At 42.8% G+C, this 72,089-nt stretch overlaps 2 protein-coding genes and 2 pseudogenes across 2 annotated transcripts; 1 reads left to right on the top strand and 3 right to left on the bottom strand.

Annotated features, from left to right (window-relative positions):
• The window catches only part of LOC136539938 (nuclear transcription factor Y subunit B-3-like), a 2,590-nt pseudogene extending 186 nt beyond the window's left edge, over positions 1–2,404 (bottom strand).
• Positions 2,405–29,740: 27,336 nt separating this feature from the next.
• LOC136537200 (nucleolin 1-like) lies at positions 29,741–37,345 on the bottom strand. The gene is made up of 3 exons (XM_066529248.1): positions 37,082–37,345; positions 36,672–36,995; positions 29,741–29,980 (listed from the first exon to the last, which is right to left on the bottom strand). The coding sequence occupies exons 1-3, from the start codon at positions 37,343–37,345 to the stop codon at positions 29,741–29,743; spliced, it is 828 nt and encodes a 275-aa protein (XP_066385345.1).
• A 3,479-nt stretch (positions 37,346–40,824) lies between these two features.
• Positions 40,825–48,282, top strand: LOC136531645 (beta-adaptin-like protein C). The gene is made up of 15 exons (XM_066524292.1): positions 40,825–41,118; positions 42,948–43,145; positions 43,258–43,371; positions 43,466–43,716; positions 43,805–43,940; positions 44,741–44,920; positions 44,995–45,087; positions 45,381–45,592; positions 45,720–45,783; positions 45,873–46,052; positions 46,376–46,468; positions 46,548–46,942; positions 47,052–47,241; positions 47,328–47,531; positions 47,712–48,282. The coding sequence occupies exons 1-15, from the start codon at positions 41,032–41,034 to the stop codon at positions 48,006–48,008; spliced, it is 2,694 nt and encodes an 897-aa protein (XP_066380389.1). The 5' UTR covers positions 40,825–41,031; the 3' UTR covers positions 48,009–48,282.
• LOC136537199 (uncharacterized) lies at positions 48,193–49,825 on the bottom strand (annotated as a pseudogene).
• Positions 49,826–72,089: the final 22,264 nt, after the last annotated feature.

Raw genomic sequence — 72,089 nt, 5'->3', positions numbered from 1 at the left:
ATTGATGGCCAAGATACGCTTGAGCAGCGCATTGTTCTCCTCCATTGCCTTGTTGTTTATCTCTGTCAGCTTCTTGTACTCCTCCATCTCTTTTTGTGTCCTCGCCAGCTATTCCTCAGCTTCTTCACTTCTCTTCCTGAGTTCATCGATTTCACCTTGTACAGCAGCCGTAGCTTCAGCTGCTAGTTGCTCCCGAAGCTCGCTTTCATTTGATGATGATGATTTGGAGGATGGCACTGGTTTGATGCCAACACTCTTCAAGAAAAAGGTTTGAGCTGTTCTGGGAGAGCACCTGGGACACAACCTGCACACTGGACACTGCTATCTCACCTTCAGCAACAGGTTCTGTCCTCAAAGCTTCCATATTTGACTGAAACAGCAATGACCCATCATTAGTTGATACTTATTGCATTAATTTGAGGAGGAAATATCACACAAGATGTATTTAAAAAATAAAACCTATACTGCATTGACAGAAACTGATGCCAAATAGGTATGCAATCATGAGTCATTTATTTGTTGTCAGGAAACTGATGCATGTAAGTGTGCCACATAGCTGCGAGAACCCGTAGCTTGATGATACTTGACTTTACGGCGATTATGCTTGTTCTTTTCACTTGATTCCTACAAGATAATGAACATGTCAGATGAGATCATAGGTTTAAAATGAGAAGATCCTTTGGAAACTGATTGAGAAAGAATATATGACAAGATACCTATTTATCTGAAAAACAGTAAGATGGTAATTTTTCAACTCCTGCAGAGTTGTCTACTCTTTTATGCCCCTATACAACTTCTATGAAATGTACATCTCAAATTGTCTGAATGCTCACCATGAACTGCCTTTCTATTGTTCTGAATGCAGTACCATGAGTTCTTCAGGTTCAGATAAGCTAACATATATGGATCATAGCAGTTAACATATATGGATCACATGATTTCTAAACAAACTGTACTACTACTGAACTACCCCTGACACTTGTACAAAAATCTCTACTACTGAACTACCTGACGGTGCAGAGATACGACTCGAAATTTCAAAAATCTCTACTACTGAACTACCAGACGGTGCAAAGATAGTGAACTACCTGACACTTGTACAAAAATCTCCCTCGTTGATGCTCTCGTCGGTCTTGCCATGGAGGTACCCGATGTACCGGATCTGGCAAGCCACCTCGGCTACTGGTTACTTGAGCTACTGGTGCCACCATGGGAACTGATTGCATCCTTCTTTACAGAGCCCTCGCCAGCCTTTGTAGACAGCTTACTATCACCCTACAAGAATTTTCCGAAAAATTGTGATCAATATTCAGTTGCATCCTGGATGTGCAAACAGTACATGAGACTATTAACTTGTTCACAGCAACAACACTAGTTGCCCAGGAGCTTGCTTGGTAAGTCGTGCGATCCAACAAACAATAGGCAATTTAGAAAACAAACGAGATCATGTATGCACTGTTTCTTAGAACTAGCAGTCTTGTTCAGGTGTTAATGCCTACTAGTTTGCAGGTTCCTAAACTGATTATGTATTTCCTGTCAAGTGCTCTATATTTTCTAACTAAGGTGTTATAGGTTAATAACCTGATAATGTTGAGTACAATGTACACTTCTACAGTTCAGCCAAAGCAAAGTCAAATAAGTGTTGTTCTGACAGAAAAAATAAATAAAAGTATGAAGATTGCATACCTCCATCTGCAATCATCAGCCCATCACCAGAATTGAATATGCAAAGGGCACAAAGAAACACCATGAGAGAGATGTACAAAACATTAAAATAAAGAGAGAAGATCCACATCTACAACACAGTGAGGGAAAGCCATCAATGACCTCTCTATACTTTTGTAGGTAAATCTTCAAAGGCTCGACGTACTCCTCGAATCCTAACGTAGCCATCGCCCAAAGCAAATCGTCCCCGTTGATCGTCTTTCTCTTCTTCTGACATTTGTCGCTGGCCCTGCAAGCAGCATCCGCGCCGTCGCCACATACATCAGAAACTGTCTCAAACTAAAAAGGAGAACACGATCCAAGGCCAAGGCTACGCTACCGGACGTCGTGTCAACTCACTCGCTGGTGACAAAGGATATGAAGTCGGAGACGGCTGATGTTGGCGATGGGCAGGAACCGGTCCTGCTCCCGGTAGCCGCTGCCGCTTCCGCCGCCCTCGTGGCTCCCGCCGTCGTCCGCCATCGCCGGCGACCGGGCGCCTCCGCCGAAACCCTAGATCCACCAAGACGAAGCCACACGGCATCGATCGCGTCAGAGCTTAGAGAGGCACCGCCGGGAATCGGAAGGTGGCGGGCGCGCAGCGTGTCGACGCGCCGTACGTACCTTATAAAAACGCGCACGCAGGGAGGCGAGGAGGGGAGAGAAGGGGGCACGAGCTGGCCGCAGAGGGAGGAGGAGAGGTGGGGAATGGGGATCGGACGCTGGAGAAGAGGAAGCGCTCCGGGTGGGTGCGATGGAGGAACCCGAGGTATCCGGGCCATTCGTCGGCTGTAAATAGGGACGAGGAGGGAGTGGGCCCTGGCCCAGGGCCCGTGGTCCAGCTCCTGCCAGTGGACTTCTTCTGCGACTCATCAATTTGAAATTTGAAATTTGACAAGTTCAAACTAAATTTTCAAACCCTAAATGATTTCATATGCAAAAGTGATGAATACAAAAGTTGTTCAACTCATCAAGATCTACAACTTTTATTTTGGTCATCTTGTCATTTGACAAAATTTGAACCTTTCAAATTTGAAATTTTAAAAAATGACACGTTCGAACCAAAATTTGAGACCCCAAATGATTTCAACATAAAAAGTGATGAATACAAAAGTTGTTCAACTCATTAATATCTACAACTTTTATTTTAGTCATCTTGTCATTTGACAAAATTTGAACCTTTCAAATTGGAATTTTTGAAAAACAACAAGTTCAAACCAAAATTTGAGACCCAAAATGATTTCAACATAAAAAGTGATGAATACCAAAGTTGTTTAACTCATTAATATCTACAAGTTTTATTTTAGTCATCTTATCATTTGACAAAATTTGAACCTTTCAAATTTGAAATTTTGAAAAATGACAAGTTCGAACCAAAATTTGAGATCCAAATTGATTTCAACATAAAAAACGATGAGTACCAAAGTTGTTCAACTCATGAATATCTACAACTCTTATTTTGGTCATTTCTTCATTTGACAAATTCTTAGCACACATTGTTCACTAATCTTATACATGTCTCATATAGTTTATAAAACCTTATGAGAGATGTGTCACATTTGTGAACAATGTCGTTACCACTTTGTCATATGAAGAAATGACCAATACAAAAGTTGTAGATCTTGATGAGTTATTCAACTTTAGTATTTATCACTTTTTCAGCTAAAATCATTTGGGGAACCAAAATCTTATCTGAAGTTGTATTTTTTTGAAATTCAAAATTTAAATTGCTTAAACTTTTCATATGTATATATTGACAAAACCAACAAAATAACTTAATAGAGAATGATTTTAGAAAATTTTAGAAAAAAATCATCAGATTTGGAGTTAGTGCGAGGAAGAAAAACTAGTTACAAAGTTGACCCACAGATTAAAAAAAGAAAGCATACTGTTCACTAAGATCATGTAAGAATCATATAGAACAATGTGATTTTTCTTTTTAATCTGTGGGTAAACTTTGTAACTAGTTGTTCTCCCTCATACTAACTCCAAATGTGATGGTTTTTTTTCCTAAAAATTTTTAAAATCATGCTTCAGCATTTAAGTTTGATCAAACTTGGATGTGACAATGTTTTACACATTTTAAAATTTAAAATTTGAAATTTGACAAGTTCAAACTAAATTTTCAAACCCTAAATGATTTCATATGTAAAAGTGATGAATACAAAAGTTGTTCAACTCATCAAGATCTACAACTTTTATTTTGGTCATCTTATCATTTGATAAAATTTGAACCTTTCAAATTTGAAATTTTAAAAAATGACACGTTCGAACCAAAATTTGAGACCCAAAATGATTTCAACATAAAAAGTGATGAATACAAAAGTTGTTCAACTCATTAATATCTACAACTTTTATTTTAGTCATCTTGTCAGTTGACAAAATTTGAACCTTTCAAATTGGAATTTTTGAAAAACAACAAGTTCGAACCAAAATTTGAGACCTAAAATGATTTTAACATAAAAAGTGATGCATACCAAAGTTGTTCAACTCATTAATATCTACAACTTTTATTTTAGTCATCTTATCATTTGACAAAATTTAAACCTTTCAAATTTGAAATTTTGAAAAACGACAAGTTCGAACCAAAATTTGAGATCCAAATTGATTTCAACATAAAAACGATGAATACCAAAGTTGTTCAACTCATGAATATCTACAACTTTTATTTTGGTCATTTCTTCATTTGACAAATTCTTAGCATACATTGTTCACTAATCTTACACATGTCTCATATAGTTTATAAAACCTTATGAGAGATGTGTCACATTTGTGAACAATGTCGTTACCACTTTGTCATATGAAGAAATGACCAATACAAAAGTTGTAGATCTTGATGAGTTATTCAACTTTGGTATTTATCACTTTTTCAGCTGAAATCATTTGGGAAACTAAAATCTTGTCTGAAGTTGCATTTTTTTAATTCAAAATTTAAATTGCTCAAACTTTTCATATGTATATATTGACAAAACCAACAAAATAAATTGATAGAGAATGATTTTAGAAAATTTTAGGAAAAAAATCATCAATTATCATGTTATACGTTTACAAATAGAAAAACATGCATGCCTTTATCACAAAACGCCGAGTGCTCCAGTGGTAACGCACCAACATGTCTAGCAGCAGGTCGCGGGTTCGAATCTCCCTGCGTGTGCTATTTTTTGGCAAAAAAAAAGGGAGACGGAAGGATGCAGGTCCACCTGGACCGTGTGGGCCACGCTGCCCCACTTGTTCGCCGCCACGTCCTTAGGCTGAGACCCGCTGGTGGGACCGCATCGCCACGTCTTCGAGGTTGGGACCACATCGCCACGTCCTCGAGGTGGGACCTGCTGGTGGGACCACGGTGCCACGTCCTCGAGGTGGTACACGAGCCAAACGATCTATGACGATTTAGTTTTGTTGTTTTATGACGATTCTTTTGTTTTCGTCATTATTCTTCATGCCTAAGCTCTGTCACTTGTTACTTATGACGAAGCTAAAAAATTTCGTCATAGAAAGCGCTTGTTCTATGACGAAATTTGTAAGCGTCACGACTGAATCATCATTGATGAACACATTTCTAGTAGTGGGTGAGTCCGGTCACCCCACAGCCAGCGTCTGGTCAATGACTTTCACCACCTTTTCTTTTTCTAAGTCCTCAACCGCTTCGCCCTTGCTTCCAACTTGCTAACCACAAAGTGTTGAACTTGTGTGTAGGAGGGTTAGTATTTTTAAAGCATTTTACAAGGGTCAAAGTAAGCACACTAGGTTCCTAAATGCATATGCAAGAACAATATCACCTAGTGCCACTCGATAACCGCTTAGCCAAAGATTTTCCCACTTTATAGTACGGCTAAGGATCCTAAATCACTCACCCTCTATGGTGTCTTGAGTGCAAACCAAAAATGGCTCCTATCATTATACTTTTGCCTTGTGCCCATTTTTGTTTTTCTCTTTCTTCTTTTCTAAATGTGAAGCACTTGATCATCTTTTGGTCATCACCATTCACCGTGATCATCTTTTCGCTCCACCACTTGGCATGGGAGCATCCTTTCATGTCTACACACTTAGTACAAGGATTAGTCCCTAGGTTTCATCAATTATCCAAAACCAAACTAGGGCTTTCAATCTCGCTTTTTTTATAATTGATGACAACCTATTTACAAAGATATTCAATTTGAATCTTTTTGGATTCATGTTGCTTGCCCAAGCATATTACCATGTGTAAAGGTTATGGACAAGTTTTATAAACCCAAATTGGTAGTATTAGCTCCCCCTACATATGTGCTAGGAGTTTGGATTTGAAAGCTTACACATATGCGTGGATTTTAAGTTTGGAAGAGTAATGGCTACTAAACGATGCTAAGGTGTAAAGAATGGACCTTTCAAGCGTGATACCAATCAGAGTTGCCATTTGAACACCATCCTTAGCACCATGGTTTGCTGGATACCACTTGAAAAGCAAAGATAAACTAGATACCTCGTTAGATCAACATTAGAAGCAAGGTTCTAGTACCACTTGTAAAAGATCAAGGTACATCTAGCTGTCCTATGCATGCTAGTTTTCATTTCATCAATCATTTTCTATGAGCTAGCATACACCACATAAGTATGGACATATAATTTTAAACTTGTGCCATGCAAGCAAACATATGTAACGCACATTAAAATGCAACATACAAGTTTATGAGCTTGCTCCCCTACTTGCGTGCTTTAAATTTTAATTGATCCCCTTACAATGTCATTTTATTTATTTGCTCCCCCTATCTTACTATCTTTATGAATTTCTCTCTCCCTTTATCAACAATTAACACAAAAGGTGAGTTTAAATTTTAGATCACTTGTGTGGGGGTATTAACCCCTATACCCTTATGGCTAGGCCTAGGCCGGCCTAGACCAGAGGGCCTGGCCCGTTAGAAGCTGACGCATGGCCCAGCCAATCTGTTCGGAGTCCCGCGCAAGGAATCAAGGTAGATTTGGAGATCAAGCAAGATCCTGGTCGGTTAGAATAGGAATCCTTATCCGGCCACCTATGGCAATTATAACTGGTTAGGATTAGTTTCCAGATCTGTAACCCTGCCCCCCGGATTATATAAGGCGGGCAGGGGACCCCTCTAAAAACATCTCTCATTGACATACAACAATACAATCAGACGCAGGACGTAGGTATTATGCCTTCACAGTGTTTGTAGCTTGCGCATCTGTCTACCGATAATCTACTACCTTGGGTATACCCCTAGGTAGACTGCCGACCATATTTCGTCGACAGTGGTGCGCCAGGTAGGGGGTATGCGTACTACTCTCCAGGCGAACAAGATGGTCATCATCCCCGATTCCATGGCTACGCCGAATGGCTTCACGTTCACCATCGGTCAGATCACCTGGACCACTGGCTCCGACGACTTCATCGCCATGACCCCAGAGGAGGAGCGGGTTCAATCTGTGCCGACCACTGCTTCACCTACATCGGCTACGGCTCTGACCACAGTGGATCTGGCTCCAACCACGGTGGATCTGGCTCCGACCATGCCAGCATCATCTTCAGCCACGCCGACAACCCATCGTCCGCTTCCTCGCTACAAAAGGAGGCAGATCGACAACACCGACCTGCTCGACTCCATCGATCGGGTCGGCACCAAACTTGCCAAAACCCTGGCTCTGGTAAGTTCGATTCAAATTCAACCTAATGAGCAGGTAACTACGATCCACAATAGATCTACCCGACCAGCTCGGGCCAGTCGTCCTGCACGACTCGGTACAGATCTCGTGGTCACATCTACTCCTGAAGGGCGCTCCGTTCATCACCGACCAGCCCCTGGGACGAGTCTCCGGCTCTCCGAGTACGAAGCCTCGATGGAGAACCACCAGGCCCAGCCCTACGGCCTGCACAACTTCATCAACATGGTCCGGATTGAGGATTATCAAGAAGGATCGATCCACACAGTTCAAGAGGGTGGCTCAAGCTCCTCGTCTAGCATCGCATCTAAGGCCTCCGTTCACACCAAGCTCCAGCATGATGATGATGAAGGCGTTGAATACGATCTGGATATCCCAGACCATGCCCCAGGATTCCCGCGATTCCCATCCTTCCCACCAAGGCGAGGAGGCTTGATCAATGTTGTCAGTAATGATGAACCACCGGTAGTCGGTGAAATAGAACAAGAAAGGCTAGCATGTGAAGCACGCAATATTGACCAGTTTAATCGCCGACAAATCAAAGCCGAGGCAGAAGAGGAGGCCCGACGCATAAGGGTCTAGCCATGTGACCTTAACAATGCCTTTGATAGGGTAGGGGACAAGCAGGTCTTCAGGACTCCAAGCACCAACGTAGCTGTTGCTATGGCGACAATGCAACGACTACCCAATACCCCAGAAACACAGGCAGTTCATGATGATATACAAGCTTACCTGACGGCTGCTATGGCCCAGACCATAGAGATTGTAAATCAAGTCCGGGCTCCATCCGTCTCAGTCGAATCAAGCCACAGCCGCTAGTACTCAAGTCACTCACAGCCACCCAACCAACGTGGCTCGCGCAACAACGACCCATCAGACAACCGTCAAGGCGGAAACGGTGGCCATGAGGGTGGTCGGGACGACAACCGCCGTCGGGATAACAACCGCCATGACTTCCGGGATGACAACCGCCTAGACAACCATGATAATCACCACGATAACCATAGTCGCAGAGTTAATCAGGGTGGCAACTGAGATTGCCGCGATGGCAATAACGATCTCCGCCATTACCTCAGAGAACACGATCTGTGCGATTGCATTAACCAAAGTGCCAACGATCGTGCATCCCACGAAAGCTATCGCCATATGGAATATGATACTACCCATGGCCCTTCGGGTTTGAAACAGTTTACTCCGCACCTTTGCCAAGTCATATGGCCTAAGAACTTCAAGCTCGAAAAACTTCAGAAGTACGACGGCAAGGAGAACCCCGAATTATGGGTCATGCTCTATGAAACCACATGCAGATTAGCCATGGCTGACGAGCACGTCATGTCTAACTACTTCCTAGTCGTGTCGGCCATGCAGGTCACCAATGGCTGGTCAGCTTGCCGGTGAACTACTTTGATTCTTGGCAAGAGCTCAAGCAAGCTTTCATCGACAACTTCATTGCTACTTATGAGTAACCCAGCAACAAATATGATCTGTAGCGGATTCGAGACCAAAAAGATGAGCCACTACGCGAGTACGTCCAGCGTTTCTCGGAGATGCACATCAAGGTCTCGTCAATCTCCGACAATGAGGCAATCGAGGCTTTCATCACTGGTCTCCGCTTCCACGATGCCCTACGGGACAAGCTCCTCCGCAAGAGGCCTGAATCAGTCACAGCGCTCCTGGCCACTGCCAAGAAATATGCGGATGCCGACGATGCTAAAAAGATAATCATCGAAGAAGCAGCAAGGGTTCCACGCTCCGACCACCCCCCACACCGCGACGACTACCGCGGCAACCGTGGTCAGAACGATAATTTTGATCGCTGCAACCAGTGCAACAACCCCCGCGACCACCGCGACCAGCGTAATCAGTGGCGTAATCGCCGTGACGATTATAGGGGCATGCGTGCTCGGGAAGATGACAGCGAAGTCAACACCGTTAAGAAAGGTGGCAGATGTCGCAACTACGAAGAAGACTATGCCAAAGTATTGAAAGGACCTTGCTAGCTCCACCCCAAGTCAAACCATACCATGGAGAATTGCCGCGTTCTCAAATCTATCTACACGCGTCAACAGGCTCTGGATACGTTCGACAAGCCTAATGACGTAGGGGAACAGCACAACGAGGACAACGATGATGAAGACGTAGATCCCCGTCACAAGTATATCAAGACAACCGATCACGTCCACACCATCATTGGAGGCAAAGTGTCCATCGAGACCAAACAGGAACGCAAGCTGCTCGCCCACGCTTGCTTAAACATGGCCAATGCCGACAACCTCATCACTGATCCACAACTCCCTCCTTGGTCTCACCGCGAGATCTCCTTCAGCAGAAAGGACCAATGGGCCGCAATACCTGAGCCAGGACGTTTTTCTCTAGTCCTCAATCCTTGTATCAACAGGGTCTAGTTCAACAGGGTGCTGATTGACGGCGGCAGCTCCATTGATATACTATTCAAGAACAGTTTGCCAGCTCTGAAGATAACCCAGGCTGATCTCAAGCCATACGAGGCACAGTTCTGGGGCGTTCTCCCCGGACAGAGCTCTACTCCTCTCGGGCAGATCATGCTACCTATGCAATTTGGTACCCCAGACCACTTCCGCATCGACTACGTCAACTTCTTGGTCGCTGACTTTGAAGGCACCTACCATGCTATCCTTGGTCGACCAGCTCTCGCCAAGTTCATGGCCATACCTCACTACAAGTATTTGGTGCTCAAGATGCCTACTGAGAAGAGGGTTCTAACTCTCAAGGGCAACGTGTACGCAGCTTACACCTACGAGGATGACAGCTTCAAAATAGCAGAGGCTCATGACCTCTCTATTCGCATGGCCGAGACCACGCTCGATGTCAAGAAGACCCTAGCCGACCACCTAGAGATCCTAGAGCTCGAGGCCTGTGGCAGAACCTCCTAAATTATAGGACCCACATGCACTTGTCACTGTCCAACAACTTTTGACAACTAGGCATATGTTCCTGGTAACTTAAGAAGTCTGTCGGGTGTCCTCGGGGAACCCCGAATCATCTATGATTTCCGAGCAGGATCACATTACAGAGTCATTGCCGTATTATAACATTTATTCAAATATCAATACCAGAGTAAAAACAGCGGAAGTCTTACAATAACATAATTTACAAAACAGTAGTTTCAAACCTCGCAACTAGGTTCGATGTTATTACAAAATGAAATAGTGGAGTGGCATTATAATATAATACAAAACACATAATAAAACTGCCCTGCCCAAAGGCCACACATTTACTTCTCATCATCATCACAAGGTACAACTATCATGCAGCACGATCCAAAACAGATCTGCTCATGAGGCTCACCTGCAACAAGGGTCAACGAACCCTGAGTACAATAGTACTCAACAAGACTTAACCGAAATAAAACTGATAGAACTCAGGAATGCCGGCTCATGGGATTCAAGGTATGGCTTTAACAATAATCAAAGTTCTTTTTGCGTAAAAGCTCTTTAACAAAATTCTTTATATAGAGAACTTCATAAAATCATATACAAAGCTAACACGATCCATGTTGAGATCATGAAACTTCATATCCAACACCTTCACAAGCCATATTCGAGTTCCAGTTATTAGTACTATGATGATGAACAGAGAAGTGAGTCTCCATAACCGAGGAGCAACGACGATTCGAACCGATTAAGCCCAGCTGGGGATTCCAGACCACACGACATATGCAGGTCCCTGACCTACATATACCAACCTACCCTCAGATCCTCTAAACAAGAACGGGTCCGCGCCACCCAAGAATATAGTACCCCACCAATCCAGCCCATTGCCACGTGGGTACACGCTATTCCCGTTATCTCTCCACTCCCAGTGCACGAGTAGCCATTCACGTAATAGAATCGCCAAGTTCAGGCTTACCAGAGTATGTGGTTAGTACTACAAAGTCTCACCGCACATAGTTCAACAATGGACGTGCCTTAATCGACATAGGCGGAAAGAACCTGCTCCCAAGACCTCCATGTCTTGAGGCTCACACACACCGAGTCCGCCTGGTCTAGATTTATTACTCCACATTCCCATATCACATGATAACATAAGTTAATCAAATCCCGTTTAAAGTTCGCAGGTGACAGATAATCACCTGACTTTCATCGTTCTACGCATAGCTAAGCATAACTAGGCATATACAAATTTAAAACTGGTAATATGGTAATTATGGAATAACAAGGTGGGTAATGCACCAATTAGGCTCTTACTTAACTCCTAATCACTTAATGCAGTAATGGAAAGCAAAAGCGAAATTAATTTATAAAACACAAGGTAGGATTGTATGCATCCGGGGCTTGCCTTTGTTGACGGAAAAGTCCGGTTCCTGCGATGTTTTACTAGTATTCGATCCGACCTCAACAGACGGATTAACCTCCTCAACAACTTGATTAACTACCACATGTTCACCTTCGTTCACTACACATAATAACAATGCCATGTTTAACATGATGCGGAATACGAAACATGATGCTCGATGATGGATGCAAAAATTAAGAATTTGAATACAACTTTTCCTTCACGGTACAGTGGCAAGTCAAACTAATCAAACCTTTTTCGCAACACCCAAATCAATTACCAAGGATTATTATCAACTAATCACCCAAGGACATCACTCAATCAAAAATTCAAACAAAACCTAATTCATTAAAGGTTACAATTTGCTTTTATGAATTAATTATTTAATTCAAAATTATGAAATAAATCAACTTATTCTAATTGAGCTCAAAATTTTAGTAAATGTTCATTACATGATAACTAAGAGGCAAAATAAATTTCATAATTTTTTGATAAATAAATAAGCCTAGAAAAATCATGGAAATCCATTTATTAATAAATTGAGCAATTTTTATCACATTCAAAAATTACTGAAAACATTATTTCATATTTTTCTTAAATAATATACATCACATAGAAGTGACACAAAAATTTTCATAATTTTTGGAGCTCTAAATAAATCTACACAAAAATAACAAATTACATCACTATTCATTCAAATCTGAAAATAGAAAAATCCATTTGAACGCTGAGTCACTGACAACCCGACCCCACCTGTCATCCCTAACCTCACGCGGTTGACCAAGACGGCGACGACGCGGACCGACGTAAACTCGTCGACGGTGAGTCCAATGGCGACGGCCAAAGTACCAAAATGATCACCAAGACTAGGCGCATCGATTGACGTCCCTATCAGCACTGATTACGGCCCTATACTAGCTCGTCGTCGGCCATGGCGGACGCGGTGGCATGGCAGCGCTACACCGGCGATGTGAGACTTGTAAAGCTTAAACAGAAGGCCTAGGAAGCATCAGCAGCTCACCCCAAACACGACTGAGTAGAGCACAAGGCTGGAGGAGCAACGGAGAGGTGGGTCGACGTTCCGAGCAAACACAGCGGAGCAGATCGTCGTCGGTGGCGATGTTCCAGGAGCTGTGGTGGTCAAAATGAGAAATCAATGGGTCTTGAAGGACTACAGCATCGTGGTGAAGCTGAAACAAGACTCAGCAGGGGCAGAGGATCACCATAACACGCTGGCCACGGCGAAGCGCTCGCGACGGGGACGCTGCCGGCCACAAGGAAGAAGAGCGCGTACCGCGAGTTCCCGACGAAGACAAGCCGAATTGGTGGGTCAGCTGGATGCGCAAGGAGTAAGCGAAGCTGGGACATGCTTTGCTATGATGGCGTGGGCGCTGGTTCGATGGCAAAAGCTCAACGGAGTTATGGCAACGGCGCCGGGAAAACAGAGGAAGGGAAACGGCGAAGAACGGCGACGGCTTAGGCCTTAAGGAGCGGCCAGAAGCGCAAGGAAGCCATGTAGGAGCCTTTCCCACGCCAGCGCGAAGCCGAGGACATCCACGCGCGCGTCTGGAAGCAAACCGAAGGTCGCCGGCGGTGTAGCTACGGCGGTGAACACTGTTGACAGTATTTACAAGTTTGCCATTCGCCAAAATTCACAAATTACTCTCAAATTTTCATAACAACTCAAAAATATCCAAAAACAAAAGTTGTTCAAAATCAAAAGTTCTACAACTTTGCTTTTATAACCAACTCCTAATTCGGTCTAGATTTTGAAATGAACTTTTGAATTCAAATGGGGAAATTTAACGAATTACGCCTTTTTGAATTACTCCAAATTTTACTAAACAACTTGAAAAACTCCAAAAACAAACTTTGCTTAACTAGTCAAGCTCTACACTTTTGCTTTTGGACTCAACCCCAAAATATGCATAGATTTTGAAATGGATTTTCAGGGTAGGATTTAAATACTGATAATCGGGGTTTTCACGAAAAATTCAAAATCAAACAAACTTTGAACTTGAGTCAAACAATACAATTCAACACATACCACATGAATATAAACTTGTTTTAGTGTATGCATCTCAAAGTTTGCAATATGAACAATTGCCTTGCAATGCATATGATGACATGTCATGTTTTTAATATTTAAACACTCGGGGTGTTACAATCCTTGCCCCTAAAAGAAATCTTGCCCCGAGATTCAAAGCCATAGGGTAAGTAATGGAAAAGGAAATGTGTCGCGAGAACACATACAAAATCTATCCATAAAACAGCTGAGGCCTCTTTACAAAACACAACTTGTACTACCGAGCTCAACTAACTTTACTCTATTCTATATTGACGCTAGAAATTCTGGAAACTTTTCTAACAAGTAATCTTTTGATTCCCAAGTAGCTTCCTCTTCTGAATGTTGATTCCATTGTATTTTATAGAACTTGATGGTCCGTCTTCGAGTAAGATCTTTCTGATCTAACACTCGGATAGGATATTCGGAATAAGTTAAATCCGGTTCTAGTTCCACTCCTTCAACTTCAACATTCTGTTCAGGCACTCGGAGACACTTCTTCAATTGAGAAATATGGAACACATCATGTACAGCTGCGAGATGTTCAGGTAATTTCAAGCGATATGCCACTTTTCCATACCTTTCCAAAATTTGATATGGTCCAATATATCGAGGTGCCAACTTTCCTTTAACACCAAAACGGGTAACTCCTTTCATTGGTGATACTTTCAGATATACAAAGTCTCCTTTGTTAAATACCAATGGTCTCCGTCTTCTATCCGCATAGCTCTTTTGGCGGGACTGAGCTATCTTCAAATTACTCTGTATTTGCCTAACCTTGTCTTCTGTTTCTTTCACAAGGTCAACTCCAAAGAGTCTTCTTTCTCTAGGCTCAGACCAACTCAATGATGTTCTGCATCTACGACCATAGAGTGCTTCAAATGGAGCCATTCTAATGCTTTCCTGATAACTATTGTTGTATGAGAACTCAGCCAAAGGTAAGCATTCATCCCACTTATTGGAATAGTTAAGGACACAACACCTTAACATATCTTCAAGTACTTGATTGACTCTTTCAGTCTGTCCATTAGTCTGCGGATGGTAAGCGGTACTATACAGAAGTTTGGTACCCAATGAAGAATGCAATTGTTTCCAAAAGTTGGAGACAAATTGTGTACCCCTATCTAACACAATAGTCTTGGGTACTCCATGGAGACTCACAATTCGCTCTAAATACATCTTGGCATACCGTATAGTGGGATATGTATTCTGGACTGGAAGAAAATGTGCTGATTTGGTTAGTCGATCTATAATAACCCATACTGAGTCAAATCCCTTTGATGTCTTGGGTAGACCAACAATAAAGTCCATACTTATGTCTTCCCACTTCCAAGATGGAATAGGTAATGGTTGTAATTCACCAGCAGACCTCAAATGTATAGCTTTCACCTTTTGACAAGTATCACACTTTGCTATATATCTAGCAATCTCTATTTTCATTTTAGTCCACCAGAATCTTTGCTTCAAGTCATGGTACATCTTGTTGCTTCCCGGATGGATAGATAACCTAGTAGCATGTGCCTCATCTAGAATTGACTGCCGCAACTCAGGAACTTTTGGTACCACCAGGCGATCCTTGAACCACAACACATCTTCATCATCAATGCTAAAACATTCCACTTTTCCATTCTTGACTCTTTCCTTGATATGGGCTATACCCTTGTTTTCCTTCTGAGCAGCAATAACTTGATCTCGAATAGTGGCTTCAACAATTATGTTGGTCAGACTTCCTTGTTGAATTACTTCTACATTCAACTTTTCCATTTCTTGACATAAATTCAAATCCATTGTTCTCACTGTCAGACAATTGCAATAACTTTTGCGACTGAGGGCATCTGCAACTACATTTGCTTTACCCGGGTGATAATGTACTTCCAAATCATAATCCTTAATCAGTTCTAACCATCTTCTTTGTCGCATGTTTAACTCTGACTGAGTGAAGATATACTTTAAGCTCTTATGGTCTGTATACATATGGCACGTATTACCAAGCAGGTAATGCCGCCAAATCTTCAGAGCATGAACTACAGCTGCTAACTCCAGATCATGAGTCGGATAGTGTTCTTCATATTGCTTAAGTTGCCTGGACGCATAGGCAATGACTCGGCCTTCTTGCATCAACACACATCCAATACCAATACCTAAAGCATCACAATACACATCAAATGGCTTCTCAATATCAGGTTGGGCTAATACTGGTGCAGTAGTCAACAATCTCTTCAAGGTCTGAAAAGCCTCTTCACAATCAGATGACCAGACAAACTTGACTTGATTTTTCAATAGTTCCGTTATGGACTTTGATATTTTAGAGAAATCTGGAATAAACTGACGGTAATACCCTACCAATCCCAGAAAACTCCGAACTTGATGAACTGTGGTTGGCGGTTTTCCAATCAAGCACATCTTTCACTTTACTGGGATCAACTGCAACTCCTTCGGCTAACAAGACATATCCAAGAAATTGCACTTCCTTAAGCCAAAAATCACACTTGCTGAACTTGGCATATAGTTGATGTTCTCTCAAGCGGGTCAGAACAATCCTAAGATGTTCCACATATTCTTTCTTATTCTTGGAATATACTAAAATGTCATCAATAAACACCACTACAAACTTGTCTAGCTCCGGCATGAATACTGAGTTCATCAGATACATGAAATGAGCGGGAGCATTTGTCAAACCAAAAGACATTACCAAGTATTCATATAATCCATATCTTGTGGTAAATGCCGTTTTGGGAATATCTTCAGGCTTTATCTTGATTTGGTGATATCCTGATCTCAAATCTATCTTGGTGAAAACATTGGCTCTGGCCAATTGATCAAAAAGCAAATCTATCCGAGGTAATGGATACTTATTCTTGATGGTCACTTCATTCAATGGACGATAGTCAACACATAACCTCAGGGTCTCATCTTTCTTTTTCACAAAAATTGCTGGACATTCCCAAGGTGAGGAACTAGGTTGGATAAACCCTTTCTCAATCAATTCTTGTAACTGAGTCTTCAACTCGGCCAATTCCTTAGGTGGCATTCTATAAGCTCTCCGAGAAATCGGAGCTGTTCTAGGTTGTAACTCTATATTAAACTGTACATCCCTATCAGGTGGTAGACCGGGTAAATCTTCAGGAAACACATCCGGAAATTCACACTACCGGAATATCTCTAATCTCTTTGACAGCAGTTGCACAAATCTTGCCCACTGATCTTCTTAGGGTTGGAAGTTGGATGAGAAGTTGAGAATTACTATCAGGCAAACTTACTCTTAATGTCCTATTCAAAGCATCTATAACAGCCTTATGCTGATACATCTAATTCATTCCCAAGATTACATCTATATCCTGATCCTTAAGGATAATCATGGTAGTGGGAAAAATATGCCCACCCAGGTTATTGGGTACCTGGTATACCATTTCCTTAGTACACAGACGTCCCCCGGGCGACTGTATAAAGAAACTTTCCTTTGTTGCCCCAATTGAAATTTCATGCTTCACGACAAATGTTCTATTGATGAATGAATGCGATGCGCCAGAATCAAAAAGTATAACTGCAGGGTGATTGGCAACAGGAAACATACCCATCATCACTGGCTCCCCTTCTGGAATTTCTCCAGCTTGAATATAGAACACCCGTCCTGTCTTCCTCTCATCTTTGCCCTTCTGAGCATTCTGATTGGGGTTCTTGTTTGGTGCCTGACCCTGTTGTTGATTGGCAGGGGCCTTCTGATAATTTTGATTAGCCTGCCTAGGATATGGACATTCCCTAGAGAAATGACCAGTCCTTCCACAATTGTAACATGGATAGTTGTGACCCTAGGGATGTTGGAGCATTGCCACCAGGAGCATTGGTTGACTGTGAATTTGGATAGGTTATAGCAGGACAGACATTTGACTGTTGCCTAGCTTGGAACTGCGGTGGACGATAAGGAGGACGATTATGATGTACTGGATGATAAATCACCCTCTGCCTCTTCTGATTTCCCCCAAAAGATCCAGACGACATACTCTTTTTCTTTTTGAGCTCCTTATGCTGCTGATACTTTGACTCTGAAGCAATTGCAATATTTATGGCCTCATGGTAAGTGACATTGGTACAAGTGGTCATCATAGTCTGCAACTTGGTATTCAGGCCTCTCATAAACCACCTTTTCTTCTTTGCATCAGTATTGACATGTTCTGATGCATATTGGGACGGATGATTAAATCTTCCCACATACTACATCACGGTTTGATCTCCTTGCTTCAAAGCAAGGAATTCATCTAACTTCATTGCCATCACTCCTTCAGGGATATAATGGGCTCTGAAGGTAGTACGGAACTCAGCCCAAGTTATTGGAATGCCAGCTGGTTGCATAGCCACTAAGTTCGCCCACCAAGCACTTGCTGCACCTCTAAGTTGCTGGGCGGCAAACGTAGGTTTCTGATACTCCATGCATGGAATAAGGTCAAATTTCTGCTCCATGGTTCGAAGGCAGTCATCAGCCTCCAATGGTTCATCTGCCTTGGTGAACACCGGTGGTCTTGTGTCTATGAAATCAACATATGTAGCCTCCTATCTGTTATGGTGGCGACCACGGTTTCCTTGCATCTGATTCTGATTACTTTGAGCCATCTCATGAAGCAAACGAGAATTTTCAGCCATCACATTGACAAGTGCGGTTATAGCATCAGCTAGATTTGTTGGAACTAGTGGCGGATCTGGAATACCATCCTCATCTTGCGAAGTTCCAGGAACATACGAACCCCGCGTACGACGCATCTGCTCATAACAAACCAAACTTTATTCACAAGCCTTTATTGAATTGCACAAAAGCTTACTCCAGACACATTACATAGGGTTTACTAATATAAACACCAGAACCTGTAAGTACTAAAACAAAGGTACATAGCTTAACTATAACTAACTATTATACAACTCTACTCTTTTCCGTGATTATTTCAAACTTCAGGCTCGGTATCCATTCCGGAATTATTACCGCCTTCATCATCACTTTCATTGATCATTACTAATTCTTCAGGATCTTCTTCTTCTTCTTCGATTCATTATCATCGGCAAGGATGACACCGGGGTCCATGGCATCAGCTTGCGGCTCATGATTTGGATTTAGTAGATTGCTAAGCCTATGAACTTCCTCATGCAGATAAGTATTATGTTCTTCTAAATCTTCTACATAGAATTCTAGCTCATGAGTTCTAGCTCTAGCTACATTTTCCCTATGCCAAGCCTCATTTCGTCCCTCCACCGTACGAACTAGCATGCTTTCACAGTTCCTGTGTGCGGTGGTGAGACACCTCAATTGATCCTATAATTCTCCTACCTGTATAGCATCCAAAGCCCTATCTCTAGTAGCTTGTGCTAACTCTGCAGAAATCCTCTATATCTCTGCCTGGGGATCAGGCCTAGAGCTGCTACTGCTAGCACCGTCATTCCTAGGGGCAAGTTGGTGATGAGGAACTCCTTTGGGTCCAGTGGACTTACGGGGCGTCATCTTGGCACGAGCCATACTAGTAGGAAGCCAATTTAATCCAAGTAAGACCATTTGATCAAAGTCTAAAGAGCAGCTATGATGGATTACATTACTCAAACCAGTCTCACTACTCAACTCTAGACTAAGAGGTGAAGGAAGTAACTAGTGAATTATTCATGATGCATGAATCGTTCTTACGAACAAAAACATCAAAGTTTATAATGCACATAAACAACATTTATTTTTATATAGGGCATAGTAAGATTACTACTCCACCACACAAAACCTTTTTAATCAAATACGGAATGGTGAGAAAGAAATAAGATAAGTCAGAAGCAATTTGGACCAAATTATCAAGTTAGATTTAGTCATCCCAAATCATTTTGAAGTTTTTGTAAAACAATACAACAAAAACCTTGTAACGATCGCTCTGATACCATTCTGTGGCAGAACCTCCTAAATTATAGGACCCACATGCACTTGTCACTGTCCAACGACCTTTGACAACTAGGCATATGTTCCTTGGTAACTTAAGAAGTATGTCGGGTGTCCTCGGGGAACCCCGAATCATCCACGATTTCCGAGCAGGATCACATTATAGAGTCATTGTCGTATTACAACATTTATTCAAATATCAATACCAGAGTAAAAATAGTGGAAGTCTTACAATAACATAATTTACAAAATAGTAGTTTCAAACCTCGCAACTAGGTTCAATGTTATTACAAAACAAAATAGTGGAGTGGCATTATAATATAATACAAAACACACAATAAAACTGCCCTGCCCAAGGGCCACACATTTACTTCTCATCGTCATCACAAGGTACAACTGTCATGCAGCACGATCCAAAATAGATCTGCTCATGAGGCCTCACCTGCAACATGGGTCAACGAACCCTGAGTACAATAGTACTCATCAAGACTTAACTGAAATAAAACTAATAGAACTCAGGAATGCCGGCTCATGGGATTCAAGGTATGGCTTTAACAATAATCAAAGTTCTTTTGCGTAAAAGCTCTTTAACAAAATTCTTTATATAGAGAACTTCATAAAATCATATACAAAGCTAACATGATCCATGTTGAGATCATGAAACTTCATATCCAACACCTTCACAAGCCTTATTCGAGTTCCAGTTATTAGTACTACGATGATGAACAGAGAAGTGAGTCTCCATAACCGAGGAGCAACGACGATTCGAACCGATTAAGCCCAGCTGGGGATTCCAGACCACACGACATATGCAGGTCCCTGACCTACATATACCAACCTACCCTCGGATCCTCTAAACAAGAATGGGTCCGCGCCACCCGAGAATACAGTACCCCACCAATCCAGCCTATTGCCACGTGGGTACACGCTATTCCCGCCATCTCTCCACTCCCAGTGCGCGAGTAGCCATTCTCGTAATAGAATCGCCAAGTTCAGGCTTACCAGAGTATATGGTTAGTACTACAAAGTCTCACCGCACACAGTTCAACAACGGACGTGCCTTAATCGACACAGGCGGAAAGAACCTGCTCACAAGACCTCCATGTCTTGAGGCTCACACACACCGAGTCCGCCCGATCTAGATTTATTACTCCACATTCCCATATCACATGATAACATAAGTTAATCAAATCCTGTTTAAAGTTCGCAGGTGATAGGTAATCACCTGACTTTCATCGTTCTACGCATAGCTAAGCATAACTAGGCATATACGAATTTAAAACCTGGTAATATGGTAATTATGGAATAACAAGGTGGGTAATGCACCAATTAGGCTCTTACTTAACTCCTAATCACTTAATGCAGTAACGGAAAGCAAAAGTGAAATTAATTTATAAAACACAAGGTAGGGTTGTATGCATCCGGGGCTTGCCTTCGTTGACGGAAAAGTCCGGTTCCTGCGACGTTTCACAAGTATTCGATCCGACCTCAATAGACGGATTAACCTCCTCAACAACTTGATTAACTACCACGTGTTCACCTTCGTTCACTACACGTAATAACAATGTCATGTTTAACATGATGCGGAATATGAAATATGATGCTCGATGATGGATTCAAAAATTAAGAATTTGAATACAACTTTCCTTCGCGGTACAGTGGCAAGTCAAACTAATCAAACCTTTTTCGCAACACCCAAATCAATTGCCAAGGATCATTATCAACTAATCACCCAAGGACAGCCACTCAATCAAAAATTCAAACAAAACCTAATTCATTAAAGGTTACAATTTGCTTTTATGAATTAATTATTTAATTCAAAATTATGAAATAAATCAACTTATTCTAATTGAGCTCAAAATTTTAGTAAATGTTCATTACATGATAACTAAGTGGCAAAACAAATTTCATAATTTTTTGATAAATAAATAAGCCTAGAAAAATCATGGAAATCCATTTATTAATAAATTGAGCAATTTTTATCACATTCAAAAATTACTGAAAAACATTATTTCATATTTTTCTTAAATAATATGCATCACAGATAAGTCACACAAAATTTTCATAATTTTTGGAGCTCTAAATAAATCTACACAAAAATAACAAATTACATCACTATTCATTCAAATATGAAAATAGAAAAATCCATTTGAACGCTGAGTCACTGACAACCCGACCCCACCTGTCATCCCTAACCTCGCACGGTTGACCATGACGGCGACGGCGCTGACCGACGTAAACTCGTCGACGGTGAGTCCAACGGCGACGGCCAAAGTACTAAAATGATCACCAAGACTAAGCGCATCGATTGACGTCCCTATAGCACTGATTATGGCCCTATACTAGCTCGTCGTCGGCCATGGCGGACGCGGTGGCATGGCAGCGCTACGCCAGCAATGTGAGACTTGTAAAGCTTAAATAGAAGGCCTAGGAAGCATCAGCAGCTCACCCCAAACACGACTGAGTAGAGCACAAGGCCGGAGGAGCAACGGAGAGGTGGGTCGACGTTCCGAGCAAACATGGCGGAGCAAATCGTCGTCGGTGGCGATGTTCCGGGAGCTGTGGTGGTCAAAATTAGAAATCAATAGGTCATGAAGGACTACAGCATCGTGGCGAAGCTAAAACAAGACTCAGCAGGGGCAGAGGATCACCGTAACACGCTGGCCACGGCGAAGCGCTCGCGACGGGGACGCTGCCGGCCGCGAGGAAGAAGAGCGCGCACCGCGAGTTCTCGACGAAGACAAGTCGAATTGGTGGGTCGGCTAGATGCGCAAGGAGTAAGCGAAGCTAGGACATGCTTTGCTGTGATGGTACGGGCGCTGGTTCGACGACAAAAGCTCAACGGAGTTATGGCAACGGCGCCGGGAAAACAGAGGAAGGGAAACGGCGAAGAACGGCGACGGCTTAGGCCTTAAGGAGCGGCCAGAAGCGCAAGGAAGCCACGCAAGAGCCTTTCCCACGCCAGTGCGAAGTCGAGGACGTCCACGCGCGCGTCTGGAAGTGAACCGAAGGTCGCCGACGGTGTAGCTACGGCGGTGAACACTGTTGACAGTATTTACAAGTTTGCTATTCGCCAAAATTCACAAATTACTCTCAAATTTTCATAATAACTCAAAAATATCCAAAAACAAAAGTTGTTCAAAATCAAAAGTTCTACAACTTTGCTTTTATAACCAACTCCTAATTCGGTCTAGATTTTGAAATGAACTTTTGAATTCAAATGGGGAAATTTAACGAATTACGCCTTTTTGAATTACTCCAAATTTTACTAAACAACTTGAAAAACTCCAAAAACAAACTTTGCTTAACTAGTCAAGCTCTACACTTTTGCTTTTGGACTTAACCCCAAAATATGCATAGATTTTGAAATGGATTTTCAGGGTAGGATTTAAATACTGAAAATCGGGGTTTTCACGAAAAATTCAAAATCAAACAAACTTTGAACTTGAGTCAAACAATACAATTCAACACATACCACATGAATATAAACTTGTTTTAGTGTATGCATCTCAAAGTTTGGAATATGAACAATTGCCTTGCAATGCATATGATGACATGTCATGTTTTTAATATTTAAACACCCGGGGTGTTACAAGGCCCCACGTAAGAATGTCAAGTCCAAAGAGCACAAAGCGATCCAGCTGGTCGACGGTGATCTCAGCAAAACAGCCCTTATCAGGGCCAACCTGGATCCTAAATAGGAAGACGCGCTCGTTAGGTTCTTGAGGAGCAACATGAGCGTGTTCGCATGGAAACCTGCTGACATGCCCGGTGTACCTCGGAACTTGATCGAGCACTCCTTAAATGTCGACGGCAAGGCCAAACCTATCAAGCAGAAGCTACAATGGTTCACTCATGACAAAAAGGAGGCTATTAGGGTAGAAGTTACACGGCTTTTGGCAGCCGGATTTATTAAAGAAGTGTATCATCCGGAGTGGTTAACAAACCCGGTTCTTGTACGCAAAAAGAATAATGAATGGAGAATGTGCGTTGATTACACTGATCTCAACAAACACTGCCCTAAAGACCCCTTTGGCTTACCTCGCATAGACGAGGTCATAGATTCAACTACCGGTTGTGAGCTGCTTTCCTTTCTCGATTGCTACTCTGGTTATCACCAGATCGCTCTCAAAAAGGACGACCAGATCAAGACATCCTTCATCACGCCTTTCGACGCTTACTGCTACACAACCATGTCGTTCGGGCTCAAGAACGCCGAGGCTACCTACCAATGCGCCATACAGGCCTGCCTCAAAGACGAGATAAAAGACGACCTTGTTGAGGCTTATGTTGATGACGTAGTTGTCAAAACCAAGGAAGCATGTACCCTTGTTGACAACCTCGAACGCACCTTTGCAGCCCTTAATACATTCCAATGGAAATTAAACCCAAAGAAGTGCATCTTTGGTGTTCCTTCTAGTATACTACTTGGCAACGTCGTCAGTCACGATGGCATACGCCCTAACCCAGAGAAAGTCAAAGCTATCTTGGATATGAAGCCACCCAAAAAGGTGAAGGATGTTTAGAAGCTTACCGGATGCATGGCTTCCCTCAGTCGTTTCATATCAAGATTAGGCAAAAAAGGATTATCGTTTTTTAAGCTGCTCAAAGCATCCGAGAAGTTTGAGTGGTCGGAGGAAGCAGACGCTGCCTTCACATAGCTGAAATAATACCTTACATCACCTCTGGTCCTCACTGCTCCCAAAGAAGATGAAACCCTCCTGCTTTACATTGCGGCAACTAATCGAGTGGTCTCCACTGCCATGGTGGTCGAGCGCGATGAGCCCGGCCACATCTACAAGGTATAGCAACCAATCTATTTCATCAGTGAGGTACTCAATGAATCCAAGACCAGGTACCCGCAGATCTAGAAACTGATCTACGCCATACTAATAACATCCCGAAAGTTGAAACATTACTTCGACGGATACCGTGTGGTGGTCATGACCGAGTACCCTCTGGGAGACATCATTCGCAACAAGGATGCGAACGGGCGCATCGTCAAATGGGCAATGGAGCTATGCCCTTTGTCCTTGGAATTTGCAAGCCGTACTACAATCAAGTCTCAAGCACTCGTTGATTTCATCGTCGAGTGGACAGATTTAAGCACACCTGCCTCTCAGGGGCTCGGCGAGTATTAGAAGATGTACTTCGACGGCTCTCTCAACATCGACGGCACAGGAGCAGGAGTCCTTTTCGTGTCACCATCCAAGGAGCAGCTCCGATACGTCCTCAGGATTTATTTCCCGGCGTCTAATAACACCGCCGAGTACGAAGCATGCCTGCATGGTCTACGCATTGCGGTCGAGCTCGGTGTCAAACATCTCTATGTCTATGGAGATTTGGCTCTGGTCATCAACCAACTCAATAAGGACTGGGATACGACTAGTGAAAAGATGAACGCATACTGCAAATCGATCAGAAAGCTGGAAGGCAAGTTCTATGGCATCGAGTACACACATGTGGTCCAGGACAAAAATCAAGCAGCAGATGTGCTGTCAAAGCTAGGATCATCCCGAGCTAAAGTCCCACATGGTGTATTTGTTCAAGACCTGCTCATGCCTTCCATCGAAGAGGAAGATCCCACGGTCGATAAGCCTCCAGACCAGCTTTTGGTGGCTACGGTTCTGGCGTCAAACACCATCGAACCACCTCCGACCACTAAGAAGCCTGACTAGAGAGTACCTTTCATCAAGTACCTGACAGATGGTAGCGGTTACACCGATCGGACAGAAAACAAACGCCTGATGTATCGCAGTAAGCAGTATCTGCTCGTCGATGGCAAATTGTGGCGCAAGAATGCAAAGGAGGAAATCTTGATGAAGTGTATAACCCAAGAGGATGGCGAACATCTCCTAGACCAAATCCACTCTGGCTCCTGTGGTAACCACGTGGCCTTAAGAACGCTGGTTGGTAAGGCTTTCCGAGCAGGGTTCTATTGGCCGTCAGCTGTAGCCGATGCAGAGAAGCTAGTCCGCCATTGTGAGGGTTGTCAGTTCTTCGCCAAGAGGATCCACGTACCAACACATGAGATTCAGACAATACCAGCCTCTTGGCCCTTCGCATGCTGGGGACTAGATATGATCGGGCCCTTCAAGCCGGCTCCTGGGAAATTTACGTGTGTCTTTGTGCTGATCGATAAATTTTCTAAGTGGATAGAGTACATGCCTCTGGTACAGGCATCTTCAGAAAAAAGCCATCACGTTCATTGACCAGGTCATCCACTGCTTTGGCATACCCAACAGCATCATCACTGATCTAGGTACTCAGTTCACCGGGAATGCTTTTTGGGACTTCTGCGATGAAAGGAGCATAGTAGTAAAATACGTCTCGGTGGCGCACCGTAGAGCTAATGGATAGGTCAAGCGGGCAAATGGTATGATCTTGGACGCACTTAAGAAGAGGATGTACAGAGAAAATGACAAAGCTCCTAGAAGATGGCTCAAAGAGTTACCAGCCGTGGTCTGGGGCCTCAGAACCCAGCCCAGTCGCAATACCGGCGTATCACCATACTTTATGGTTTACGGCACTGAGGCAGTGCTCCCAGCAGACATAGCCTTCAGATCAGCACGGGTAGAGAACTTCGACGAAGACAAGGCTAATGAAGTGCGGGAACTAGAAGTGAATAGTGTAGAAGAGAAGCGGCTCGATTCTTGCGTACGTACAGCCAAATACCTTGCTGTTTTGCGCAGGTACTACAACAAGAACGTTAAGGAGTGGTCCTTCGTGGTCGAGGACCTGGTCCTAAAGTGGAAGACGAATCAGGCTGGTGTCCACAAACTCGCAACTCCATGGGAAGGGCCCTTCATGATCAAGGAGGTTATACGACCAACGTCTTATAGGTTAGCTCACCTGGACGGTACAGACGTACCCAATTCATGGCACATCGACAAGCTTAGGCGTTTCTATGCTTAACTACTAAGATATGTACTCCTCCTGTATTTTTGATTTAATTCAATAAAGCCATTATGATTTCTCTGACCACTCTAATGTGTCACTTCAAAGTCTATTGTTATTCTAACTCAACCAGTCAAAACCGACCACCATTCCTTCCTAGGTTTTCGGAGCAGGCCCTGTCTTCGGTTCCTCCCAACGCGTGCATGGGATCTGCTCTCTACGCTACGAGTGATCAGCAGGTTCCCTCTGGTTTGAGTTGTGTGCGTCTATGTGTGCACAGGCTACGCACCTCACACTTCAACCACGGGACAAACCAGGGCCATACAAACCTTTCAGGATGACGTGTCGACTAAACTGGTACAACTAAACAGAACGCTAACATGTTCTCACTTAGTTACACCAACACGAGATCCAAGCTTAAATACGTTTTCTATAAAACAAATAAGCTTATACAGATATATAGTTACATTATTACAAGCTTGCCTGAAAAAGGTCCAAGTTTACAATAACACAACTACATCTTCTTCTACAGCTATAGCCTATACTATTGGTTGGTCGGGTCACGCAGCACCTGCTGCTCGCTGGGCCTGACATCATGCTCGAGTCTCGAGGACCCTTGTACTGGTCGAGCTGAAGAAGATGGCCCCACCGATGCCTGGCTGGTCGAGACCGCAGGCTTCGACGGTTGGCTTAAAAATGACGGCGCTTCCAGCTAACTTGTTGATGGCGTACCCTGTACAGGTGCTGTCTCGCCTCCACACAGGTTAATGTTGCCAATTATTTTTGCCGACAAGTCTAGCTAGGTCATCCGAAGCTCCTCAGCCTTGTCTAGGTCTACCTCCTTCGGGTATCCAGCTTCTAGGCGCTTGAGGTCAATCAAGGGGTAGTGAGCACGTACCATGCTTAGCACATGTGCGCCTGTGTACTCACCTGCCTCCTTCACGAACTCCTGGAACCACCCCCATGCCTTTCGGCATCTATCGACCAGTCCAAGCTATGGCATCCTTGGCACGTCCTCTATAAGCGCTGGATCGATAAGGTTAAGGACTGGCAAAATGTCCGTTGCCACCTCCTGCCACCGGTTTTTCCATGTGTCCCGATCCTTGGTGATCTCTTGGCACTACGTCTTCCAGCTGTCATGGTCTTTTATCATGGCCTCCAGGTGTTTCTTGGCATTGATTTTCAAAACTGGAAACTGCACAAGCTATTAAAACGTCATACCACGACAAGATAAGGTGGGCAACAAAAGTGAGCAAAGGGGTTTGGAAAACTTACTTTTCAGTTCCTCTTTCATCTTGGTCATGTGGTCCCGGAGCTGTGACTGGTCTTGTGCCAGTTTTCTGTTGTCCTCCTTTAGGCGATCACACTCCACGCCCACACGACTATTCTCCTCTCGGAGATAGACCACTTTGGCTTCTAAGCCTGCACTACAGCTGTTACTACCAACAACACAACAACACTTGTCATGCACTTGTTGTGATAAAGTGACTACTTGTTCTTTCCTGCTCTTTGTTACTGAGCTGGACGACCAGGTTCTGGTTCTGGGACTCTTGCTCTGTCCTCTCATGATTGGCGGCTTCAAGTTGGTGGCGCAAGCGTTCCACCTCTACCGTCAGCTCTTTATTGCTTGCAGCGATCCCCTCGATCTGGTCGAAGCACTTCTTATGGTACCTTGTGGTCTTCATTAAGTCATGTGTGCAAAAAGATAAGTAAGAAAGTTTGACTAGACAACAAAATTAGGTGGTGAAGCAAAGCATACTTGGACCTCCGTCACCAGTCGTTTCGCCGCTCGTTCAACTTTCTTGGTCTCTTCGACCTCTGGGATTTCCTCATGAATAACCCACTGGTTGTTCCGCCAACGTGACACATACACATGTTGTCGCTTGTCCTGCGAATGGCCCAGGACCTCCTCTACTTCATCCTCTTCAGGCTCCTCTTCGGGTATCGATGCTAGTCCGGAGTTGGTAGCTTCTGCGATCACTATGGCCTTTCCACAGGCCGCAGCATCGACAAACGTGCTTTGTGCTCTCACCTCTGACCGCTGCTCCTTGGTCTGTTCCATTACCCTTGGTGCTAAGGTTTTGTCCTCAGTAGGGTTAGTGCTTAGAGCACTTGTGCTTGGCTCAGCTCTTCCCTCGACCCCCTACTCGGGGACCATTGTCTGACTGCTTGTTTGCTAAGGCCCCGACGGACCTTCTGCCATGGGTTCCTCGATGGCCAGCTGCTGGGCAGTCTCCTCTGCAATAGCTGGCGGAGCCATATCGCTACTGGCTAGTTGGTCCAGATTTTTGGTGGACGTCGAACTAGTACATCCGAGATAAGTTCAGAAGGCCACCACAATCAATACAAATTGCAAGCTTACATCAAAGTTACAAATACTTACATGTTGGAAGCACAGAATGATGTGGCAAAGGCATGTCTCTTCGGCCGTGCTTGCTCCACGTGATGTGTGGGTGACACCTAGTCTCCCTCTACATCCAGCACCGACGCTAGGGCTTGGTGCTCGACCCCTCCACCGCTTGTCCTTTGCGTTGCAGTGGTTGGCGATGTGGGTCCTGCCGGCATGCAGGAGCCACCTTGCTCCGTCGACTCCAGTTGCCTCCTCCTCTTTCGAGGGACGAGTCGAAAGATGTCTGCATCCTCTCCCTTCTCTACGTCATCATCCGACAGAGTAAAGATCGCCTGACGACGCTTGCTGGCCACTGGCCGCTTACCAGCAGCTTTGGCCGCTACCTCCTCTCCAACTCCGAGCACGGCCTAGTCGACGTCTTCGACCCCGATGCTGGTCTAGGCGGTTGGGTCGGCAACTTGTGGCCAATCTACACCAGGGGGTGGCAACACAAACACTGTTGCTCTATCCCGACCATTAATCTGGGAAACAAATAGGAGATAATACAGTAAGTTCCTATTACAATATAAGACTACGGGTATAAGGCAAGATGAGTTACCTTTGGGGGAGGTGGGCGAGCTTGAAAGCGTGCTCGATGTCGCTCAATCTGACATAATTTGGATCAGCTAAGTTAAATAGCTCTCCAATTCTGGCCCTGACTTCGATCTTGTTAAGCGCCTCCTGCCTCATCCTCGTCGGGTCTGCGCTACCTTGGTACTCGTAGCCAGGATGTACCCTCCTCTAGCAGGGCTAGATCCATCGGCTGATGAAGCTCCCGACCATGCTCGGACCGTCCAGTTTCTTCCACGGGGTCATCCTAAGTATTTTTTGAAATCTGTTCCAGGTGCTCGGGCTTCTCTGACCAGCTTGTCCTCTTCTCTAGAATGAAGCCCACGTCGCATAGTGTGATCATGTTTGGCTCTTCACGAATGTAGAACCACTTCTTGTACCAGTCGTCAAGTGACGTGTTCCATGGGCAATACAGGTACTGGGGCTTCATTCCGTCATGGAGGTTGAGGTACACACCTCTGGCTATCTTTGAGCCGCCGCTTCCTTTCTTCCACAGACAGAAAAGATGGCAAAAAAACTTGAAATGGGGCTGGAAGCCGCCATATGCTTCACAAAGATGAATGAAGGTGGAGACAAGGAGGATCGAGTTGGGATGCAGATTGCAAATCCCAATCTCGTAGTACAGACAGAGCCCCTGAAGGAAAGGGTGCACTGGAACCCCAAAACCCCGCTTAAAGAAGTCTTCAAAAACCATGATCTCACCTGGTTATGGATCGGGGTACCCCTCGCCCTCTGGTGCACGCCATCCAGTGAGTTCCTTGTTGTGGAGTACTCCCATGGTGACGAGGTCTTCGATGGTCTGCTCGTTGCTTCTCGATTTCCACCACTCCTTCGCCATGACTCCTGCTTTCTTCTAGGCGTCACTTTTCACCATGAATCCGGCCTTGCTGATGGACGAGGAAAAGGTGGAGGATTGATTGGTGGTGATTTTGGAGGTGTTAGGGTTGGCAAGAGGAAGAAGAAGGCTGCGACGGTGAATGGTAATGGGATTCAGTAAAAAATAACTTACCAATTCTATATTGTATTTAACCAAGAGTTCTGCCATTTCGTCTACCCGAGATTCTTGGGAGACGTGCGCACGCGCCGCAGATGGTTGTTTTCACAACCTCGAGATATATGCCAATATATACGCCACTTCGTTATCAGTGTATGCGCCTCTTCGTTACCAGTGTGAGAGGGCCCACGCTGACACACCTACTTACAGGTGCCACATAACTGTTTGCTTGAAAGGACAAGAAGGCAGTATGATGTGCTATACCCGTCTACTTTTTTGACCAGATGTGTCAGATTTGACTTGACAGAGCAAGTAAATATATAAATACACAAAATAATAGTACAAGTGGCATTTGGTTTTTCGATGCACCTCTCGTGCTCGGGGACTATCCAGACCACTATGGTGGTCGGGGACTGTCCAGACCACTACCGTGCTCGGGGACTATCCAGACCACATCGTGCTCGGGGACTGCCCAGACCACATCGTGCTCGGGGACTGCCCAGACCACCATCGTGCTCGGGGACTATCCAGACCACTATCGTGCTCGGGGATTGTTCCGACTACTCTCATGCTCGGGGACTGTCTAGACCACTATCGTGCTCAGGGACTGCCCCGACCATTCTATGAACATTGCTTGGAGACTATTCTCCTCGGCTACATGTGATTTATACTCACATACAGTTGAGAGACATTTATTTAGACCTTGCTAGAAGGCTCATACCTCGCCTTCCAGCAAGCTCAGGGACTACATCGGTACAATGCACCTGCCGGTGCATCTCGTATCGCATGTACGATGATTGGATTCTCAATTTAACTGGGAATTCTTTTTAGACCCTGGCACCATGTGCCTACGTCACCTACTACCAGGCTCAGGGACTAAGTGGGCACACTTCACCTTGCGGTGAATGTGTTTATTTTATCGACCCCTACACTCTGACTGTTGGCTAGAACTACTATTGTCCAAGGGTCACTTACATTTCTTTTCAGAAATACAAGTGGGCACACTTGATAAGGAAAGAAATCTTTTTCTTTTTTTTCTTTAGAGCACCATGCATTCTTCCGACAACCGGAATCTTTGGATATAATCGTGGTCTATTACTCTTTGTTCTGACCAGAGTACTAGCACATTCGATTGGTCAATGTTTCAACCAGTTGGAGATGACATAAAGACGGATTGCATTAGCCGAAGGAGATCGAACGACGTGTCGCAGCATAATACATGGTGCTCGGGGACTAGCTGTGGGGATATTAACCCCTATACCCTTACGGCTAGGCCTGGGCCGGCCCAGACCAGAGGGCCTGGCCCGTTAGAAGCCGACACGCGGCCTAGCCAATCTATTTGGAGTCCCGCGTAAGGAATCAAGGTAGATTTGGAGATCAAGCAAGATCCTGGTCGGTTAGAATAGGAATCCTTATCCGGCCACCTATGGCAATTGTAACTGGTTAGGATTAGTTTCCAGATCTGTAACCCTATCCCCCAGATTATATAAGGCGGGCAGGGGACCCCTCTAAAAACATCTCTCATTGACATACAGCAATATAATCAGACGCAGGACATAGGTATTACGCCTTCACAGCGGCCGAACCTGGATAAAATCTCGTGTCTGTCTTACATCACCATCTTGTTTGTAGCTTGCACGTCTGTCTGCCGATAATCTACTACCTTGGGCATACCCCTAGGTAGACTGCCGACCATATTTCGTCGACAACTTACAAAAGGTTGGGGTAAAACCATATGAAGTGAGGATCATTTTCCTAATTTGGTTCAATCTAGATCACTTGCAAAAGATAGTTAACTCAGTTTGATCCGAGGACAAGCTTCTTCACACCACCAAATAAGGGTTATCTTGTACCATATTGAGTTAAATACTTATAGCTCATTCTCTAGATTAAACACTAGGTTCACAAGCCCACAAACATGTCATATGCTACCACTAGATCATTTCAAGTATAGATGCAATAGTGGTACCATCCAAGCATCAAATTCATTTGATTTTCATGAATGAACCTAAGACATGTGAGGAATGACTTGATGCACTAAACAAGTCCTTAGCAATGGATGAATGACATGTCAATCAACTTTACTTTGCTTTGCTCGAAGGAGAGGCATGTCATATAATTTGGGGTGCGTCAACACATATTTGAGAAGTCAAGTATGTTCAATTCATTCCTTAGCTTGCAAAACCTCTTTTTATCAAGTGTCTTGGTGAAGATATCGGCAAGTTGATCATCGGTGTCCACACTCTCAATGCAAATGTCCCCTTTTTGTTGGTGATCTCTAATGAAATGGTGGCGGACATCTATGTGCTTTGTTCTTGAGTGTTGAACCGGGTTGTTGGTGAGCTTCACGGCACTCTCATTATCATATAGCAATGACACTTGTTTAAATTTGATTCCAAAATCACTCAAAGTAGCCTTCATCTAAAGTAATTGAGTACAACCATTACCAGCCAAAATGTACTCCGCCTTGGTGGTTGAAAGTGCCATACTATTTTGCTTCTTTGATGACCAAGACATAAGTGATCTTCCTAATAATTGACATGTGCCCGATGTGCTCTTTCTCTCAACTTTGTATCTCGCATAATTAGAGTTCGAATATCCAATCAACTCAAATCTTGCTCTTTTGGGATACCACAATCTAACATTTTATATATGCTTCAAGTACCTCAATACTCTTGGTTGAGTTCAAATGACTCTCTAGGTGAGGCTTAAAATCTAGCACACATGCATACACTAAACATCACATCCGGCCTTGATGCGGTCACATAAAGTAGGCTTTCAATCATAGACCGATACATCTTTTGATCCACCATGTTGCTACTAGCATCACTATCCATGCTTCCATTTGTCCCCATTGGTGTACTAATAGCTTTGCTCTCATCCATGCCAAACTTCTTGAGCATGTCTTTGATGTACTTGCCTTGACTCATAAATGTGTCATTCTTCATTTGCTTGATTTGAAGTCCAAGGAAGTAACTAAGCTCTCCAATCATAGACATCTCAAACTCACTTACCATCATCTTTCCAAACTCCTCACAAAAATCTTAATTGGTTGATCCAAATATGATATCATCAATATAGATTTACAACACAAATAAGTCCTTACCAATCTTCTTGGTGAAGAGAGTGGTGTCAACGCTACCCATAGTGAACCCCTTAGAGAGCAGGAAATCCCTCAATCTCTCATACCATGCTCTAGGTGCTTGCTTCAATTCATACAAAGCCTTTCTCAACTTGTACACATGATTGGGTTTCTTCTCATCTTCAAAACTAGGAGGTTGCTCAACATACACAAGCTCATTGATGTACCCATTAAAAAATGCACTCTTCATATCTATTTGGTACAACTTGATGTTGTGGGCACAAGCATAGACTAACAAGATCCTAATTGCTTCCAATCTTGTAACCGGGGCATAAGTTTCTCCAAAGTCAAGACCTTCAATTTGAGTGTAACTTTGAGCCACTATCTTGCTTTGTTCTTTACAACTATCCCATCTTAATCTTACTTGTTCCTAAAGACCCATTTGGTTCCAATCACATTATGATCATTAGGCCTCTCAACTAACTCCCATACTTGATTTCTTGTGAAGTTGTTTAGCTCTTCATGCATAGCATTCACCCAATCAACATACAACAAAGCTTCATCAATTTTCTTTGGTTCAATGGATGACACAAATGAGAAATGTTCATAAAATAATGCCAATCTTGATCTTGTTTGCACACCTCTTGAGATATCACCAATGATAGAATCCAAAGGATAATCTCTTGCAACATTAGTTGGTTGGAGCACTTGAACTTGATTGCTTGCACTTGATTGCTCATTTGGTTAAGATGATGAACTAGCCACTTGTTGTTAATCTTGCACTTTGTCATCACTTGTACTAGCTTGATTTTGATCATGAGAACCACTAGCTTGCACATTTGAGTTAGAGAGCACTTGATTCTTGTCATCTTCAACATCAATCACTTCTCAAGGCCTTATAACACCAATGTCCATGTTCTTTATTGCATTGACTGATTGAGTGCCTCTCACATCATCTAGATTCTCATCTTTCTCTTGAGAACCATTGGTTTCATCAAACTCCACATCATGAACCTCCTCGAGAGTACCACTAGCCAAATTCCAAACTCTATAAGCCTTGCTAGTAGTGGAGTTACCAAGCAAGAAACCTTCATCAGATTTCTTCTCAAACTTGCTCAATCTAGTGCCTTTTTTCAAGATGTAGCATTTACAACCAAAAACCCAAATATATGCAATGTTGGGCTTTCTATCATTCAAGAGTTCATATGGGGTCTTTTCCTTTAATGGGTGACAATAGAGTCGGTTGCTATAGTAGCAAGCTGTGTTGATTGCTTAGGCCCAAAAAGAATGACTAATGTTGTGCTCACTCAACATTGATCTTACCATGTCAATCAAAGTTCTATTCTTACTCTCAACTAGGCTATTTAATTATGGAGTGTACTTGGCCGAGAATTTATGTCTAATCCCAAACTCATCACACAAATCATCAACTCTTATGTTTTTAAATTCACTTTCATTGTCACTTCTCACTTTATTGATGGTTGTTTCAAACTCATTGTGGATTTTCTTGATGAATGTCATGAAGGTTGCAAACACATCACTCTTGTCAATAGGAAAGACTACCCATGTATATCTAGTGAAATCATCCATAATCACAAATCCATATTTGTTTCCACCAATTCTAGTGTATGTGGTTGGTCCAAACAACTCCATGTGCAACAACTCAAAAGCTTTAGATGTGCTCATCATGCTCTTCTTAGGATGTGTATTGCCAACTTGTTTTCTGGCTTGACATGCACTACAAAGCTTATCCTTCTTAAATGTGACATCTTTAAAGCCTCTAACTAGATCATGCTTCACTAATTAGTTCAATTGTTTCATTCCAACATGACCAAGCCTTCTATGCCATAACCAACCCATGATAGACTTAGTGAGCAAACATGTTGACAATTGAGCTTCTCTAGCATTGAAATCAACCAAGTATAGATTCTCATATCTAAATCCTTTGACTATCAAGCTAGAGCCATCTACACTTATGATCTCTACATCATCCACACCAAATATGCACTTGAAACCAAGATCACAAAGTTAGGCTACTGACAATAGGTTGAAGTTCAAGCTCTCTACTAGCTAGTAGCACATTGGAAATGCTCAAATAATTGGATATTGCAATCTTACCAAACCCCTTGACCTTGCCTTTACCATTATCATCAAATGTGATACTATCAATTCCATTACTCTCATTTGCATTGATTGAATTGATCATTCTTGAATCGTCAGTTATATGTTGTGTGCACCCACTATTAAGCACCCAATGTCTTTCTCTGGCTTTGTAATTGACCTACAAAACAAGATCAATTCTTTTTAGGCACCAAAACTTGCTTGGGTCTTTGAAGGTTAGTTACTAAGCTCTTTGGCACCCGAATAGCTTTCTTTGAGCTCACAATTGGTGCACCAATGAATTTAGCCTTCACACCATTGGCACCCTTAGTAAGTAAATAACAAAAATCAAACTTAATAGAGGATACATTAACATTCTTGTTCTTGTTTTTACAATATTGCTCTGTATGCCCTCACTTGCTTGCATCTATTGCAAAACCGACCATTGTCCTTCAAAAAAACTAGTCTTGTGAGTAATAAAGGCTGCCTTGCCTTTCTTAGGGGTATAGCCCAATCTCTCTTTGTTGAGAGAAAACCTTTGGCTACCCAAGCACTTTAGCAAGTAGGCATCTCTACCATAGGCATTGCCTAAGGCACTAGTGAGCTCATTCACCTCCTTCTTGAGGGTCTCATTTTCCACCATAGTGAGGCATCACAAGTGAAACCATCACTCAAAGGTGAAGTTAAAGTGGTAGTGCTACAAGAAGGGTTAGTGAGAGCAACAACAATGTGCTTATAAAAAGATTCATCAAGAATATCACATATTAGTCTCACATTACAAGACATAATCACTTGCTCCTTCTTGGCTTCCTCCTTCTTGACTTGTTCAAGGAGAGAGGAGTGAGCCTTTTTAAGCTTAGAGTGAGCTTTGCCAAGATTCTCATGGTCTTCTCTTAGACTCTCGTGAGAAGCATTGAGCTCATCAAAGGATTGCTCAAGAGATTTGATCTTCTTGCGCAATTCTTTGCACTCCTTTCTCTTCATCTCAAAGCAAGTGTGTACTTGCTCACACATGTCCAAGAGCTCCTCCTTAGTGTACTCCTCATCATCATCACTTCTACAATCTTCACTCTCATAATCATCATCACTCACATCATAATTTACCTTGGTACGATTTGCCATGAGGCATGTTGATGGAGTGTCGAAGATGGAGGGCTTGTTGTTGATGGCGATGCTTGCTAGTGCCTTCTTTATGAATTTATTGTCATCATCACTAGAGCCATCATCGTCATCGAAGGTGCCATCACTATTCCAAGTGACTACATAGCCACTCCCCTTCTTCTTTGTGAAAGTCATTTTCTTCTCCTTCTTTTCCTTCTTATGCTTCTTCTTTCATCCTCATCATTGTTACTATTATAGGGACAATTCGCCACAATGTGATCTAGGCTCTTGCACTTATAGCATCTCCTTACATACTCCTTGTTGTGATCTCTTCTCTTTCTTGCACCATAGCCCTTCTTAATGAACTTGACCATCTTGCGCACAAGGAGAGCCATAGCTTCATTATCAATGTCACTAGCATCTTTATCATCACTTGATTCTTTCTTGCACTTGCCTTTGTTGTTGGATGATGAGCTAGCCTTGAATGCTACACTCTTCTTCTTCTTGTCTTCATCTTCCTTCTTCTCATCCTTGTTAACCCTCTCCCTTTTCACACGGTATGTCTCTTGTGTCATGGCATCACCTAGTACTTAGTTAGGGGTAAGCTCCTTCAATCCTTCTCTTATGATGAGCAATCTCAACATCTCAAATCTTAGAGATAAGCACATCAAGAACCAATGAGATACATCATCATCATTGATCTTCTCACACAATGCCTTCAAATCATTGATAAGTTACTTGCAATTGATTAAACATCTCTAGAATGCCCTCATCATCCTTTATCTAGAAGCTTATCAACTTGTCCTTGAGGATGTACAACTTGGCACTCTTTACCGCCGATTTGCCCTCATAAGTCTCCTCTAATCTCTTCCACACCTCACTAGCTTTCTCACAATCCTTGATTTGCTCAAACACCTTGGAATCAATGGCATTGTAGATGGTGTTGAGAGCCATTCTGTTGCATTGTTTGTTGGTCTTGTCTTGGTTGGTGAGATTGTCTGGATCAAGAATCACATAGTTACTCTCGGTCACATCCCACACTTGGTCATTGATTGAACCAAGATACATCTTTATCTTTCTCTTTCAATAATCATAGCATATACCATCAAAGAACGGTGGTTTGCCCCCCACATGGTTCAACACAATTTGAGCCATCTTTTGACACCGAGATTGTTAAGCCTTCAATCAAACGGTGACCACAGCTTTGATACGACTTGAAAGGTTCTAATATGGCTAGAGGAGGGGTGAATAGCCTATTAAAAATCTCTACAAGGCACTAGAGCAATTGATTAGTATGACAAACGGCGTAATGCAATTTTGCTCTAAATCTATAAGAGTTGCAAGCCACCTATCCAACAATTCTAGTTGCTATGATCTCTAGTCACACAAAAGACAGTCACTACTCACTAAGAGCTCTCAACAAGGCTACACTAAAGAGCTCCACTAGATGAAACTAAGCTACAAAGCAAGCTCTCAAAACTAGTTACACTAAAGAGCTTGCTACAACTAGTTTATAAAAAAGTAATGAAGTGAGAAAGGTGATTATACCACCGCATTGAGGAATGAATCAATCACAAGATGTAGATCATCTAATCACCGGAAAAAATCTAATCACACAAGAGACACAAGATTTTTCTCTCGATGTTCACATGCTTGCTGGCACGCTAGTCCTTGCTAAGAGGTGTTGTACGAACCTTGTCCACACAATGCACAACTTTGACCACAAGCACGGGAGCTCACCGGGCAATGCCTAGCCGTCTAGGAGGCTTCACCTCCAAGAGTAACAAATGCACAACGAAGATTGATGAAGCTCGACAAGTGTTCAAGGTTTGGCTTGCTCTAATCTACTCTCTAACACTTAATCACACACTAATCACTCACTCTCACAAAGAGAGGGGTTAAAGAGAGCTCTCATAAGTCTTGGGAAAGGTTTGGAATGTTTGGAGCATCAATAGCCCGTCTAGGGGCCATGGGATAGGTATATATAGACCCAATCCCAAAACTAGTCGTTGTAGTTCAAAAACTAGCCGTTATGACTTATATAGGTGTGGCGCTGCTGCTCCAACCCGCAGCACTGCCACAGTGTGGCACTGCTATGAAAATTCACGGCACTGCCGCAGCTCTGAAAAACAGCACATGTCACCTCATAGAAAACGTCATAACTTTTTACTCCGAACTCCATTTTCAGTGATATTAGACTTTCTGGAAAGCTTGTTTCGAGGGCTATCCAGCCCAGTCAAGAAAAAGCCCTAAGATCAACAAGTGCAAGTGTTGTGCTAATGTGTTTCTCTCATGTTAGCACTTATGTTCGGTTAGTTTGAGCACTTGAGACTTGTCTATGATTCATATTGCATCCCCCTTGATAGTACGACATAGCTATACTCAAGATCAAGAGAATATAACCATTTAAACCACTTGAGTCTTCAATGTCTTCATATTCCATTTCTTCTCAATATCACTTCATAAGGAGTTGCAATCAACTTTGTCTCCTCTCTTTGAGCAAACATACCTTGAGCATGTGACTTGAACCATTTCCATATATATGAGTTCACCTCATGGCTTTAAGTCATTTCTACTAATGATTTAATTTTCAACATAATATGACTCCTCATAGCTCGATTAGTTCCACAACTCAATGCAAGTACTCTCTTCTTCACCTTAGCCATGGTACCTCGGTCCTCAAGCCCTCGTTTGCCCTTCACCTTCGCTTAGTCCCTCGAAGCCCTTTCTTTGCTATCTTCACCTTATCAAGCCATCCTCAAGTCACATCATATTAAGTATCCATTAAAAAACCATTTCTTTATATTATGATCCTTACTTGAATATCTTCTAGATATGAGTATTGAGATCAATCAAGCTTCAGTTTGACTTGCATAGAGACATATGGATCAACATCAATATGATCAAGCCAATTCACGATTCCTTATATCCTCTTCATTTTTGCTTGACACTCATAACACTCACTTTAATCTCTATCTTCATACTTCTAACTTGATCATATTAATGCAAAGTCATTTTCCAAATGTTTATCCATGCAAGCAAACCAATGTAGAGAACATTTTATATCCATTATACATTGTCTCCTTTGTCATTTCACCTTTGCTTGACATTTCCTCACTTATGCACTCTTGACTCATTCTTCAATCCTTGATTAAAGCTAATCCACTATCAAACTCTTCTTATTCATGTAAAGCAAGCCATTATTGAGACCAATCCAAATTTATCAACTCATGTCTCATTTGCCATTTGTCAAATATACTTGCTTTCTCATGATACTATGATATCCCATAATATAGAAGTTATTTCATTAACTCCATTTGCATTGTTATCTTTTTCTTAAACTATATTGTTTTCATGATCCTCCAACACAACAATACACAATTTTGCTCTTGATTTGAACAATATGTGGAATATCGAGTTTGCCTTTTTGTTGAACCTATATACATTTCTCATTCCACAATCCACAAGTGTATGCAATAAACTCAATTTCTTGTTCAACACTTAACAAACTTGTTAGACCTTTAATGGTGTTGTCATTCAATTCACAAAAACCCATTAAAGGACAAGATGCACTTACAAAATTGCACTAAACATTTTCATATCTTTTCATTCAAAATAGGTATGTAGAATATGATGGACTATATACCCATTTTTTAAATTAATACACGATTGGTTTGATCGCATTTTTTTTACCTTACAGTTCGTTCTAATAAGCTGAAAATAAAAATCATGAAAAAACGATGTTGGTTCAAATAAGGAACTGAAAAACCACGTTTGTATCTAATTATTTTTTATGTTTATTTTGAACAAAATACCATATTTTGCATGTGACTAATTATTCTTCTAAATTTTTGAATTTTGACGCTCTAATACAGTTTTTATATATAGAAATGTAGGGTCCTGTTTCATGTAAAATTTCTTTTGAAAGTCATAATGAAAAATTCTTTTTGAAAGTCATTGTAGCTAACACGCGGAGGTTAAAAAGTCACAGGGGAGAAAAGAAGACGAAAATGATTTAGCGGCACGGCAGCTGCCGATCAGATCTCCACCGTCCGTCGTCGTCGTCGACCCCTCTCTCGACCTCTCAAATCGACAAAATCCCTGAACTCCTTTCCAGCCTCTCCTTGCCCCAACCACCCGCCACCGCGCGCGAGATCACAAGCCTCCACACCGTGACCACCGGCGCCGCTGCGGCGTCCGGAGCAGGCGGCGAGCGTCGTGCACAGGGATACGGTAGGTTCGGTTCGCCGGGGCGGACGAGATGAGCGGGCACGACTCCAAGTACTTCTCCACCACCAAGAAGGGGGAGATCCCCGAGCTCAAGGAGGAGCTCAACTCCCAGTACAAGGTCTCCGCCCTCACTCGCTTTACCTTGTTCTCCTCCTGTGCCCTGCCGCGCCTGTCGATTGGTTGCTGCGCGCGGATCCAGATCCGGGCGCGACGTTGGGGCTCGAGGCGCGTCTACTCCTAGATCTGCGGGTCTCGGTTGCTTTTCTCGTGGGGTTCGGTCGTGTTGTGGGAGGGATTTTGCGCCGGAAGTGCACATTTCTGTCTTATGTTGGTTACGAATGAGATGGAATCTGCAGAATTCAGTGCTGGATCGGGGTGTTTAAGCTGAAACGCGTCTGAATTGGAGACGAATGGAATGAACTCTGGTCCTTCTGAAGCTTGACTCTGAGGCCCAGTTGGGACAGCTTTGAATCATCTCATTCTTTCATCCTATGCCAAGATGAATTAACAGGGGGTTAAGCTGTTGATCAGCAAACACATTATTTTTAGTAGTTCACACAGGGACAGTAGGGGCATATATATTATTTTTATCCCCACATATACATGATCAGCAAACACATTCATATATAATAATATGTAGTAATTGCTTCCAATATATTCTCATGTTGTAAACTGCAAATACTGTATAACTGAAACTTGTTTCTCAGTGGTTTTTTTAGTTATTGATCTATACGCTATTGTGCGTAGTCGTGGTCATGTGAAATATTGACACAGTGTGTTCTAGTTTTATCTAATTATCTCACCGATTTTACATGTTGTAAGAAGGTACATGCTACATCTTTTTGCTTTGGTATTTAGTGAATTTAAGCTACAGAGAGACGGGGATATTGATGAAGATGTTAGCCATAGAATCAAAGCAGGGTGGATGAAGTGGCGGCAAGCATCTGGTGTCCTATGTGACAAAAGGGTACCACAGAAGCTAAAAGGCAAGTTTTATAGGACGGCGATTAGACCTGCTATGTTGTATGGTGCAGAATATTGGCCTACAAAAAGACGACATGTTCAACAGATAAGTGTCGCGGAAATGCGTATGTTGCGTTGGATTTGCGGCCATACAAGAAGGGATCGAGTTCGGAACGATGATATACGTGATAGATTAGGGGTAGCACCAATTGAAGAGAAGCTTGTCCAACACCGGTTGAGATGGTTTGGACATGTCCAACGGAGACCTCTAGAGGCACCGGTGCGTAGTGGAATCCTAGGCCCGGATAGTAATGTGAAGAGAGGCAGAGGAAGACCAAAGTTGACTTGGGTAGAGGCAATAAAAGGAGACTTGAAAGGATGGAATATACCCAAAGACTTAGCCTTAGATAGGAGTGCTTGGAAGACAGCTACTCACGTGCCTGAACCTTGATTGCTTCTGTTGGGTTTCAACTCTAGCCTACCCCAACTTGTTTGGGACTTAAAGGCTTTGTTGTTGTTGTTGTTGTTTGTTGTTGTTTTATACCCCGTGGTGATGCCAAAAAGTTGTCTCCCTGACTCCCTGTTTATCTACTTGTCCTTTTTGGCCACACATCGAAGTGTTTCACATATACTATAAATGATGTGTATGTCTAAAACAAACATCGAAAACACATGCAAGAGAGAGGCACACACAACACGCTGTCACTGTGTCACAAGATTAGTTGATTTATGATAAATCATAAAATTCATGTTTCCAATTTATGTACACTTTAGGCTGTATTGTTGACATTTAGGGGGGAGAAGTGTACTATGTAATGTGGTAGTTGGACCATGTACACTTTTGGTCAAATTAGGTACTACGTATTGTGGTGATGTTAAAATTACAGTTGCTGCTGCAAAAGGAAACCAATTTAGAACTATTACTTACATTTCTGCATTTCCAGATTTCCTGATGTCTGACCTTTTCTGAAATGTGGCTTGCAGGATAAGAGAAAAGATGCTGTCAAGAAAGTGATTGCTGCCATGACTGTAGGAAAAGATGTATCATCATTGTTCACTGATGTTGTGAACTGCATGCAGACTGAGAACTTGGAGCTCAAGAAACTAGTATATTTGTATCTCATCAACTATGCTAAAAGTCAACCTGATCTTGCCATTCTTGCTGTGAACACATTTGTTAAGGTAAGAAAGTCTAGCCATACTCGCAATTAACATTTGTGCAGGAAAAGAAGATTACTGTATGCAAAATAGGACCTTTAGATATCATATAATTAGAGACATGAAACCTCTGCAGGATTCGCAAGACCCAAACCCATTGATTCGTGCTTTGGCTGTTAGGACAATGGGTTGTATCCGTGTGGACAAAATCACAGAGTATCTCTGTGATCCACTTCAAAGATGCCTCAAGGTCTTTCCTCGTTCTTCTAGAACATTGTTGAATCAAGCTGATCTCTCTTCCATCTAATGATCTAAATGACAATGTATGTAAATTGTTCCCTCAGGATGATGATCCCTATGTACGGAAGACTGCAGCTATTTGTGTTGCTAAACTTTATGATATAAATGCTGAGCTAGTAGAGGACAGAGGATTTTTGGAGGCCCTTAAGGACTTAATATCCGACAATAATCCTATGGTTGTTGCAAATGCTGTTGCTGCTCTGGCAGAGATTCAAGATAGTAGTGTTCGGCCAATCTTTGAAATCACCAGCCATACACTGTCAAAGCTTCTGACAGCTCTGAATGAATGCACAGAGTACACCACACTCCTTGGCTATATTTAATTTTGAATATCTTGGTAATTTACCCAAATCAAGCCCTTTAACATTTTGGTAATCATGCAGGTGGGGCCAAGTCTTCATTTTGGATTCTTTGTCAAGATACAAAGCAGCAGATGCCAGGGAAGCTGAAAACATAGTGGAACGAGTTACACCCCGTCTCCAACATGCAAATTGTGCAGTTGTTCTTTCTGCTGTCAAGGTACATTATTACCTGATTTGCATCTACCGAAATATCATAAGGTTTAGGACTTGTGCAGTACTGCAGTTTTGTTTATGTGCTTGTTCAGTAACTGTAACTTACTATGACTACTGACTGGCAAGGTGTCTATAGATGTACTTCTCAGTCCTCATCCGTCATCACTGCATTGAAGCATGGACTGTACGCTTGTTTCTTGGTTTGTCATCATTTTATATCATGATGAACTGTTGGAACCAATGAGCCTTTGCCATGGATTTGTTCTTTATTTCTTGACTTTTCAAGTGAATAGGACTGGTAGACTGTCATTAGACTAGTTGATGTCATGTACTCCCTCCATTTGAAATTGTAAGACGTTTTGGCTTTTATAGATACATTACTATGCACTTAGATATCCACAATGTCTAGATATATAGTAAAGGCAATGTATCTAGAAAAGCCAAAACATATTATAATTTGGAACGGAGGTTGTATCTACTAACATAAAAAAGGACGTACCCAGTGCAGAGAGCTCTCGCTCTGTGCGGGGTCTGGGGAAGGGTGTCAGTGGCAAGCCTTACCCTCGCCTGTGCAATGCGAGGAGACTGTGACTTGAACCCAGGACCTTTCGGTCACAGGCGGTAAGACTCTACCGCTTACACCAGGCCCGCCCTTCTTGTATCTACTAACATAGCACCATTTTTTTTTAAATTTTTTGAAATACTTTTGTTGGCTATTTCTTTTTAAAATATTAGTCTATTTGTTATTCTGTTCTGTACCAGATTGGAGCTTTTGTTAATGTTTTTTTTTCTGTGTGATTTTAGATAATCCTTCTACAAATGGAGCTCATTACGAGCACGGATATAGTTAGAAATCTCTGTAAGAAAATGGCTCCCCCTCTTGTCACTCTTTTGTCAGCAGAGCCTGAAATTCAGTATGTAGCCTTGAGGAACATTAATCTGATAGTTCAAAAGAGGCCTACAATACTCGCTCATGAGATTAAGGTGACAATTTTTTAGCTCTTATTCCTCAATCATACCAGTGGCGTCCTCTAACTCAATAGTGCATTTGTCTATAGGTTTTCTTTTGCAAGTACAATGACCCTATATATGTCAAGATGGAAAAACTGGAGATTATGATAAAGCTTGCCTCAGATCGAAATATAGATCAGGTACAGAATCAATTTTTCTTTTGTTGTATGCAACTGTTGATTCTAGCTCATGTTTGGTTGAAGTCAAAGATCATTTTCAGCTACAATTTTAGTTTATTATTTTTCTTTGTGACCTCATACAATAGAGAAGTACAGAAATCGACAAGAGAGAGTATTCCAGGGTCTGTTTCAATACCTAGACTTTGAAATTCAATCGTAAATCTGTCCAACATGTTTATCTTATGAGAGACTTAAGAGTTCTGTTGGTACTGGGTAACTTTTCTCTGTTCAAGCGTTGACAGAGCTTCTTGTAGGTGCTCTTGGAATTCAAGGAGTATGCCACAGAGGTTGATGTTGACTTTGTGCGGAAAGCTGTTCGTGCGATTGGGAGATGTGCAATTAAATTGGAGAGAGCTGCTGAAAGGTGCATCAGTGTTTTGCTTGAGCTGATTAAGATAAAAGTTAATTATGTTGTTCAGGAAGCTATAATTGTTATCAAAGACATCTTCAGACGCTACCCTAACACGTGAGTTGCTTCTGCATTAGTTTGTTGTATATTTTGGAACTATCAAACTATAAGAACTTCGTTTCTGTTCTGCACAAGAAATGGTGTGTGTATATAATATCTGTTTTGTTCTTACTGAATTTTACAGGTATGAGTCTATCATCGCTACACTTTGTGAAAGTCTGGATACTTTAGATGAACCAGAGGCTAAGGTCTTAGTCAATGCACACATAGTAATTTATTGTATTTTGTTAGGATAATTATTTTATTTTTGTTCACTTACGTGTCTTAATTTCTCTAGGCATCAATGATTTGGATAATTGGAGAATATGCTGAAAGAATTGACAATGCTGATGAACTTCTTGAGAGCTTTTTGGAAACATTCCCTGAAGAACCAGCATTAGTTCAACTGCAGCTGCTAACTGCTACTGTTAAATTGTTTCTTAAGAAGCCAACTGAGGGGCCGCAACAGATGATACAGGTTGTTATTTCAGATGCTTGCTTGTTTACTTATCTTTGCAATGTTGTTTAGACTTTAGAGATCATTGAGTACATGACAGCTTTCCACTCGGTTGAAGTCTTCAAGGTGTCTGAATATTTACTTATTTGGTTCATTTGCTCTCAGACTTGCATGGATGACATGTTGATGTCTTGAGAGCACTGTTAATAATGGTGATTGTTGTTGCAAGTAGTTGCTTCCTCCTATAATTCCTTGCTTCTAAATGTTGGTTCATCCTCAATATTGTGATCAGCAATCTTGTTCAACGCCAGTTCATTGCTAATTTGCATAACTATTACCTGTAGGCTGTTCTCAATAATGCAACAGTTGAAACAGATAATCCTGATTTGAGGGACAGAGCATATATATACTGGCGACTTCTGTCCACTGATCCTGAGGTATTGCATGTCTGAACTTTTCAGCTGATGATTTATTAAATATCCACCCAACGACTGAGCTATGCTTGGCTTTCCGCAGGCTGCAAAAGATGTTGTTTTGGCGGAGAAACCTGTGATCAGTGATGACTCCAACCAGCTTGACTCATCACTTCTTGATGAGCTGCTAGCAAACATTTCTACGCTTTCATCAGTTTATCATAAGCCCCCAGAATCATTTGTCAGCCGTGTTAAGGCAGCTCCTAGGGCTGATGATGAGGAGTTTGCTGATACAGCTGAAACAGGGTATTCAGAGTCCCCATCCCAGGGAGTTGATGGGGCATCACCTTCCTCTAGTGCTGGCACTTCTTCTAATGTACCTGTGAAACAGCCGGCTGCTGCATCCCCACCTCCAGCTGCAATGCCAGACCTTTTAGGTGATTTGATGGGTATGGACAATGCTATTGTCCCTGTTGATGAACCTGCAGCACCTTCCGGGTAAGCAAAATTTTAATGTTTTTTTTCCTGATTTCTACCCTGGCACTCAATTTTGTGTCTCGTGTACAAGTAATTGACCATATTGATATCTCATTCTTTACTTTCGCAGCCCTCCTCTACCTGTCTTACTTCCTTCGACTACAGGCCAAGGGCTGCAGATTAGTGCACAACTAACGCGGCGTGATGGCCAGATATACTATGATATATCTTTTGAGAATGGCACCCAGGGTGTCCTAGATGGATTTATGATTCAGTTTAACAAGAACACATTTGGTCTTACTGCTGGTGAAGCACTTCAGGTTCCACAGTTATTATATTCAATAAGTTACACCAACTTTTTTGTTTGAGTTTCATGGACTGAGCTTGATGTTTTTCTGTGATTAAGGTTACTCCACTGCAACCAGGCCAATCAACAAGGACACTTCTACAAATGATCCCGTTCCAGAATATCAGCCCTGGTGCACCAAACTCGCTATTACAGGTTGCCGTGAAAAATAATCAGCAGCCGGTGTGGTACTTCAATGACAAAATTCCACTGCATGTTTTCTTTGGTGAAGATGAAAAAATGGAGCGAGCTGGTTTTCTTGAGGTAAAAAGTGCAATCACGTTTGTGTGATTTTCCTGTTTCTTTTTCTTGTTTGGGCAGTGAAGGCGTGTGATTGTGCATTGCTCACAGTACTATTTGATTTAAGTCACTCAACAATTGATTCAAGTCACCCATGTTTGGTTTTTTTCATATGAAGTTTGAAGTGATTTTATCTGACTGCAGGCCTGGAAATCTTTACCTGATGATAACGAATTTACAAAAGAATTCCCGGGCTCTGTCATCAGCAGCATAGATGCTACTGTTGAGCGCCTTGCAGCATCAAATGTGTTCTTTATAGCCAAGCGGAAAAATGCAAACATGGATGTTCTGTATCTCTCCGTGAAGATGCCCCGTGGAATCCCCTTCCTTATAGAGGTTACAGCTGCGGTTGGTGTTCCAGGTGTGAAATGTGCAGTCAAAACTCCAAATAGGGAGATGGTTCCTCTCTTCTTTGAAGCTATGGAGGCTCTTATCAAGTGACGACAAAGTTAATGGATCGGTGGTTCTACAAAATTTGATCAGATCGATGAGCTGCTATAGGTGTTTGGACGCTGCATCTTTTTCACGGAGCTGGTGTGAATTGTAGTTGTTTTTGTATTAGATTACAGTATTTAAACTGCTAGTTTCCTGGTTCCAAAGTTTTTTGCCAGAAATACTGGAGACCTTACCTCGCATAATTTGTACATCTTACCCTGTTGGACCTGGAAATGTTCATCTTGTTATGCATAGCATATGAAATATGACTAGTTTTGTACATGGCTAATGTAACAGATACAATATTGTTTTGCTTCACCCGTGACCGACTATTGCTGCCTTTCTCTAGTGACCAATTAAGAGCGGTTGGGTAAGAATGTAAAGGCCACTCGATTCTTGTCTTAGCATTAATTAAACATCCCAGTAACATCTTACTAGTATTTCTCATTAGTCAAAGATAGAAAGTGGAGCTGACTCTCTAGAGTGTGCATAAAATAAAATGTTGTTGGAGTGTGGAAAAAAATAGAGAATAGTTTTTATTTAAATGACAATTCAAATAATGATTTTGAGAGTGAGTTTAAAAGAGCCTCTTATCATTAATCTTATGTTTTAATGTATAATATTATTTTTTATTTTTTATACATGCGTAACTAATGATAAGATAGAACTTTTGACTGAACAAATATAAATGAACGTATATTTTCGATGACGGAGGTAAATTGTTGCTGGGCAGACAAGTGCAGTGCATAGTTTGGAGATGCATCTTTGAACGTGACATTGTTTGTACAAAAAAGAAAAAGATCCGCATATGAAAAATAGAAAACTGATGAGTGAAAAAAAAAAACAGCTCCAACATTGAACGATGCAAACCCATCGCTGCGAAGCTGAAAACTGGAACCCCGACAACAGCAGCGTCCCGTCGCTCGGCCCACCGTCCCGCGCGAGGGCGCCGTCGTACGGCCGCGCCGAGAACTGGGCGCCGTCTTCGTCGTCGCTGATGAGGGTGGCTGGGTCCTGGCCATGCCGGCAGTCGTCGCCGTCCGACCAGCAGCCGCGCTCCCAGGACTCCTCGTCGAGCTCCAGGTCGCTCCCCGTCTCCTCCTCGGGCTCGAGCGAGTCGACGAACTCGACGCGGAGGCGGAACTCGACGCCGCCGAGCTGAGCCCCCTCCTCCGCATACCTCGCCCGGACGCGCGCGGCCGCCTCCCTTGCCGCCGGTGCAACCTCCGGTCTCAGCGTCGGGTGGTCGAGCCTGGCCATCAGGTCCTCGACCGCGCGGTCGACCGCCGCCGCGCGCTGCTCGCCGACGGGGACGCGGCACGCCACGTCCTCCATTGCGTCGACCTCGTCATCGTTGGCGTCGCCTCCGGAGCGGTACCTCTGCTCGACGATGAGCCGGAAAGTGGCCGCTGCCTCTGACGCGGCCGCCGGCGGGATTAGCTTAGATTTGGCGTGATACCGTCTTGTCGTCTTGTGCGAGCAGCACGAGCTTCTCCGCCGCCATCATGTCGTCGTACCTCGCGACAGCCTAGCGCTGTAGCTTAGATTTGGCGTTGCTCGACCACCAAGAGTTGTATAGACGACTGCCATCCGATGCGATGCGACGATCCGAATTCGACTCAAATTTTCTCTTCCACGTCCAGTCGGATTGCTCTGCGATTCGGTCCCAACCGAGTGCGATTTGAATATCTGCTGGTAATGTTTATGGCTTGCCGCTTGCCGGCTGCGATCCGATTGATGATTTGGGTTCAGGACTGGAAGAATCGAATGTTTGTATCGTGTTATTTGCGTCAGGTTGCTTTGCCGATTTCAGTTCAGGCAGTGAGTTCCTTTCCTACCATTGCCAACTGCTCAGATTGTCTGAGACCCTTTGATCGAGACGGTTGAGTGCACTCAACTCACCACAGCGGACGGCACTTGACGGCAGCCAGCGTCGCATGTTTCACGGTGACTCGGACTGACAGCTAACTTCCAGCCAAGTTATAGTGAAAGATAAATATAAAGGTCTGTTTGGTCGGACTACAGTAACCAAGAAAGACTTCTTTTGGCTCCTCGGTTGTGTTTAGTTCTCAAAATGTTTCAAGGTCCCCGTCACATCGAATTTTAGATACATGCATGAAGCATTAAATATAAATAAAAAATAAAACTAATTACACAGTATGAAATTCACGAGACGAATCTTTTAAGCCTAATTAGACTATAATTGGACACTAATTGTTAAATAACAACGAAAATGCTACGGTACCGGTTCACCATCTAAACAAGCCCTAGTTTATTCGGAGAAGAGAGAAAACTGTTTCGATGAATAGTATCATGAACGGTGTGCGAGTCAGAGGATCCGATGCTTATGTTTTTGACTTTTCAACCCTGCATTTATAGACGGCAACATTTTCAACTCTAACTGAACACTTATCTGGTGCATCCTCGTATTTTCTTGGGTTAATTGGAGAAACGCCATTATAATTTTCGATGTTTGGAGAAACGCCATTACTATTCGTCTATTTTGAAGTATGCCATTATAATTCTTCGCTTCCCACAAAAATGCTACTGAATATGTATGGACACGGCCTGGGTCGAGCTGCAGCGTATACGAAGACGTATACTACATCACCCCTGTCACTGACACGCGGGACCCACATGTCATCTTCTTCTTCCTTCTCTCTCCATCCCGACGCGGCTACGGCCACGGCGAGTAGCAGCACGCCGGCAGCAGCACGCCGAGCAGGAGCTCCAGCGCGGCGAGTTCCAGAGCGTGGCTGCGCGTGCGAGCTCGCGCGGCGGCGCAAGCCAGCGTGGAAGCGCGCGAGCAGAGCTCCAGCGCGGCGGCGTGTGCGAGCTCGTGCGCGGGCCAGAGCGGAGGCCGAGCAGAGCACCAGCGCGGCGAGCTTCAGAGCGAGGCTGTGCGTGCGAGCTCGCGCGTCGGCGCAAGCGAGCATAGCTCCGAGCGCGGCGGCGCGGGCCTGAGCGGAGGCGCACGAGCACGCCGGCGCACGCCGGCAGCAGCACGCGGCCGAGCAGCAGCAGCAGCACGTCGGTCAGGCCGCGAGCTCCGCGCCGGCTGCGTCCTTGGCGCGCCGCCCGGGAGGCGAGCTCCGCACCGGCCGCGTCCTGCTACTCGGCTGTGGCGCTCCCGTCGCCGGCTGCTCGCCCGCGGCGCGCGGGGTCACGACAGTGGCTCGTCGCCCGCAAGCCCGCAGCCGCCGCCGTCGGCAGCGCCCGCCGTGGCCGCGTCGGGATGGAGAGAGAGAGAGAGCCGGAGAGAGAGGAGAAGAGGAGGAAGAAGATGACATGTGAGGCCCGCGTGTTAGTGATAGGGGAGATGAAGTATACGTCTTCGTATACGCCTACAGCTGGACCCAGGCTGTGTCCATACGTATTCAGTGGTATTTTTGTGACAAACGAAGAATTGTAATGACATGCTTCAAAATAGACGAATAGTAATGACGTTTCTCCGAACACCGAAAATTATAATGACGTTTTCTTTCAGCCTGCTCGGAAGTGATTGCCGCAGCAGCATTGTGGCTAGTGCTGCTGCTGCAGCAAACACTCAAGAAAGCTAGCAGCGGCAGCGGCTGCTGGAGTAACACATTTTCAACTCCACTGTGAGTTCTAATTCTATAGCGCTTGCAATTTTTTAACAATAGATCATCCAATCCTTGCATTTTCTTTTGCCCTTCTCTGTCTGACTTGTTTTTCTGTAAGATCTTGCCATCTTCTCGCTAATTTGCGCCAGATAGTGTATGGTGCTCATTGAAAACATGGTTTGAGCTGTTTTTTTGGTCTTAACATATGCCTCATATTTTTTTTATAGCAAAGCAAGTATGCCAAAAAATAATCTAGCTCTATTATGAGTTTAAGAATGATATCTGATAGAGTTTTACAGGATCATCTAGCAATAGATCTAGCATGTATACTGATATTTGAGATAAACAGCAAGTCCTAGAACATGAACTAGTACAGGATTTAAAGATAGGGTGAGAAAGAGAGAGGGGTTGCGGAGGTGCAAACCATCGGCCGCCTTCGTAGAAGACGAGATGGCCATGGAGTCGTTTATCGGTGGCACGGTGAAGCCCTGCGGTGAAGACACCGTCACGGTGGCGGCGGTGCAGAGGCAGCGGTAGCTGGTGGCGGAGCTTCTTGTCACTGGCAACGCCCTCTCTCTAGATCGGCTAAAGTTTAGGGACTGTAGGTGGAGCGTCGGCGGCTCAGGTGAACCTTGTGCCTTGTGCCTTGTGCGACGGGCCCACCAACCATGGAGCGGTTGGGCGCCCCCGATCAGGGCGCGGATCCAACGGCCCAATTGACCGTTGTGCCAATTGGAAGAGATCAATCTAACATTCTCTCCCTTGATCTCACCTTATGACTTAAACTTAACTTACTTACTTTATCTTGTTCCCATTGCATCACAGATCAGTGCATAGAGCATGCCTCATCGTCACGGTCAGTTGCCATTAAATTAAACAGCTACAATGCACCTCTCTGTTTTAAAAACAAATTCTCAACTAGGCCCTTATTATCCAGGAATCATAGACTTTCCCTTAAACCCATGCCAGCTAAGTGTTCTCTGAATACGCTGGGTGGTAAGCTTTTTGTAAGCGGATCCGCGAGCATCTTTTTTATTCTTATATGCTCAAGACTAATTATATGATCCCGGACTTTGTCTTTCACAACATAATACTTTATGTCAATGTGTTTGATAGCACTATTTGACTTATTGTTGTGAGCATAACATACTGCTGAATTATTATCGCAGTATAACTTGAGTGGTTTATGTATGTCGTCTACCACTTTCAACCCGAACATGAATTTCTTCAGCCAATTCACTTGCCCTGTGGCCTCATAACATACTACAAACTTGGCATACATTGTGGACGATGTAGTGACGGTTTGCTTTGAGCTTTTCCACGATATAGCTCCTCCTGCGAGAATGAATATGTATACTAACGTTGATTTTCTGTCATCTCCCGCATAATCAGAATCTATATACCCCTTTATGTGCAGGGAATCAGATCTTCTGTATGTTAGCATGAGACCATTCGTACCTTGCAGGTAATGCAAAACTTTCTTTACTAATTTCCAGTGTTCTATTCCTGGATTACTCTGAAATCTACCGAGTAACCCGGTAACAAAAGCTAAGTCAGGGCGAGTACATACTTGAGCATACTGTAAACTTCCGACAGCTGAACTATATGGAACCGCTTTTATTTGATCGATCTCATATTGGTTCCTAGGACATTGAAATTTTCCTATCTGTCGCCCTTGGCTGTGGGAGCAGGTGAAGACTTATAATTTTGCATACTGTATTTCTTTAGAACTTTTTCTAAGTATGCCTTTTATGATAATCCTAATACCCCTTTTCTCTGTCTCGGCGAATCTCTATTCCTAGGACGAACGAAGCTTCACTGAGAACCTTCATATCAAACTTTGAGGATAAGAACTTCTTTGTTTCTAGTAGTAGATTAACATCACTGCTAGCGAGTAAGATGTCATCCACATACAAGACTAGGAAAATATATTTCCCATTCTTAAACTTTACATAAACGCAATTGTCCTCTACATTTTCTTGAAACCCAAAATTTCTTATTGTACTATCAAACTTCGAATACCACTGTCTTGAAGCTTGTTTTAATCCGTAAATGGATTTCTTTAGGCGGCATCCCATACGTTCTTTTCCTTCCACAATAAAACCTTTCGGTTGTGCCATGTAAACATTTTCCTCCAGATCCCCATTTAGGAATGCCGTCTTTACATTCATCTGATGTAATTCTAAATCGTAATGTGCTACAAGTGCTATTATGATTCTAAAAGAATCCTTACATGAGACTGGAGAAAATGTCTCATTATAATCTATACCTTCTCTTTGCGTGAAGCCTTTCGCCACAAGTCGCGCTTTGAATCTTTCTATGTTCCCTTTGGAGTCATGTTTGGTTTTGTAGACCCATTTACAGTCTACTGTCTTGGCTCCTTTAGGAATTATTTCTAAGTCCCAAACACCATTGGTTTTCATTGATTTTATTTCATCTTCCATGGCTTCAAGCCACTTGGATGAGTGAGCACTTCTCATGGCTTCTTCAAATGAGGTGGGATCACCCTCTATTTGAAATTCCTCACATTCATAAACTTCGTAGTCATCAGGAATGACTTATCTCCTGGCCCTTTGAGACCTTCTAGGGGCCTCGTTAGATGACGCTTGTTCTATATGAGGCTGTTGTTGCTCTTCCTCATGTGTGACAATGGGTTCTAGGGGATCCTGAAGGATAGGTTCCTCATGTTCATTCATTGTTTCCATAGGAGAATTAACAACAAGTGCTGTTACTATAGTGTCTTGCACTGTTGGTACAGCAACAACAGGAAGCGTGAAGAATGGCTCCTGAATCATAGGAGTGGACACGTATACCCGCTTCTCTTCAAAACTAATTTCCCGCGCTACCATGCTCCCCCTAATCATATCATTCTCCAAGAAGACAATATGTCTTGTTTCTACAAACTTCGTTTGTCTATCAGGACAATAGAAGCGATAACCTTTTGATTTTTCTAGATAGCCAATGAAATAGCAACTGACTATCTTGGAGTCTAGCTTCCCTATGTTTGGGTTAAAAACTTTTGCCTCAGCTGGACAACCCCACACACGTAAATAGTTAAGTGAGGGTTCCTTTCCTGTCCACAACTCATACGACGTTTTGGGCACCGACTTGCTTGGCACTCGATTAAAAATATGAATGGCGGGTTTTAACGCCTCCACCCATAAACTTATCGGTAGGGTAGAGTAACTTATCATGCTTCTCACCATATCCATTAAGGTACGGTTGTGCCTTTCAGCTACTCCATTCTGCTGAGGCTCGCCCGTTGTAGAATACTGGGCAACTATGCCATTTTCCTATAAGAACCTTGCAAAAGGTCCAGGAACTTGGCCATATGGGGTGTGTCGACCGTAGTACTCTTCCCCACGGTCGGATCTTACTACCTTAATTTTTAAATTGTGCTGATTTTCTATTTCAGCCTTAAATATCTTAAATTTATCCAATGCTTCCGATCTTTCCTTAATTGGATAAATATAGCCAAAATGAGAATAATCATCTGTGAATGTTATAAATGAATCATAACCATCCACACTCTTCACAGGAAAAGGACCACAGATGTCTATGTGAACTATTTCTAAAATTCCTGCACTTCGTTTGACATATTTCTTTATTTTCTTAATGTACTTTCCTTTTATGCAATCTATGCACTGTTCTAAATTTGAAAATTCTAAAGACGGAAGAATTAATTTTTTAATCAATCGATCTATTCCCCCCTCAAAATATGGCCTAAACGACAGTGCCATAATTTCGAAGATACATCATGCACTCTCTTCCGCTGATTTGTTGTATTCATAGACGAGGAAACATTCTCATTCTCAGTACCCACAACATTCACATTCTCAGAAAGTGATAATAAATAAAGCTTGTCTTGTCGGAAGGCAAGACCAACACACTTATTATTATACACAATCCGATATTTGCCATTACCAAAATGGCAATCATAACCATCATCGTCAAGTCGTGAGACACTTATCAAGTTTCTACGCAAAGAAGGTACATAAAGAATATCTGAAAGCTGAAGTCTAAATTCATCATCTATTCAAGAGAGAGATCTCCAATGGCTTCAACTTCAGCTTCAACTCCATTTGCTACTTTAATCATTCTTTCTCCTCTTTGTAGGGTTCTCCTCGTACGGAATCCCTGTAATAAATTTGCAACATGAACACAATAAATGGAGATATACATAAGAAGAAACACAACATAATATAGATTCCCATGCAACACAATGGCTACATCCTCACAAGTTTATCAAGGTTTTTTTTATTACATACATCTCACACACAATATAGATGGCACGGTAAGCAATCCATAGAAATACTAAAAATATGTTCCTTTTATTTATGAAAACATATAGCGCATATGCATGAAGCCAGACCGAGAGATTATATTATTTGAAGCGTGCGTCACTCTCAAGAGACAAACTTTTTTTGCAGTCGTACTCCCTCTATCTCGTAGAGGGGAATATGCTTGACGAATAGGCTTTCCAACGTTTCCTTGAGTTCCTCGCTGTCTGTATAACGATCTATCTTGCCGTGGAAAATTACCATCATGCTCATTGCAAAGTTGGTGACTCGTTGCACAACCGGAAGTAGAGCATGATTCTCAATGAGTGCTTGATTTAGTGTTTTCCATGCATGACCCAATCTTGTCCAGGGCAACCTCGCTTGTGACATTTTGCTCCTTCATGTAGCACTCCACGGTGGTGGCTACATCCGTTTTGTTCTTTCCTCTATGTGAAATTAAAAGCATGCATGAAGCTATAGTTAAAAATGTTGGCATTGATCTGAGGCTCCGTATGGGACTGGGCTCCATGTCCCACGTACTTGCCCTGATCTGATTGGTGGAGGCAACATACACTACCTAAGTAACATCTTGGCGCTTGATCTCAGCTACACGCCTACATCAGAAGATATATACCCAACAAAACTACTGATGAAGGACTAGGGCTAGCATGGATGTAGCTCTACAGATCAAGTCAGCCTCTCCAGCCGATCCTGTGCCTACGTCTGGTACTATAGCGACAACCTACATCGACATGCCTGCTACATCAAGCAAGCATGTCGACGTTAGCAGCCCTAGGGGCGCATCTACACCTATCGGGTAAGAGCAGAACTCAGAGTTAGTTTAGGTAATTAGGTGTTCTTGTAATTCGGCTAGAAGATCCTAAGTGAAATGAATCTAACAGAAAATGCTATCAACCCTGATGATGAAATTAAATTAAACATAGCTAGACCTTGCCCCAAATTAAATTAAAGGAACTAGTCAGTGGGAGGGTGTGGATGTATACAGTATACCCGATCATCTAAGTTTGAGTCATCTTGAACTTGAGTTTAAGAGGCCTATTTCTTATTTGCAATGCCAACTAATTCATCTACAATGGTTAGTTTTTTTTTTTACTTTGGCCCACAATCAACTGTGAAATCAACTCTATATTTTTAGATGTCAGGCTCATGATTGTTTCAATACTGGAGTGTTGCCCTTTTCCAAGGAGGCCCCGTTCGCTTGTCTTAAAAATGGCTTGTTCGGCTTCTTTTTTCAGCCGGAACAGTGTTTTTCTCTCACAACAATTCAGCTGGAACAGTGTTTTTCAGCCAGTTTCAGCCAAGTTTCAGACCAGCGAACGGGGTATATGGGTCGCCAAAATTCTGGCCCTCTTCCCATTGGTGTTGATGTATTGTCATATAAGATGCTGTTTGGTTCGTTCACCAGTAACACAAATGTAAATGAAATTAGTTCAAATCGTCTGTCTTGCCGTAACGTCCGCAGGTTTAGTTTATTTACGTCGTTATCAACCTAACAACCAAACAGCTCGTAAACTATCTATATGATGCCTCAATAGATGTATTCCTTTTTCATTTTGGAAAAAGTCTACTTAACCCCCACTTTTCGTACTTGGTCTACTTCACCCCCCAACTATAAAACCGTCTGTTTTACCCCCTGAACTTTCCAAAATCGTCTATTTTACCCCCCCCGGGCGGTTTGTGACAGCGGTTTTGCTACAGCAATAGTGTACTGTAGCAAACCGATGTTACTGTAGCAAACCGCTGTCAAAAAAACCCGCCCGGGGGTAAAATAGACGGTTTTGGAAAGTTCAGATAGTAAAACAGACGGTTTCATAGTTGGGGGTGAAGTAGACCAAGTATGAAAGGTGGGGTTAAGTAGACTTTTTCCTTTTCATTTTTGAAAGAGAGACGAGCCCCGTCAATCTGTCTTTCCATATTGTTTCAAGATACCTATCTAGCCTCTCGCCCACTTTTTTAATTTTTAATTTTTAATATCCAATAGATTAAATTAAAGCCCTTCGTTCCGCCTTTAAATATGAAGTAACTTTTAGTGTATTAAAATAAATACCTTAAAATCTGCCATGTCGTCCATGAAGCGTGTCACCTTGACATCATTATTGCTGCCAATGACCCACTAGAATACCTCCTTGGTTGCTACATCACCCATGCCCACAAGCAGCCCAACACATAGCAGTTGAATACATGCCAATATAGTGGACACGTTCACATGATCATTGATGTTTGCACTAGTAGAGAACAGACCTTTGATCCTCGGTCAAAATAGGCTCTAGTTCCGGCATTTTTTGCGCCCGGGACTAGAGATACCTTTAGTCCCGGTTGGTGGCTCCAACCGGGACTAAAGGTCCCTCCCAACAGCTACTGCGCCAGACAGAGGTGGCAGGGACCTTTAGTCCCGGTTGGAGCCACCAACCGGGACTAAAGGTAGACTTTTACTCCCGGTTGATGATTCCAACCGGGACTAAAGGTCTCTGCCACCTCTGTCTGGCGCAGTAGCCGTTGGGAGGGACCTTTAGTCCCGGTTGGAGCGACCAACCGGGACTAAAGCTCCCCCTTTATATCTCGGCCGTCTCCTTCTTCCTCCCCGAGCCCGAGCTCAGCACATTTTGAAGCTCACTGCACTAGTGTTCTTGCTTCCTCCCTCCATTGTTCCTCCATCCATTCTTCGATTCCTCCGTCGATTCTTCAGTTGTAAAGGTTACCAATCTCATACTCTCATTTTTCACCATTATCTTATCTCATTTTGTTCACTATATATATATGGTTCTTTATTGTGGTTTTTTTTCATTTGTAAGCAATTTGAGCTCAAAATCACTTCAAGCTTGCATATTTACATGAACGAAGGTTAAAGTAGCTAGTTGAACTTGCGGACCGTGTTCATTTCGGTGAGCATGTTCTCTGCCGAGCGGTAATGGACGTCAAGGAGGAGCTTTGATTCTACGAGGGAGAGCGGCAACAGTCGTGGAAGACCGTGTTCCCTTTCTCGTAGAATCGGAGCTCTTCCGTGGCCAAGTACGGTGCCGTCCGGTGGAGAAATGCTCGCCGAGATGATCACGTAAGCAAGGTCAACTAGTACGGATGGTTATTTATTCACACGTCCCGATATCGTCACAGTAGTCTGTCAATCACCGTACCCAAACGTAGTATATATATAAATATAAACGATAATCGATTGTTATGTGTGTACACTCCCATTCTTCTGTTAATTTACGGAAATATCATGTGAATTACTTACCTGCCGCAGTAAAAGACGAGAACACAATGACCATGGCCACGGCCATGAAAAATGCCAACGACACAACACTAGCAACTTTCTCGGCAAGCAGAGTAGTGTTAAACGCTCTGGAAACCTTTAAACTTCAAGCTTGCATATTTACATGAAGGAAGGTTAAAGTAGCTATTAAAAGCTAGTATTCACTGTTCATTTGTAGCATGCATAGCACACTTCATTGTTTAGAGATATAGAGAATTTTAGAGTTTTTTTTAATTTTATTTGTTTATAAAATGAGAAATTTATAGTGTATTAAAAAATGAGTATAGAGAGTAGATGGCAACTGCTTCCGGGTCCTCGGCCTCTCATGGGTTTCCAAAGCGACTTAGGCTGGGCCTCCCACTCATTGCATGCGACAAGTGTTGTGATGAGACGAAGATTGTGATGGAGTACCGAGTGAAGGAGGGGGGTCCCAACAAGGGTCGCATTTTCTACAAGTGTCCGGATCGCAATGTGAGTTATTTTATCGTATATAATGACTATGGTTAGTTTATACCTATTTTCATGATGGTTGTGATTAAAGTTCTAATTTTCTGTTTTAATTTGGGAGCTACCCTATTGGCAAGTCCTAGAGGTCCGTAGCTCGATCGACGTGATGCACCTGACGAAGAATCTTTGTGTGAACCTGCTAGGCTTCATGGGTGTGTATGGAAAGCCTAAGGACACATTTGAAGCACGACATGACCTGCGTTGTTTGAGAGAAAGAGACAACCTGCATCCAGAGAAGACAGATGATGGACGCCATTACTTACGTCCTGCCAGCTACACTCTAAGCAAAGAGGAGAAGGAAATCATGTTTGAATGCTTAAACAACATCAAGGTACCATCTGGATTCTCCTCGAATATAAAGGGTATTATAAATGTGCCAGAGAAGAAATTCTGTAACTTAAAGTCCCATGACTCTCACGTTCTCATGACACAATTACTTCTAGTTGCATTAAGAGGAATTCTACCTCCAAATGTACGTCTAGCCACCGTGAAGCTATGTGCATTCCTCAATACAATTTCTCAGAAGGCAATTGATCCAACTGATCTAGCTAAACTACAGAATGATGTGGTTCAATGTCTCGTTAGCTTTGAGTTGGTGTTCCCTCCTTCCTTCTTTGATATCATGACACACCTCCTAGTTCACCTAGTCAAGGAGATTTTCATTCTCGGTCCTGTGTTCCTACACAACATGTTCCCCTTAGAGAGATTCATGGGAGTCCTGAAGAAATATGTTCACAACCGTGCTCGCCTAGAAGAAAGCATCGCCAAGGGCTATGGAATAGAAGAGGTCATTGAGTTCTGTGTTGACTTTATTCCCGACCTTGACTCGATTAGTGTTCCTGAATCGAGACATGAGGGGAGACTAAGCAGAAAGGGGACACTAGGGAGGAAAACATATATTGGTATGGAGGATGATTATTTCAATAAAGCGCACTACACAGTTCTATAGAACTCCACTTTGGTAGATCCGTATATTGAGACACACAAGGATCTCTTACGATCTCTTACGATCCGAGTTTCTAGGGAAGACTGAAGCTTGGATTACGCGTAAGCATATGGAAACTTTCGGCGGTTGGTTGCGAAAAAAATGTCAAGGTGATGAGAGCATCCTTGAGCAGCTGTATTTATTGGCTATGCAACCATCATGGCATATCGTCACATACAAAGGGTACGAGATAAATGGGAACATATTCTACATAGTAGCCCAAGATAAAAGGAGTACCAACCAAAACAATGGTGTCTGCATAGATGCCACAGACCTGAATGGGAATAAGCAGACATATTATGGCCGCATAGATGAAATATGGGAACTAGAATATGCACCTACTTTGAAGATCCCATTGTTCAAGTGCCAATGGGTCAAGGTGACCGGAGGTGGGGTAACAGTAGACAACGAGTATGGAATGGCAACAGTAGACCTTAGTAATATTGGGTACAAAGACGAACCATTCGTCCTTGCCAAGGATGTGAATCAGGTGTTCTATGTCAATGATATGTCTACCAAACCAAAAAGAGGAAAAAACGATAATGACTCAACCAAAGAGCCAAAGCGCCACATAGTTCTTTCAGGGAAAAGAGTCATCGTGGGAATTGAGGACAAGTCGGACATGTCAGAAGATTATGAAAAGGATGACCGAATTCCGCCCTTCAAAGTGAACAAAGACCCTAGCATCTTGGTAAATGATGAGGACACTCCATGGTTACGACATGATCATAACCAAGGGACATACATAAAGAAGAAGTTCACTGCTGTGCTCACTTGATGATATAGTGATTTAATGTAGTGTGTGTTTGAGATATTATGTAATAATTGTGAATTCAGATGTTTATTATGTCGTGTTTCAAATTAAATCAATGTTTGATTTTGTGGGATTTCTCTCTCGAAAAGTTAAATTAGGATATTGAGTGATGAAAAATTAAAATATTAACGTTAAAATGATGTGAAAACAAATTTTCTGTCCAAAACCAATAGTTTTAATAATTTTAATTAAACACTATATTTTTGCATTAACGAAATAATAAATATTAGTTACATTATGTTTTATAATTATAACAAAAAATAAAAAAAGTTAGGTTATAGATTTTTCCTATGTGCAATAAAGAAAAAGAAAATCCATATTTTTAACAAAATAATTTTATGCCTTTTATTTAATTTACTATGTATTTAACAAGAAAATCCATATTTCTATTAAAAAAATTTGCTCAAAACAGGCGGGAAACGAAACTACAGCCCACCTTTACTCCCGGGTGGGAAGCCCACCCGGGAGTAAAGGTGGGCTACAGTTTCGTGGCCCGCCAAAAAAATCCTTTACTCCCGGTGCGTGTTACCAACTGGGGAGTAAACCTTTACTCCCGGTTGGTAACACGCACCGGGAGTAAAGGGACCTTTACTTCCGGTTGGTAACACGCACCGGGAGTAAAGGACCTTTACTCCTGGCTGGTGGCTGGCACCAAGAGTAAATCTTCCTGGTATATAAGCGCCAGTGCCTGGCGCAGATCGATCCCCTCCTCTTCTTCCTCGTCGAACAGCCGCCCTTTCTCTTCTTCCTCGCGCCGCCGCCGATTCGTCTTCACCTGCGCATCAGCCCGCCGCCGTGACACCGGAGCCCGCGCCTCGCCTCGTGCGGCCCTCCACCGCACGTGCCCGTGCGGCCCTCCACCGCCGACGACCTCGCGCCGACGACCTCGTGCGGCCCTCCACCGCGCGCGCCCGTGCGGCCCTCCACTACGCCCGCCCGAGGTGAGTTCTCTCGGCTTTCTCTCTCCTAGTGCCTAGGGTTTCGCCATTCAGCGGCCAGTCGCAGTATGGGCATGGCGGGGTCGCATGGCTGGCCTGGCGAGGATGATGGCGCGGTGCCGTGGCTTGGAACCCGCCGCGCTGCTCGGCAGGCTGATGTGCAGCGACAAGTCCAGAGACGCCACTGATGCAGGGAGGTGGAGGAGGGTGGCTGTGGCGCTGAGCACGGCGTGGGCGAGCGCCAGCGAACTCTCTTGCTTCGACCGCGTCCACGGCGCGGCACGCTCTGTCGTGGCGGCCCAGAGCGGAGGAGAGAGCAGAGGGAGCACGAGGCGAGCGAGGGACTTGGTCTACTCCAGTGGCCGGTGGTGTGGACGGAGGATGCGGAAGAAGGGATTGCAGGGAGGGCACGCTCGGTCGAACAATTTTTTTTATTTTTTTGCCAGTTGCAATGCTATATATTGACGTTTGTACTGTGTTTTGCAAAAAGAAAAAAAACATGTGGACATGCATGCATGATATATAATATACTCCTTTTGATCACATCCCCGGCCCGACGCGTGGGCCACACCCTCCAGCGCATTGACCGCAGCCCTGGCCCAGGCCGCTCCGCGCCGCCGACGCCCTCCACCGCACCGACACCGCCCCGGCCCGCCTCACGTCGTCGTCGTCAACACGCCGGCCCGCCTCACGTCGTCGTCGTCAGCACACCGGCCACCGCGCCAACACGTATATATACGTCATTTGTATTCATATGCATGTATATATACGTCGTGGAGCATCGCTGCCCTCGTTCGCCCATGCGTTTCTATGTATACGGCGGAGCACCGCCGCCCTCGTTCACCCATGTGTACAAACATATATACGGCGGAGTGGAGCACCGCCACTCTCGTCACACCGCCCTCTCTCGCGGCCTAGTCGATCAACATTCGTATTATCGTTATCGCTAAACAATCACACTAGGGCGAATTGCATCGGTGACTAGGGCGAACCGCGTTGTTGATATCACCGACGTGGTTCGCCCTAGTCACCGACGCAATTCACCCTCGGCCGTTTATGTATAGCCCTAATTCGCCCTAGTACCGACGTAGTTCACCCTAGTGTGGCGAATTGCGTCCGTGACCGAGGGGCAAGATTTAATAATGCATATTGTTCGTAGATTTTACGCATGTAAGCAAAGATTTGACGTACTATATATTAGTTTTGTTTTTTGAAGCTAGATGGCCGACCCAAGAAACATGGATGAGGAGGAGTTGATGATGAATTTGATCAACACTGGCACTCAAGTTGCCGGCGATGATGGTGCTAAAAATAACGTGCAAGAGGATGCAGATGACGGGAGTCAGTACTTAGCTCTTGAACAAAATGAGCAACAACATATTGGCCAAGTATATATTTTTTATTATTAGCTATTTATATTATCATATGTCTTATGTGTGCTCATGACATTAAAAATAATGTTTATGTTTTGTAGCCCTCTGGATCGACATCAACAACTACAACGAAGAGTAAAAATGTTCGAGGTCCCAAAAAGCCATTGGAGGGCCGCTTCATCATCTCGGAGTTCAATGTGGATACAGGCGAACCAGGGGGGCCAAATAAAACGAAATTCGTGCACCACTGTGGTTACCTTGTACGGGACCGGCTCCCGATCAGTACCCACGAATGGAAGAAGAAGACCAATGCTCCTCATATCAGTTTTGTCTCCGATCGTGACAAGACATTAATTTGGAATGATGTCTTGGAACATTTCACGCTCCAAACAGATGGTTATGATGATATAATAGATGGTGATGAATTGAAGGAGCGAGTTAGGGATTGGGCAATGAAGAAGATGGCCACCCAGTTTCAGACTTGGAAGAAACACCTATACATGACGTATGTCAAGAAGAACATAGCACCAGATTTCACTGTCCCAGGCCCGATCTCAAAGCAGAGGCCCTATTGGGATGAGTTTGTACAGTACAAGACGTCGGAAGAGGGTGTGAGTCGGGTGATAAAGAACCAACATAATGCCCAACATAAGACATACCACCATAACTTGGGATCAGGTGGCTACCCGACTGCCATTAAGAAGTGGAACAAAATGGAAGCAGACCTTCTTGCCAAGGGTATCACACCAGAATCACTCGAGTGGGGAGAGCGTGCAAAGAATTGGTTTTTCGCTTATGGGGGAACACTGGACCAGGAGACAAGGAAGTGCGTTTATGGCGCAAGACTGCAAGAAGCAGCAGAAAGATTGTTTTATGCTCAGAGAGCTATTGCTAGTGGTGCGTTCAGGCCCAATAGAGAGAAGGATGAACTGACATACGCCATCAGGACTATTGAACATGGTGGTCGAACTAGAGGCAAAGGAAGTGTCTCGTGGGAGCATGGATTCCCTCAGGACAGACCTTCCTACAGAAGCCGCCAGAGAAAGAAGGAAGAAGAGGCACAGCGGCTCCAGAGGTTGGAGGAAGCGGTGCGTGAAGCACAGGAGCGGGGAAAAAACCTTGAAGCGAGAATGCAGGAGGAAATCAGAAGACAAGTGCAAATAGCAGTGAGTGCAAGCAAGCAGGCATCAGAGCCAGGAATCAACATTAGCTAATCTGTTCAGTTGAAAAGCAGCTACTCTTCCACGGAGATACCAAATCAAGGGGACACAGGACTGTGCTTCCCTGTGGATGACGTCACTGAACCTTGTACATCGTGTGAGCTACACATTCTGAAGGGGAATTCCACAATCAAGGTGGCTATCGATCTTGTTAATCCTATCAACCGAACCAAGACACCAAGGATTCATGGGAATATAATCCAAGAAGGATATGCTACCATCTCGGTAGATAAAGCTGAAAAAGGTTTTAGTGATTTACCTCTTGACATTCCTGAAGGTGATGGCGAGAAGACTCTAGGAGAAGCAGAGAAGACATTCATTCTATGGCGCAAGCGCTACATCATCATTCCCGAGATGTCGCCTCCACCTCCTCCTGAACTACCTCACCATAGGTGCGGATGAAAACACTACATCATTAATTTATATTGGCTTAAATAATTAACAATCTGCTCATAATAATATGTCATTCCTTTTTTGTAGCAGATCCTCCCCCAACCTAAATCCAATTGTTCAATCGCCAGATCATTATAGTGCTCTGTACGATGACAATGTGTTGGAAGGCGAGGCTGCATCCACACCATCTCCAAGGAGGTCTCCAACGCCGCAGCCGCCACCTCCAAGGAGGTCTCCAACGCCGTTGCCACCACCTCCAAGGAGGTCTCCAACGCCTCCCCCGCCCCCGCCTACCAAGAAGCCAAGTACTAGCAAGAGGCCAGCCCCGCAAATGAAGAACCAGTCCCCGCCGGCAAAGAAAGCCACCGTGAAACCAAGGGCTATTCCTAAAATAATATCTGAAGAGAAGGAAGAAGCAACTGATGCATATAAAAAAGATATGTCCAGATTCTATGACAAACTTAAAAAGGATCAAGAAGCAAGGAGAAACCTGGAGAAACCATACTTCTTCGTAGCTCCAGATATTCTAAGAAAAAAGGTGGCTTCTTACCAGCAACAACAGCGGGAATCTCGTAAGCCGTCCAAATCAACGTTAACAGACTATGACCGCACTCTCACCAAGTCAATTGAGGTGACACAGAAAAAGAAGCAGGCAGGGAAAGGAGTTGCACAACTCGGACAACAATCACACCAATCAGTCCCCCCCGCTAGTTGTTGGTAATGAATATGGTTCGAATTTAGGATTAATGCATCAGGCAAACATACCTCCGGATGTCGATTTGGATCACCTTGGTGAATTTATTGAAGAGACTGGTCTCGACCTTTACCAGATGTTTGGTGATGGAAACATTGAGAGTGCGGCGGAGGTTGATATTTGGAAGAAAAAATTTGTACTAGGCCAGAGTCTATACAACCCTCAAGCCTTAGGTGATCTGGGGACGCAAATGTACCTGCTAAACAAGTGGTACATGCAGGCGTCTACCGGTGGAGACTTCTGCGTTGGTGTCAGAATTAGAGACGAACATTGGTTCCATGGCGATGATGTTATGTATGTTGAGTTTGCAAAATTTCATCAACTATGCCACCTGACCTCTTTGGACAAAGTTATCATTAGCTGCTATTGCCTGTAAGTAATAATTCTTTCGATCTATTATTAAACTCATCATATGTGTGTATATGCATATAAATTATCCTAACAAGTACTATATATATGCAGATTTACAATGACAGAGCGCAGAAAGGAAGGCTGCAATGAAATTGGTTTTGTTGATCCCCATATAGTATTCAAAGACCCAGTTACTCCAAAGCCTAATTGGAAGTCTGAGTCAGAGAGTAACCTCATGAACTTCTTAGTGAACCAACGCCACAAGAAGGGTATACTCTTTCCCTACAACTTCAAGTGAGTGTTAATAATGTCGATCATCCTTAATGGCTCATATGTTGATTCTAGTTAATTAATGAGTGTTATGGTTATATCCTATAAACACATGCAGCAATCACTGGATATTGATGGACATCGATCTGGTGAAAAGTCACTTGATAATCTATGACTCGATGAGAAAACCACAACAAGACTACCAAGATATGATAGATATTATCCAGAGGTAATTTCGGTATCTCTAGCAACTATATATACACACAAACATGATGATTAACTATATCTGATGACGTGGCAAATTTTTTATTGGGCAGTGTTTGGAAAACCTTTATTGAGAAGCAACACATGGGAAAATGCAAAGCGCCACTGAATGTAATCCCTTTGAAAGTAAGTCCCCCTAAATCGCAACATCTTTATTAATTAAATATATAGCTTTCACCGGATCACCAGATTGGATGACAAATCTTTTACTCGTAAAGTGGTGTCTGAGGCAGGAACAGGGGAACAACTACTGTGGTTACTATGTTTGCAAGTTTATCAAGGAGCTCTCCCAAAGAACTCCTACAGAGAGACTCAAAGTACGTTAAAAATACACTATATATTCATTTAATTATTATTATTGATTGTATTACTATGTCTTTATATATATATATGTACATATATTAATTTATTTTTCTTTAATTCAAACCTGTAGGCTCGATGGTTGGAGGAAAAGGTCATACGACAAGACCAAATCAAAGCAATTCAAGAGTCTATAGCCGGATTTTTTAATGACCAGGTTATCGATTCCAAGGGCGAGTTCTACTTCGACCCAATACTGCCATGGAAGCCAAGCTAGAGGATGAGAGGAAACTTGTTATATCACAACAACTGTAATGCAATCTTTTGTAATATATGCACATAAAATAATATAATGTAAAATACACATATGCATGCATGCATGTATATGTATATATATATATATATATATATGTTTCTATGCTTGAATTGTGTGATTTAATACGTTCATTGTGCTTGAACCGAAACATACTATACACACGTATAAATGTATTATTTGCAGTGTACAATACGACTTCGAAAACCTATTTTGAAAAGAAAACAAAAAAATGAAAAGAAAAGAAAAAAGAAAAAAAAAACATTTAGTCCCGGTTCGTATTACCAAACGAGACTAAAGGGTGCCGGCCTCGTGGCATGTCAGGAGGCCCCTTTAGTTCCGGTTCCTGACCCGGGACTAAAGGACCCCCCTTTAGTCCCGGATGCTTGCTCCCGGGTGGGGAACCGGGACTAGAGGGGGTTCTCCACCGGGAGTAAAGGCCGTCTCTGTACCAGTGTTGGTATGTAAGGAGGTGTTTGGTTTCTGCAGGGGCGTCTAAAATTCCTGTCACATCGAATATTTGGACACATGTATAGAGTATTAAATATAGATTAATTACGAAATTAATTACATAACTTGTGACTAATTTACGAATCTTTTAAACCTAATTAGTCCATGATTTGACAACGTGGTGCTACAGTAAACATGTGCTAATGACATATTAATTAGGCTTAAAAAAATCGTCTCGCAAATTAGCCTCCATCTATATAATTGGTTTTATAATTAATCTATATTTAATGCTCTTTATTAATATCTAAATATTCGATGTGACATAAATTTTAGGAGCAACTAAAGAACCAAACACCCCCTAACCCTGGTGGCACCATTCCACTTCTTGGAGATAACTTTTGGATATAAGCTGGAACTGGATGTGCCAGAAAAAGGAAACAGTGTTAACATTTACGAGAAGAATCATACAGGTGTCATTGTCATGATAACTTGAATCTCGACGAAAAATGAGCTGCATACAGTTTCCACCTCTGAAAATAGCTCTATTCTAGATGCAATAAAGACTTCTACAGAATTCATTTTTACCAAGGGTATTTTCGCCCTAGTTTGACCCAAACCGTTGGTGATGGTTATCACTACATGTTTGTGCCACCAACTAGTGAAAATCTATCCATTTTCACCAACTGTTTGTACACAAACCGGTGGTGATAACCATGGGGCAACATAAAAACTAATAATTTTTTAAATAAGTTAGATGAAGATGAACCTTATATTAAAGTTGTAGATCTCAAGATCTACAGCTTTGTAGTTGAACTCGTTTTCATTTGAAATCATATACGGTCCCAAAATTCTGCTTGTACTTCTCATATTTTAAAATTCAATCTTTTCAAACTGTCCAAATGAACTCAGATGAAGAAATGACCATAACCAAAGTTATAGCTAGACCCCGATGAGATCTACAACTTTATAGTTGAAACTTTTTTCACCTGAATTTGTTTAGGGCCCTCAAATGTTCGTTACAATATCAGCTGTAACTAGTTGCAACTAGCCTGAAAGGAGAAATTTTGTTTCAAATGACCTTGGATGGAAAAATGGCCAGAAGCAAAATTATATATCCTAATCATATATACAATTTTGTAGTTTACATTTTCATTTGAAACCATTTATGATCCCAATGTACGATTTGAAGTTTTCATATTTTGTGAAATATCCAAATGAACTCGGATGAATAAATAACCAAAGCCAAAGTTGTATGTCTTGATAACATGTACAACTTTGTAGTTCATCACTTTTTCATTTAAAACCATTTGTGGTTCTAAAATAATGTTTCAAGTTCTCGTAATTTGAAATTCAAAATTCAAACGATTTTGAATGAAAAAAAGACTACAATTAAAGTTGTCCATCTCGACCTAATCTAAAACTTTTCAGTTGAAACTTTTTTTATTTGAATTCATCTAGGGTCTCAAATATCCATTTCAAAATACGGTAGAGTGAATATGAGGAAAATGTTTCAGAGTGGTTAGTGGAGGTACGTGCAAGGTGTGTGGTCGTGGGTTCGAGCACTCACCCACACGTGCGTGAAAAAAATGTGACTTATGACTTGCGAACCAATGGTGATGACCATGATTATCACCAACGACCTTCATGGCTTCACCGCCAAGGGCCAAAACCCGACGACGATGGTCGATGGGGTTTACGAACCGATGGTGATGAAGACTCTATAGTAGTGAAACTTTTCAAATTCACAACCTCATCAGTGCTACAGTGAACTAGCTAATTGTTGTGCACTTCCTTTCAAGATAGGTTTACATAAGAAGGTTTACAATCTCTGCAGTGCTATAAAAAGGAAGACAACGAGCAGAGAGTCATCAGCTAAAAGGGGATATGCTACTTTTCAGTACGTACCGCTTTCCTGGCGTAAGCATTGCGGTACTTCTCATATGGTTCGAACTCATCCTCAAATACTGTGAAGTTCTTTATCACCTTGAGATAGAATTTCTTTATGTCCTCAGGCAGAAGAGAAATATCACTCTCATCCCATCTGCATTTATGCCAATCATTTAGGCTACCGGTGGTTATATGGTCTATTTTTTCTTTGATAAAATGATCCTCAACTCACACCAAACACCAACTTCTCTCTCTCTTTTTGCAAAAAAAAAAAAAAACACAGCATCTTATCCTTATGGGATGTTTACTTTTCTTTTAAGTGAAGGCTAAGGAAAAGAGATCTGCAAACTACCTTTCTATAGCCTCGCTGAGCTCCCGACACTCCTCCAAAGTAGCATGCATGATCATCATAAGTGTCATCTAACAAAGATGTTAGCATGAACAACTTGACGAGGATCATCCGTGCACGTGCATACTCTTCCTCATAGTACACACAATAAGCCCAAAAGTAACACTCAACAATCCGATCCCTCCCGTATTCTAGTCCAATGTCTTCAGAAAGATCCTTCCACCACCTGGTACAAATTAGGTAGGTATAGGTATCACTTATCAGTCTAGAAACGTTTGGATATAAATTACTCGGGAGGAATTATAGTAATCTCGTAAATTAGTACAATGATTACGGTAACTTAAAGTGGCCATAGAATAAGTTATGGGACACATCCACTGCAACTTTCAAACCTCAGTGATATCTTTGAATATTTGTGTTCATGCAAATAAATTGTGTGTGAAGGAGTCCAAGTTGTCACTTATCATATATATACGCAATGTCTAAAACACTTACTGAGTAATTGCCTTCAGTTCATTTTGGTGAAGATGCTGAAGGAGGTTAAAATCTAGCTTGGCAAGCTCCAATATGGCAGGGTTGCACTTTGGGTCGACACTGTATTCTGGGATATAAGATACTGCCTCTAGCCTGTTCAAGGTCCTTGGTAATGGTATTCTAAGGGAACGCCCAACTTGTTCTGCTAAAGGGGACTTGAGACCACTTTGTATCAATTCCAGATGTCGCCATGCAAATAGGAGCGCTTCTTCAAGTACCTCCTCGTTATGATTTAAAAGGTAAGCTGCATTGTATAAACTTAACAAGCCCTTTGCGTCATTAGTTATGTCACTGGTAAAGCTCCCATCTTCTTGTTTGAACGACTTACCGAATTGATCTACAATGTAAATGTAAGATAACTTTTTTGTAAGTACTTAAGTGTTCATGTAATATCACATAAGACTATTAAGAGATCACCTGCAGAAACCCGAAACCCGTGCTGCCTTAGCAGGCGAAAATGAAGGGAAACCTCATGAAGACTTGAACTATTGAATTCAGCTCCTTGAATGTTGTTTAAGGTTGTGTATATCTGTTCCTTAAAATGGCGATCTATTCCCAGATGTTGGATTATATCTACTAGGTTCATTTTCTCCACATCATCCTTGCAAGCCTCAAAAAGACAAGTCACCTCCCCTTTCAATTCCATGACTCTCTCCGTCATCTTTTTGTCTGAAATCTGCCAATTGAGAGCAGAGGCAAGACAACAGCTCACATGTTATATAGATTTATCTGAAAATAGGTACATAGAAAATAAATACTCCCCCCTGTTCTAATAGTATCATAAAATTAAAGATAGAACGACTTACAATTTGGAACTGAGGGAGTATATAATAAAGTTCCAATGCCTACATATACCTTGTATAACTCACAACTCATCACACAAACTAAGGTTTTAGTTCGGATAGTACTGGAATAATAATGTTGCAAGGAAATGGGAAGGACATATATTAGTATATATGGTCCAATGGTCCATAACAAATCACTCTGAAATGTCAACGAGAAATTGACATCCATGCTATTTTTTAGAAGGTTCCACTGAGCAATGCGTTATAGAGGAGAGACAGTGGATCATTTGTAGCCAACATATGGCCTATGCTCTCTCTCTCTCTATATATATATATAGGGAGAGTATATTCACTAGCCAGCTACAAAATGGGACGGTTTGGACTTATGGAACGAATTAGACTTGTGAATTATGTCTATTTAATGATGTATGGTATATATTCTTGTGAATTTATCGGTGCAGAAAG

Source organism: Miscanthus floridulus, chromosome 2 (genome assembly GCF_019320115.1).
Source record: "Miscanthus floridulus cultivar M001 chromosome 2, ASM1932011v1, whole genome shotgun sequence".
NCBI classification, from domain to species: domain Eukaryota; kingdom Viridiplantae; phylum Streptophyta; class Magnoliopsida; order Poales; family Poaceae; genus Miscanthus; species Miscanthus floridulus.
Note: the sequence above shows the minus strand (reverse complement) of the source record. Positions and strands in the feature narration are given on the sequence as shown.

Coding starts and splice junctions, on each gene's coding strand:
- LOC136537200 (XM_066529248.1), bottom strand. CDS start 37,345: ATGACACAAGAGACATACCGTGTGAAAAGGGAGAGGGTTAACAAGGAT. Junction 36,996..37,081: donor GAGATCACAACAAGGAGTAT/GTAAGGAGATGC, acceptor GGATGAAAGAAG/AAGCATAAGAAGGAAAAGAA. Junction 29,981..36,671: donor TCTTGGACATGTGTGAGCAA/GTACACACTTGC, acceptor TGTCTGTGGAAG/AAAGGAAGCGGCGGCTCAAA.
- LOC136531645 (XM_066524292.1), top strand. CDS start 41,032: ATGAGCGGGCACGACTCCAAGTACTTCTCCACCACCAAGAAGGGGGAG. Junction 41,119..42,947: donor AGCTCAACTCCCAGTACAAG/GTCTCCGCCCTC, acceptor TGTGGCTTGCAG/GATAAGAGAAAAGATGCTGT. Junction 46,469..46,547: donor TTCTGTCCACTGATCCTGAG/GTATTGCATGTC, acceptor GGCTTTCCGCAG/GCTGCAAAAGATGTTGTTTT.